The sequence below is a fragment of the Excalfactoria chinensis genome, chromosome 2 (genome assembly GCF_039878825.1).
Source record: "Excalfactoria chinensis isolate bCotChi1 chromosome 2, bCotChi1.hap2, whole genome shotgun sequence".
Classification (NCBI taxonomy): domain Eukaryota; kingdom Metazoa; phylum Chordata; class Aves; order Galliformes; family Phasianidae; genus Excalfactoria; species Excalfactoria chinensis.
In genome coordinates, this window is record NC_092826.1 from 92927375 (window position 1) to 92998816 (window position 71442).

General features: G+C 40.3%; 3 protein-coding genes across 7 annotated transcripts; 2 read left to right on the forward strand and 1 right to left on the reverse strand.

Moving 5' to 3' along the window:
• Positions 1-12140: 12140 nt before the first annotated feature.
• On the reverse strand, positions 12141-13793 carry MRPL32 (mitochondrial ribosomal protein L32). The gene is made up of 3 exons (XM_072328174.1): positions 13556-13793; positions 13275-13456; positions 12141-12763 (listed from the first exon to the last, which is right to left on the reverse strand). The coding sequence occupies exons 1-3, from the start codon at positions 13671-13673 to the stop codon at positions 12509-12511; spliced, it is 555 nt and encodes a 184-aa protein (XP_072184275.1). The 5' UTR covers positions 13674-13793; the 3' UTR covers positions 12141-12508.
• A 39-nt stretch (positions 13794-13832) lies between these two features.
• PSMA2 (proteasome 20S subunit alpha 2) lies at positions 13833-19713 on the forward strand. The gene is made up of 8 exons (XM_072328173.1): positions 13833-14072; positions 15867-15943; positions 16400-16532; positions 16908-17030; positions 17372-17453; positions 18675-18748; positions 19154-19211; positions 19294-19713. Exons 1-8 carry the CDS (start codon positions 14032-14034, stop codon positions 19408-19410), a joined length of 705 nt encoding a protein of 234 aa, XP_072184274.1. The 5' UTR covers positions 13833-14031; the 3' UTR covers positions 19411-19713.
• A 5436-nt stretch (positions 19714-25149) lies between these two features.
• On the forward strand, positions 25150-33446 carry C2H7orf25 (chromosome 2 C7orf25 homolog). Of its 5 annotated transcripts, none has more exons than XM_072330384.1 (3): positions 25150-25262; positions 25682-25774; positions 27367-28945. In XM_072330384.1, the coding sequence occupies exon 3, from the start codon at positions 27383-27385 to the stop codon at positions 28646-28648; it is 1266 nt and encodes a 421-aa protein (XP_072186485.1). In that variant the 5' UTR covers positions 25150-25262; positions 25682-25774; positions 27367-27382; the 3' UTR covers positions 28649-28945. The 5 variants fall into 5 exon arrangements, with proteins under 5 accessions (XP_072186485.1, XP_072186480.1, XP_072186481.1 ...); XM_072330379.1 differs by having other exon boundaries at positions 25160-25346; positions 27367-33446; XM_072330382.1 differs by lacking the exon at positions 25150-25262 and adding an exon at positions 25379-25579.
• Positions 33447-71442: the final 37996 nt, after the last annotated feature.

Sequence of the window (71442 nt, forward strand, 5' to 3'; positions counted from 1 at the left end):
TTCTGCTGTCTTGAGGAAAAACAGTGCACAAATTAATTGCGAAAGTATCGCAGCCAAGTATACAGCAAGGCAAGCAAATCAGGATGGGATAAATTTCAATCACAGGTGGTAGTTCACAACTAACAGTCTGTGATCTCTTGCACAACCCTGTGAGATCAATGTGCTCACAAGATCTCTGTACTTATGACGAGATCTCTGCTTTCCCTGCAGAATACCGGGGCTGAGCACTCTCCAGCTGTTCATTTCCCTTCCCCCTCTATACATATCTCCATGCTGCTGCTTTTCTGATAATCCCCTATGGTCTCAGGACTTCCTCTGTAGCTAAAATAAGATATAAAGCCATATTAATCTCAGCATAATGAGTGATGTGTCAGACCACTACATCTGTATGCTGCCACCGTCTTTTCCAGCTGATCAGAAACAGCAAAATTTTGATACATGTATCCTTTGGCAAGTAAATGGAGGATTTGCCTTAGCACAAGCACATCATTGCTGATAGTGTTGCATATTGTTCCCACTGGAGCTGTGCAGCCACAAAGCACTCTTTTGTAGGAGATGAATTTCACAGAAGTACAATGCCCTTTTCTTTAAAGGAAAATACAAACAGGAAAGAAGAAATCAAAAGGGTTCTCAAAAGCACTTGACAAAAATCTCTACTTAAATGTCTTCCACAGTGTCAGTACCCTGTAGAAATCAAAATGTTTTTTGTCTATGAAGATTTCTGGTGGGGGAACTGAGTAAGAGGGTGTATAGAGGGCGTATACTATTTTCAGAGTAAAAATGCAGATAGAAGGCTTCATACACACTATGTCAGCACAACTTTGTTGGAAAGGTACAGAGAGTCCTTCACCTCTACTGACCATCCTGGGGACTGAATGCTAAAAAGAAATTTGCACCAAGCTGTTCACCAGTTCTTGAGATTTTGCTCAGTTTGTTTGCTTTACTGGAAGAAGACAGGATGAGATCAGAAATTGTACCAGTCCAGAACTACAAACCTAAAATGGAAGAAATATGAGAATGCAGTTTAACCTCTGCCCTCCATGAATTGTTTTACTGCTAAATCTGGAAGAACAACTAACCTTGGTATTTCAAACAGATGTAGGACAGCTGGAAACATGGAATCAAGCTTACCCTGCTGTAAGTTGCTTATATTCATGAGCTTACCAAATGTGAAATCAGCCTCAGGGCCACACACAGAAAACTGAAGGAGGGCATCGAGAAAATTGGTCTTTATAAAACTAAAAAGTTATTTTTTAAGAGAAGTGTTCAACAGTTTGCATATCTGTAAAATTCCAAATGGGGAGAAGAAATGATTAGATTTGGAAGCCACAAGGAATGCTGAGGGTCTGCATATTTTGGCAGCAGGGTAAAGAGCACAAGGAAGATAACATGACCAAATTATTACGCAAGTTTCTAAACATTCCATCACTGCAGAAATAACTGCCTCATGAATGGAATCCAGGAAAACAGAATACCAAGAGGTCCAGGGAAAACAGTAGGTGGTAGTTCCTGCAGCAGGAACAAAACTATCTTATCAAACATTCTCCTCACACCTCTGTCATGTTTCATTGATACAAGAAGTATGGCACGTTTCAAATAGTGGTAAAAATATGGACTTCGTATCCACTCCTGTAAGGGCACCGAAGTGTATAAGGAAGAATTGTTTCCTGCTGCATTTCATCCTATCTTGGAACAGATCCATGAATCTTTTACGTTGTTTGTAATTTAAGCCAACTGTGGATGCTGGTGGTTTATAAGAGGAAAAGAGATGCTGCAATTTACCATTGCTTTTAACAAGAGATTTCTTCTGTGCCTTATACCTCCTCAGGTCCTGAGGTTAGATTGAACAAACTTCCTCAGATCATGGGGTATACCAGAAGCTGGCCCTTAATATTCAGGAGCCACCATAAGTGGCACAGTCAGGAAAACACAGGCCACACAGTGGCACAAATTTGCTGACACTGACTGCATACAGCCAAACCAAGATGTGGTTTGTGCTGTTCACGTGTGACACGCTTGTTTCACAGCAGTCAGGGGGAACCACTATTTTTTCATGATTATTCCTCCGAGGCTCTGAATGTAGAGCTGCTCTTAGTGTTTCTGTGATGTGCAATCCAGAGAGGGTGAAGAGATGCTTTTTGCAATGGGCATGCCTCAGCAGTAGGCTAAACGTATTTATTTCTTTATATCTCTAGACTTTCCCATAAACTGAAGTAGGCACCAGTGTCAAATGTTGAAAACAATATCTGTAAGCAATATCCAGTTACCCTATATGATGGACTTCTGTGTGCATGCAGTTTTTCTGTCTGTGATGTCTATATCTGCATTTTTGTGATCTTGAGAATATAGATAGCTTGGACCAAAGGTTCCTGACAAAGCTCCTTATGTGGGTGTGGAGCAGGTGCCTTGAAACTGATATTTTCCCCATTCTGTAGAGGAAAAGGAGGCACAAATAAATGGAGGCAATTTTCTCCAGTTATTGACAACATACTCCCTCAAAGACCATGGCTTATGGTAACCTCTTGAGGGAAGATACTCAGTGGAGAAATGTTAGCTTCTGTGCCTTGAAACTATGGATTTCACTTTGGAAGCAAGAAACTTGTATCACACACAGTACATTACAGCTTTTTCTGCTCCTTGCACTTTGGACTATTTATAAGAACAACTAGTGGTCATAATTAACATCAGCTGCACATGTGAAAGAGGAATTCTATTAGGGCATGGTTATAGCATGCACCAAAAGTAAACTGCCTGACAATGCTCTCTGCATCTTTGAATTCAACAAGAAGCTTTAATCTTTTTATATTTCAACTCCATAAGAGGGACCTTTCATGAATACCCAATAAAACATTTATCACTTGTCATCACTTTTCCAAAATCTTTGGAAAGATATACATATCTATGCCCTTATGTGGCTGTAAGAACAGAGATGGTGATGGAATTCTTCTTTTTACCTCCTTCATGTGGTGCTATACTCCTGATACAGATAAAACTCCTGAAAATCTTATTAACAAAACTATGTTCTTGGGAAGATACAGTCATTAGAATCAGGGTCATTACAACATCAATAAACTGGAAATGATTAAATTACTCTTGATCAAGAGTACATATTCTCAATTGATTGCCTGTTGAATGATAAAACCTAAGCAACAGATTCAGGGATCTCAGCATTTGTCAAATCAGCAAGATGAGGCAGATACACTCCGGTGACCTGAAAGCAATGTACATCTCTTTCATCAACAAGAAAAGGGTAGAAATGATTGCAGTTTCTCTTCCTTCAGAGGGAAGATGTTGTCTTTGAGAAGCGATCTAGGCCAGCTATGTGCTACTGCTGTTTTTACTGGTAAATAATCTTTAATGTTTCCTTCCCTCTCCTCCCCCCAACAAATTAATGGCTTGTGCTGTTTTTATTTTTATTTTTTTTTCCTATTAGAAGGAATGTCTTGTCTAAATAAGGCATCTTATTCCCGAATGAATGGAATTAAACCTGTGGAAGATTAATCTTTTACTTTCAGGAATACACTTTTAGAGATCATACACTGAATTCTTGGTGACAGATTCTGCTGTTGTATAATCCCACTGAAAGGAATAAGATCCTCCTGTAAGGAAAGACACACTACTATAGAAGTGATCTTTGTATGCTTCCTGCAAAGTTTGTGCTGTTTTTGATCAGTTTCTTAAATGAAAAGAGAAAATTAGAAGATTTTCTCTTTAGAGAAAATTCACTCTTTCCGCACCTCAACTTACAACCAATCAATGGGAATAATGCAGTTTAGTTGCTGACATCAAATGCTAACATGATAGTGATGAATGATGAAGGAATATCCCATCATTTACTATCCCATCCATTTCAACAGCACTGTGATCTATTTCCACAGTGTCACATACATGGGTACTTTGCAGGTAGTCACTCCGTTGCTGAGTTGCACCACAGAGGCAGGTTTCCTACAGCAGCTCCTGTTATGCTCTTCCTATTACACACACATTGAGAGAATGCACCTTACTTATACGCACTCACCAGTGACTGTACCTTCTTGGTCTTAACTCTGAATGTAGACCCTCATTTTCCTTCCCCCATTCTTTTTTTTTTTCATAAATTCTTTATGATAACCTGGACATAAAGGAGTGATGAGAAGGAGTGATTTGGGGCCAAAGAAATTTAAATGTCTCAGCATTCTGAGATTCTAAAGGATTACATTCTTTATTCATTAATAATATTATCCAAAGTACTAAAGCATAGCTGGACTCATGGGCTGAAGCAATGCAATAAGATGGCTAATGGCAACTGAAAGGCTTAGTTTTGACTGCTTTGATTTCAATAAAAAAGCTTTCATGATCTCAGTAAATTCTTCATAAGATAACAGGTGGGTGCTTAAGAGCCTGCCCCTCTGTTACTTGGAGGTGTGATTTCCCTTAGAAGAAAACCTGCTGAAATCAATGGCTTCTTTAACATCATGATACAGTGGTGATCACAAAGATGAATGAGTGGGAACTTCAAATCTTAATATATTTAGAATGAACTCTTCCTACAGGACTCGTCTGTCCATTTTGAGCCTTAACATCTCCTTTAAAAAAAACTATTCTTTGTATTTAACAATCTCAGAATATAAAACGAAACATTAATCACTCCAACAGTGTACAAGAAATCCTTAAGTTTTACTGGAAATATTTAATGTAATACACTCTAGACCTATCATATAACAAAAGAAAAACACCAAAAAACCCAGAGCCATTAAGCCAAATTGCTAGAAAAGCTGATGAGTCTGGTGATGGGGCTGTGAATAGAAGTATTATTAGCATACACTGAGAATAGATGTAAATCTATATCTGCATCACAAGTTAGGATGGATTGTTCTTCCTATAACATGACCTACACACCATATTTAATGCATACTATTCTTCTACAGCTGCGTAAGTTATTTCCTGCATTGAGGATGCATAAACAAAACATTTTTATATTCTTGTGTAGTGAAAAGTGTACCTATAAAGAATAATCATTTTCAGAACCACTTTTTGTAGTCTGTGCCCTTTCAAAAACTGAAATGAAAAAGACAAATGCTTGTGTACATAGACTGCTCCAGAAGTAATGCCTCCCATTTATTTCTGTGGAAGCTTCAACAGATACAAAGACATAACACTATTCGATAGAGCAAATTCTCAGCTACAAAGCACTCCTTTTCAACATAGTCACCACCACTAGCTATGCATTTTCACCAGCTATCACATTCAAAGCTGTTGCAGTCCCTCTGAATTATGACTTGGAACAGAGTCAAGGTGTTGATTGAGCAAGAGTATGCCTTTATTTATTAAAAGACAGGAGAACTTTACCTCTCTTTCCACTTTGTGTCTGCTGTTTACAAGTAGATCCTTATGACTTTACAAATTCAAAGCTGCTACACCTTCAAATTGATTGGAATGCCATCAGACCTATTATTTCTGCAACTTTCTAGCTGCATATATAAAATGTCACATAACTGAATATACAAGAAGTACAAAGGAACAGAGTATAAAAGCCATCTGTAATTTTCCACTATCTTATTAGGGAACCTGATAGGTACAACTGCAATTTAAAATAAACCACCCAGCGAAGAGCAGAAGTTCATAGGTATACATAAAATCTAGTGCATTAATTTTCAGTATAGATCTCATTTAATCCTCTCAGAACAATGAATTATAATAGATTAGCCCATGTCCCATGAAAACTATCACATTTTTCTTTGTATTTGGCAAATTTAATTTGCTAATCTTTTATTCATACAGATGCAAATTTCTTAAATCTGACTGTGACTGTATCATATCACACATGTGTGCCTCCGGTGGCACAGTGGTAGAATTGCTGCTTGCAACACCAGAGGCCCGGGGTTCGAATCCCCCCTGTGGCACAAGTGGCAGAAATGCTGCTCTGCTACACAGAAGGGCTCGAATCCCGGGAGTTGGACTCGATGATCTCTAAGGTCCCTTCCAACTCGCACGATATTATGATATGATATGATGATACACCAGCCTCTTTTCCACCTATCAGAAAGCTACACTACTCTGCCACCTAGTGCTTTAAAGTATCCGGTGTACCTACTTCTGCCACTTGCTAGTACAGCGTCTTCTACAGAACTTCTATAAACTTTCACTAAAATTTCAGTACTAAATGGGAAATTAAAGAGAAACTTGGTTTATCAAGTAGTTCTTTACTGCCAGAGATCACTATTAGATGTGTAGATCTTAGTGCAATGCAAAACTGTTTAGCGACTTACATCCTTGTTTTTTTGGACATTGTGATCATTCTTTCCGACACTTGGAATAGCATTCTTTTTACATACAGTACTTAGAAGTAAACAAAGAAACAAACAAAAACACATACATACAGCATGTATCTAATAATGAAATTTTCAGACAAAAGAAAAGAAACTTTTTTTTTTTAAACAAACTGCTGACAGCTTCACAATTCATCCGTTGCTCCAAAAGTAATGCCTCCTATTTATTTCCATGGAAATTACAACAAAGACACTATCTAATAGAGCAAATTATCAGCTACAAAATGCTATTTTTCAATATAGCCCCTGCCATCAGTTACGTATTTTTCCCAGCAGTGAACAGAAGACTACATGCCACCCTCATAAAAATCTGCACCAATGGAGATAACCCAGTTTTACAGCTGCTTTGACAGCACTCTTGCTAGAAAAACCGCTGACCATGCAATCCCTATTTCACCATGCTAACATCCGCAGTCCATCTTTAGCAAGCATTGATGAATGTGAATAGATGCAATTTTTTCTGCCTGGAGTGATACAGTTACACCCCTTTGCTTCATACACACTTGACGTCAGATGCCATTCTGTCAAACTCCCCCTCTGCTACCATATGTCACATGGTAGCAAAACGGAATGGAATGTTGGTGAGAACATTCAGCCTCAACTTCTGTACCACCACCTCTCATGTTGTAAGTGAACATCATAAAATAGGAGGCCTTTTGGTGTTGTCGTCATAAAAATACATTCAAAAGACTGGTGAAAATAGCATGAGCTGTATAGATTTCCTACTGATTCCAAGTAATTGAACAGAATGATGTCTGATCATATGGCACTGATACAAACACAAATACCTGCTGCTCATTTTAACATTACAAAGGTACAGGAAGAAGAGCAAATTTTTAGAATCATAGAATTACATAGGTTGGGGAAGTCCTAGAACACCAAGTGCAACCATTAACTTGATCTGCCAAGTTCTATTACAAACCATGTTCCTTAGTGCCATATCCACACTTCTCTAGAATACCTCCAACGATGAGGACACCACCACTGACCTGGGGAGCTCATTCCAATGCTTGAGCACTGCACAGTGACAGTAATGTAAAGATGGTAATGGTACAAGAGAGGTGGTAATAAGTATCTGAAAGGTTATTTGCAAAAAAACCTCACGCATATGGAAGCCTTCAGTCTGCTGAAAAATGCTGAGTCAATCTCCACCGAGGAACAATCTCCAAGAGATACTGCCTTGGTGGTGGCTAGCCCTTAAATGAGGTCTAGAGAAGGCGGAGCCAAGCTCCACCCCTTCCAGGAACACAGTTAAATTACTCTTACCTGTGCTCCCACAGCTGACCCAACACTCACCTCAGCTGATTAATCAGAGGTTCAGGCTGTGATTACCAGTTTCCCATACAAGCACTTTAGCAATGAAGAAATTTTTCCCGAAGTCCAATTAAACGTCCTCTTGCACAATCTGAGACTGTAGCCTCACATCTTATCACTTGTCACCTTGAAAAAGAGACCAGCAGCCCCTTGCTACAATCTCCTTTCAGGCACACCAAGAGAGTGAGGAATCTCTCTCATGTTCCTCTTCCCAATTCCATTTCCTTCATTTCCTCCTTGCAATATTTTTTTTTCCCAGTTCCTTTATCAGCTTCACTGCTCTTTTCTGCACATGCTCAAGCAACTCAAGATCCTTCTTGTAGCAAAGGACTCCAAACTGAACATAATGCTTGAGATGTAGTCTCTCCAGTACCCTGTACAAGGTGACAACGTCTTCCTTGGTCATGCTGGCCACATTATTTCTTATGCAGGCCACAGAATATCCTGACTTGAAGGGACACGTAAGGATCACTGAGTGCAACATATGGCTCCATATAGGACCAACTGAAATTCAAACAACATTCTGGAGACCATCATCTAAACACTTCTTGAATTCTCACAGAAACCTTTTCCTAATATTCAGTGGTTCCCTTGGATCCTGCAGGGGTCATTCTCAAGGGGAAAAGTGGCACAGCTGTGTAAGTAGTCACCTCCCATCACTTTATCCCTGCGTACCTCAAGCACCATGAAAATGTTCAGTGCCTAAGATCAATCAAGAGAGATGCAGTCATTAAAAACTCTTGAGTTTTGTGGGTTGCATCAGCCATACATTTTCATTCCTCACTCCTGCCCCTAGAGTGAGAGAAGGTAGCATCTGTACAGTTGGAATAATGCAAGAATAGTTATGTATAGTTAGAATAATACAAGAATAGTTGTAAATAGATAGCCAGAGGATATCTATGGGAAAAAATCACCAACTCAAAGACCCTCAGTCAAGATGGAAAATGTTGAGGCTTGCCACCAGAACTCCACAAAGGAGCAATCTCCAGAAAAAAATGCTGCCTTAGTGGTGGTCAGCCCTTAAATGGAATCTAGAAGAGGTGGAGTCAAGCTCCACCCCTTCTGAGAGCACAGCTGAACTACCTTCACCTGCGCTCCCACAGCTGACCCAACATTTGCCTCAGATGGTTTAATCAGAGGTTCAGTCTGTGATTAACAGTTTCCCATACACATCTCTTCTGCCTTGATCCCCAGAGGAGAGGAGTGGGGAGGAGAGGGCCTGCTGTCCTCTGGGTGGCTATACTAGGACAGCTGGGGTGTCTGCTGGAGGGCCTGTGAGGTCCTTGGGACCTGGTGACGGGGTTTTCCACTCCAAGAATGATAAAGTCAATTAGGGATAGCTGTCCTCAGCCTGTCCCTCCATGGCTACAGAACAAGTGGTTGAAGGTGAAGCCAGGCCCTCCATGGCAGTACGCAAAGAATAGCTGGATATCAGACCTGCCTCTAGATAAGTAATTTGGACTGATTTGACATCTGCAATCTCTGGAATAGAGTATTGAGAAAAAAAGCTTAGGGGCCGGGACTCAGGTATGTCCGTGTCTGTCCCCCATCACTTGGCCACCACAAGCAGTGTGAAAGAGTTCATATCCTACACCAGATAAAGAGGAAAGTGAGGTATTTATTTCCTGTGTTTTAACTAAATTACAAATGATGTGCCAAGAGAACATACAGACTGCTGTTACACTAAGAACTAAAGCCACTTGTATTCATGTTTCTGGTGACAGTTTGCTGTGCCTATGCCAACACAGAATAAAGTGATCCCAATGTGCCCCTTTTTCCTAAATGTTTCCAGTATTCTGCTTTCATGCCTTGTGCAGATGCAGGAGGCAGTAGCAACTATTAAGCTGTCCAGTGGACTAACAGAGGCAGATGTTACCTCACAGCACATTCATAGCTTTTCTCCCTTTTGCTCATTCTTTTCCCTTGAAAGCCTTTAGTGCAGACAACATGTTTAGAGGATTGATTGTTTTGTGGGTTTGATTTGGTCAGCCTCAGTATGTTTGGATGCCCTGGGGAGGATGAAGACCTCAAGCCTGCAGGGTATCAATTCCATATCTGAGCACCCTCATGGTGACAATTTTTCTGTTTGCCTGACTGGAAGTTGCTCATGTCCTGGTGCTTCTTGTCCTCCCATTACTGAGTGTAAGAAAAGTCAGGTTTCATCTTCCATGCTCCCAGTAGGCAGTGATAGTCAACACTCACTGCAAGAAAGACATTGAGGCCCTGGAACATGTTCAAAGGAGGGCAACAAAGCTGGTGAGTGGTCTGGAGCACAGGTCTCACAAGGAAAGGCTGACGAAGCTGGGAATGCTCAGCCTGGAAAAGAGGAGGCTGAGGGGAGACCTCATTGCTCTCTACAACTTCCTGAAGGGAGGCTGTAGTGAGCTGGGGGTCGACCTCTTCTCTTGGGTCACTAGTGAGACAACTAGAGGGAATGGTTTCAAGCTGCAACAGAGGATATTCAGGCTGGGCATTAGGAAATATTACTTGTCAGAAAGGGTGGTCAGGCACTGGAATGGACTGCCCAGGGAGGTGGTGGAGTCACCAACCCTGGGGGCATTCAAGGAACGATTGGATGTTGTGTTGAGGGACGTGGTTTAGTGGGAGCTATTGGTGATGAACGGTTGGACTGGATGATCTTCTTAGAATCACCAAGGTTGGAAAAGACCTAGATTCTATGACTCAGATATTCCCTGAGCCTTCTCAGAGCAAAGTAAAGGCAGTAATGTCACACGGCCCTAGGATGCTATGTGCCCTGGGTTCTCCCCAGCCCTGAGGCTCTGGTATGGGCCCATAGACTGAAATATTAAACTGTAAAACTGATGAACCCTACTGTTCCCTTCAGCTTTGGCTTCCCAGGTCAGGAACAAGCCTCATAAATGACCTAAGGCTTTAGGTGCATTTCCATACCCTCATATAAGCTGCTACTCTATATTTGAGCTTGTGTTGAGCTACTCGTTTTATTTTCTTTTACAAACAGGACATTCCTCAACCCATTATACGCAGTTCCTGGTACTGTCTTTCCAAAAAATGATGCCACCACAGCAGCTGTGAAACAGTGAGTCTCCTCTGCTGTGTAGACTTTACAAGCATGGCATGCACTCTTCTGTTCACCTCTGGTGAAAATGCATAGCTAGTGGTAGGGAATATGCTGAAAAATAGTGTTTTACAGTAATAAATTGCCCTATCAATTAGAGTTACTGCAATCTTTCTATCTGCTTAGTTTTCATGAATTCCATGGGGCAACCTGCATAAATTGAACTGTTAACAAGCATGGGTATTTTCCTAACAACTCCTAAGTTTAAAAAAAAAAATAATAAAATAAGTAAATAAATAAATAAAAATGACTTAGCACTACTCACTTGTTCTGTAAAACATACTCCCAAATTGAAATGTTACACAAGTCTTTGAGATGCTCTTTACTGCATGCTTTATCATCTAATCATATGTGAGACTTCTAGTTGCCAGAAACATTGATATACATTCTAATAAGCTTTTCTATAATAATGATTCTCTTATTCGAAAGAGAAGCAAAAACGTCCCCTATTTTTTTCCCCAATGGTTCTACTCCTCTAACTTGTTGAATATTTTCAAAAGAATATTTATAATTTCTTCATTTCTCATTATTATAATTTCTTCATCTCTTATTATTACTGATAGGAAAAAAAAAAAAAAAAAAAAAAAAAGAAGAAGAAGAATCGAAGCTATTTGAACAGGAAGAAATCAAAATTTCTATTTTATTTTCATAGAATCAAAGAATGGTTTGGGTTGGAAGGGACCTCAAAGACCATTTAGTTCCAAATCCCCTACTCCAGGCAGGGCTGCCAGCCACTAAATCAGGCACTAGATCAAATGCCCAATTTGGAGGGAGCCTCTACAGAGGCAGACAATAAAAAAAATAAATAAAAACTAATTAAAAAATGTAAAAAGCCGCTGAATATTTCGTCATCACCACAGCTCCCCAAACCAAGATGGCATAGGCTCAGGCAGTTAACTGAAACTAGTTTAAATCTTTAATGCTCGTGTTTGGCTAAAACCAAACTGAAATACAGAGCTAGCCGCTGTGACTACAGGCACCAAAAAGCCACCCTCGCTCTGCAGAGGACACAAGTCAGGAAGGTATGTAGTTCCTTGCAGATTTCTAAGCACAAACTGGCCATTCAGACTACAAAAGAGGAATGGTTGCAAATAATGAGCTTCCGTACTTAAACTTACAGATTTCCAGTCAGTGCATCACAGTTTGTTACTCCACTGAAGTAATCACAGAACATTCAGGGGGCATTATTTTGCATACTGACAACTGAGAGAATAACCTTCAGTCTAGCACTGAAAAAGAGCAAACATTACTTGGCAGCTGCTATTTCTCTCAAAAACAGGAAAACTGCTGAGGATTTCAAACAGCAGTACTGCGGAGATATCCAGACAGATTCTATTAAAAGCAATGGAAATTATCAGATAGCCACATCCTTCCTCAATAATATTTTTTCTAACCAACAATAATTTTAGATTTTTTTTTTTCTAAGACCAACAGCCAAAACCAGAAAACAAATTTCTTTAGGAATTTTATTTTTATATTTGTGATTGTTTTTCCTTTGTTAATAGTAATTAAAATATATATATATTTTTACAAAAACAGAATACAACATTAACATACAAAGTAGTCACTGTACTGTATGTAGAAGTTCAACAAGACTGATCCCAACTTCTCTTTAATTGTTGACCACTATGATAAATATAACAACAAGAAGCACTGCCCACTGCATGATACAGAAGCAGTGCATGATATGAAATGTGATTTGATCAGGCATCCCAAAAGCTCATGCACACTGAGGATCAGCATTGACTGAATACAACTATGAAAACATTCTTAACAAACATGCTTACTGTTAATTTTGAATAAACCAAGATGGACGCTTCCTGGCTCTCTCAATGATCCGCTTGCCTTCATCTTTTTCGGTGGGCTTTTCTCCGTCATAAAGGACTACGGTCTCTACAGTAGGAGCATTAAATGGTCCTCCTTCCACTTTACCCATTTCCTTCCGTATCTGTTGAGTCTCTGCTTTGACTTTTGCATAACAATAACCACAAAGAACATGCTTCAGTTTCAAGTTTCCACACTCGGGGCAAACATCTATGTTCCTCTGAAAAAAACAACAACAACAACAAAAAAACAAACAAACAAAAAAAAAAAAAAACAACCACAAAATAGTCAAAAATAGGAAATTCTGTAATTTGAGCTAAAGCAAAAAAACAAAACAAACAAAAAAAAAGAGCAATCACAAACTACTGCAAAGCAATAAATGAAATACTGGAGAAATTAATCTGCCTTTTCAGAACTTGTTCTTCTAACTAATGTCTGTCATTGGTAATGCATTTCTATATCAAATGTGGATTATTAAAATAACCTCCCAAGAAGCAGATCTCTTTCTTGTTTATACTAGCTATGCAGCTAGAATCCACAATTTATTCATTTCTACACAAACTGTCACCTTTTACTTAGCTGCCCTCAGACAAGAAGGCTGTACATTACAAAGTATTTTGAAGATTACGACGTTTTTTAAACTTGTTTATAAACAAATTCCAGAACGCTCTTTCAAGGCAGTTTTGACTACTGTAACGCTTCTCAGGGGTGAGCTTATGTATCGCCATCACCTTGACTGGTATGAGCTTGTGAGGATTCCTCCGCCTGCAGCGGTTCACCTCGATACTACGCCTTTTTTTCGGCGCCGCCATCCACACGACGCTGCCGAGGAAGCCCGGCCCCTCGCCGCTCCCTGCGGTGCCCGCTGCCGGCTCCGGCAGACAAGAGGGGGTCTGAACGGCGGTCTCCAGACCTGAAGGGAAACGGAACTCGTTATCGCCGGCCTTCCTCAACCCACTGAGGGCAAACGCGGGTCCCGGCACCGGCACCGCCCCCACCCATCCCTGCCTACCCCACAGCGGGCTCTGCACCCCGCAGGCTGCCAGCAAGCGGCCGCGCTCCAGCCTCTGCCAGAAGCGCTGGAGAAGAACGCGGATCGGCGGCACCATATGCAGCACCATAATCGCCATGCCCGTAGGAACCACAGGAGGAAATCAGGGGCCCGCAGGCGCCCTCAGCCTTCTGGGAAAACGAGTGCCTCGAACACCTCACAGCGTAACAACGACCAAGACCGGGACTTCGACTCCCAGCAGCCCTTGTGGAGAGGCGGGGAGGGGGTCGAAGACTCTAAGGACTCCCGGCATGCCTCACGGCGGGTAACTCGGCCAGCCGCCCCCCTCGCGGGCTCGGCGCACGGCGGCGCTGTGCTTCCCTCGGCGCCAATCAGCGCGCGAGCTGTGTCTTCGCGCTGGAAGCGGGCAGGGCGATCGGGTAGACCGCGCCTGCGCACAGGGAGCTGGGGGCACAGCTCTGGGGGCTGCTTCCAAGATGGCAGAGCGAGGTTATAGCTTCTCCCTCACTACCTTCAGGTGCGTAGTGGGTGGGGGGAGGGTGCCGCGGGCCCCGGTTCGCAGCGGGCAGGCTCGCGGGAGAAGAAGGAAACAGCGTACAGTCTGCGTGAAGCGGCCGTCCGGTGCGGAGGAAGGACGAAGAGGGTGCTTTGCAGAGTCATTGCGTTCCCGGTGCCGGGCCTGCCAGCGCTGCTGGGCCTGGGCAGAAGGGATGGGTGTGAGGGAGCAGCGAGGGCCAGGAGATACCGGCTGCGGCTGGCGAACTGGGCGGCGACCTTCGATCCCTTGGGATGAGGGTGTCCGGTAAAGCTGGGGAAATTAATTGGTGGGGATCGCACCTTCACGGCGGGGCTGCCCCCGGCTCCAGGAGCTTCCTTTCAGTTTGCTACATGTTGGAGTCGTCGTGGGGCCTGATGGTCTGAGCCAGGTCTGCTTTCATCCCTTGTTGTGCCTTGCTGCCTGCGACTGGTGGAAAGGCTTGAAGGAGCACGCGGGTCCTATCCGCCTCTTCACGGAGACTCAGGCAGAGTGCTGGCGCCTTACTCCCGTGCCGCTAGGGTAGGTCTTACGACCTACCCGAGGTGCATGGGGACAGCCTAGCTGTTGAGTATTGCTGGTTTGCTATAAGACAGGCTTTGCGGGGTGTGAGAATAAAAGGAAGCCATCAGATGAGCTTCTGATGAACTTCCACGAGTTTATTTCTCTTCCTGCCTTGCTCTCCTATGGTCTTGCATAGCTTTGATGTAGGATGCACTGAATATGCAGTTGGACTGGTAACTGTTAAAATGATAACCCTAATACGTTCGCTTCAGATGAATTCAGATAAAAGGAAAAATATATATTTTTTTAAATGAAGGTGTTGTCGAGAATTATATTATGAAGGTGCAGAAAGAAAAACTGAAAGCAAGAGCCTGCTGGCTTTGGTAAAGTGGTGTCTTAATCTCAGAGTAGTGCTATGTAATGGTGTAATTACAAAATAGTTTACTAAAGTGATGTTGCAGTTAAGCAAATAAGGCAGTAGGAGAGGAATCTTCTTAGTGTATGAATTCAGCTGAATATGCGCGTTTCACTAAAAGTGAATTTTTCATTAGCTCTTTCCTAATGGAGTAAACAAAGTTTTTTGTACTTTGCAAAGCACTAATACCTTGAAACTGTTTGTGTTTGTATTCACATGAAAGACATAACAATTACTTACACTTTTCCATATTCACTTGTCCCATGTAATGAGAATCAATTATTTTAGTTAGTGCTAGTTTTTAATTTATTTTGCTGATGTTCTGGATGTTTTGATTCTCATACAGGAAATTATTGATTTGCTTGTATTGTTAACGGTCTTTAAAGCAAGATGTGGGAATACCTGAAGCTGAGATGAGTTATTTGCATCTTGTGTCACTGGCCATATAATTGAAAAAGAATAGCAGTGTTCCGCTTCTGTCTTTAAACAGTGAGCCTCAGTGTTTCAAAGTCTTTTGCAAAATATGTATAAATGCTGTTTCAGTAGAAATTCATGATCCCACTGAGTGGGAAACTTGGCATTGCAATCAGATCTAATCCTATCCAAGAAGCATCGATTTTCATTGATGTCACAGGCAGGTATAAGGTTTCTGGGCTTTATCAGCCTGGTTCTTTTAAAGTCTTTGGATTTTTATTTATTTATTTATTTAGAGTATGCAGATACTAGCTGTAAAGAGATTAAAAAGGAAGTTAACTGATGCATATTTGAGTTGATTGATTAATTTTAATTAGTTAATTGGAAGTTAATTGATGCATATTTGAATTATGTCAGGCTTACTTCTGCCTTTTCATTTTCAGTCCTTCTGGGAAACTTGTTCAGATTGAGTATGCTTTGGCTGCAGTGGCTGCAGGAGCTCCATCGGTTGGGATTAAAGGTTTGTTCATATCGTAACTGCAGTAGTGGAAGACTGAGTATCATAAAGAAGATGGGGAAGATAGAGCTCCATTTGTGAAGAAAGGTGCTGGGGTAATTTTGGAGACACAACCAGTAGAAACAAACACCTTTGGTTCAGAGTGTTATTGTTACTTAAGAAAATAAGTCTAGATATGTTTCTATGTATAGAAATAGTTATTTCAACTGCTCCATTGTTAATATATACTTAAGAATATATAAAATGTGATTATGAGAACTGTATGGTTATTTAAAATGGGAAACCTTATGTTGGGTGGATTCATCAAAGTGTCTCTTTAGCATGATTCTAAACTTGAAGAGATTTTTAAAAATGGAGGAGCAAACTTGTTTGTTTCTACAAATCTGTTCTGTATTTCAACTGCTTTCTGTAAGTGTAGTTCAATATACCTTTTTTTTTTTTTTTTTTCCCTTTTTCTAGCTGCAAATGGAGTGGTGTTAGCAACGGAAAAGAAGCAGAAATCCATTCTATATGATGAAAGGAGTGTCCATAAAGTAGAACCAATTACCAAACATATAGGTTTAGTGTATAGTGGTATGGGTCCAGATTACAGGTAATAAAAAAATATATGCTTGGTCATCATTTAGATACATTTTTCTGTATGTATAGCTTAATAGTATGCTGGGTTATGCTGTATATGAGATCTTTCTCTATAAGGTTTTTTACAATATTATTTACCAAGATAATATATCTCAAAAATGAGAGTGAGATGAGCAATGAATTCAGTCTTAGTTTCTGTTTTTCGAAGTACTTCAGGGAGTTACTGAGTTGGTAACTCAGTAGAATAAAACTCAATATAGTCTTATGTTTTCATACGTTCTGTTTGTCAGAAGCCTAATTCCTTTGAATAGTAATTTTTAAGAATTTTTGGCTAAAATCATAACAAATAGTTGGATTTCTAATACAATAATTTTGTCTCTGTTTTTAGAGTACTTGTACACAGAGCACGGAAGCTGGCCCAGCAATATTTCTTGGTTTATCATGAGCCTATTCCAACAGCTCAGCTAGTACAAAGAATTGCTTCTGTGATGCAGGAATATACGCAGTCTGGGTATGTGGTTTTCCAAAGTTTGCAGGTAGTTAGAACCGAAAAGTATGAGAACTACCTGGTGATTAATTTTTAATGTCAAAAACACAGATATTTTTTCACTGGAAAATGATCATAGAAAGTGGGTGAGTGGGAGGACCAATAGCTGGAAGTGGGTGAGATAGTTGTTATATCTTGAATAGGTTGACTAGTCATGATAACAGCTCTGTGGCCTTTGGGGAAATTTAATGCATCTGAAGTAAAGCAGCTTTGGTGTTCACTGAATACATTTATGAATTTAGCGTGCCAGCTCTGAGTTAGTTTGTTTTGTTTGTTTTGTGTGGTGTTTTTTTATTTTTATGTAGAGGTGTTCGTCCATTTGGTGTATCACTGCTAATATGTGGCTGGAATGAGGGGCGGCCCTACTTATTCCAGTCAGATCCATCTGTAAGTATCTTACACTTGTAAATTAGACTGCTTTTGTAAAATATCTAAAATTTCATATGTGCTTGTAAAATACTTTCTGTGGTTTGAAGGATCTGGAGCTAGAAGTAAAGATTCCTTAACCAGAATTCAGAATGATTCATGCTGGGAATATGCCTGGAGTTTTGGCTATTGTGCCAAAGGAAGTTTGGGAAGTGGGTGGCACCTGCTTGCTTATTTGCTTCCATATTTATGGACTGCATGAGGAATGGCAACAGGTTTTGAAGGACATCACCACCCTTTTTCATCTCTTCCTACCTGCTTGGTAGTAACAGCAACAGTCATTCTGGCATTCTGCAGCAGGTACCAGGAAAAAGTATTTGACCACTTGTACAGCTCAAATAGTTATTCTGTAAGCTGTAGCAGAATTAGGCCAAAGTCTGTTCCATTGTGAAATGCAATGCAAATATTTTCATTATTTAATGGTAGTGGTTAATTTACGTGAATTTATTTGTTACAACAGCGTCTTTACTAAAAATTACCTGTTGATTCCTGTGTAAGTTACCAGATTTTTCATCAAATTAAAATATCTGTTACTCTCACGATATTCAGTAAGCTTCAGAAGTGTGAGTCACTGCCCGATGGTCAAATGTAAAAAACAAAATACAGTTGCCTTGTGTAAGGCATCTTGATTGAGCTATAGATAGGGTGTGATTGCCTTTATGCTATAGGAAAGAACAGGCCCAATGGCTAAATACCTTGGTAGTAGCTAAGATAAATCAGATGGCTGTTGTGTAGCAAGTCTTTTGAAATATATATATATATATACACATGTATTTATTTGTTTATGTGCATAAACACATACGTATAAACATACCTATAAATATATATATACACATTTATTTATATATGAGATGAGCCTTGTGAAAGAACTGACTGTTCATTCTCAAGGGCAAACATAGAGTTTCTGTTCAAGGAATCCCAAATCAAACTATGCTAACAATTTACTAAATCTATTTTTCAAAGTATTGGCAGGCCTAATTTATCAGCAAGGCCCAATAAAAGTGTTTTGTACGTTTCCATAGCAAATCTTTTCACATCAAATTAGTGTGAATGTAACCCAAAATAACCTCACATTGTCATAACATTCAGAATTTTCCTAATGGCTTCTGTACCTGTTACTAAACAATTGGATATGTAACATTTGACTGAATTAGAAAAAACAATAGATTGTTGCTTTTACAGGGAGCTTATTTTGCTTGGAAAGCAACAGCGATGGGAAAAAATTACATCAATGGGAAAACATTCCTTGAGAAAAGGTATGTGTGTTTTTATAATGTCTAAAAGAATATGATCTCTTTTTCCAGGCTCTGATAAAAGACTCAGGAAAATATATATACTTTTGAATTAACAGTACAAAAATTTAAAATGCTTATGACATGTTTCTAATTAGCATATTTAACATGTACATGTGAAGCTTCTGTGTGTATGATTAATTGATCCAGTACAATAAGCAGTGTGTGTATATATTTGCAAAAACATTGTTCTACACAGTATCAGCAGCATTAGTGATTTTTTTAAAATAATGATAACTGTTTTGAATATTAATATAGCAGTTCATACAAATATTTGGAGATTTTAATAGTGTTTGAGTTTGTAGAGATTCTAGACTTAGTAGGATTCAGAAAGATTGTACTGTGCTGAAATATGTGATCTTTTTACAGATACAATGAAGACTTGGAGCTTGAAGATGCCATTCATACAGCTATCTTAACATTAAAGGTTAGGAAAACATGTAAAGAATATGCATCTTACTCTTGCAACATCACTGAAATGATTCACTGAACTATATTTTCTTTAATAGGAGAGCTTTGAAGGGCAAATGACAGAAGACAACATTGAAGTTGGCATATGTAATGAAGCTGGTTTTAGGAGGCTAACTCCAACTGAGGTTAAGGACTACTTGGCTGCAATAGCCTAGTAGAAACCAAGTAAGACTGTGTGACTTCACACTAAGGTCTTTTTAATTTTGGCTCCTTAAATGTTTTTCTTTGCAGTTTTTGCATACTTATTTCTACATGATTTGTCTGACAAATTTTTTTTAAATATCATGGGTGAAAATGCAGCAGTCCTGATGTTGTAATAAATTGAATCTTAATACAGATAACTCTTTCCCTTAATACATGGAAAGTTTGTACACCAAATACTGTACAAAATGTAAAGTTATACTGAATACATAAAAAGGCAGAGTAATAAAGGTTGAAGGTCTCTGTTTTGCGGGAAAGTGTGTGTGTCTTTTTATTTTTGTCTCTAGGAAGCTGAGATTTTGGTATCTTCATTGTTGAGGAAAATTTTCCACATTGTGAACTTCTAAACTCTTTGCATACAAGAGCATTTTTTCACTTTGGAATTTTGTGTAATTATTAAGTAACTTCCCAAAATGGGTTGCTCTGGTGTTAAACATACTTCCATAGAGGTGTAGAACACTCTTCGATCTGGGGGATGAAGTGTGAACTCAAACAGCTGTGCTTCTGAGTGTCTAGAATTGTCTCAGTCTTCACATCTTAAGAGTTTGTTTTCTGTTAGTCAGTTGACGTTTGTGATCCTAGAAATTGAAATTCTTCAATCCTGAAATGCTGTTAGGAATAACAGAAACAATTGCTACAGACCAAAACCTAAATGCATTTACCAGTACTTTTAAAAATCAATGGGATGTGGAAAGCAAAATGAGAACATGTAGTGTAATTACATTATTCCTTGAATTATGCTGAAGTATTTTTCAACTTGCAAGTAACAAAAAGATCACTAAATTTATGCATTGCTGCTTTTAAAAATGCAGAACTAGATACTTGAACATTATTGTGTGTGGGTATATGTACTGTTAGTTGCTTGTGGTTCTTTCTTACGTGTGTAGTGTCTGTGAGGTTATGTAGAAGCAAACTGTGCAAAAGAAAGAGGCTTAAATATACATTTTTTTAAAGTAGAAATCTGGTCTGGGGCCATTGACAAGTTACTGATAATGAAATGGAAACTATCATAGTTGGATCAGTCTGCTTGTATATTAATAAAGCTATACGGGAGCAGCCAGACAGGTTAAATGTTAACCATCCATAACCAATAAAGAAAATAAAAATCCAAAGAAAGTGACATACAAACTAACTGATCTTTTCTATGTCTGCTTTCTAATGTTTTACATTATCATTAGGCAAATAAGAATTTCTGAAGCATGCCATAAATGAAATTTTATTTCATAATGTCAAGAATGAAAAATTATGTTCAGGTGGCTCTTTAAGATTTGTTCAGACCACTTTTTGAGTATTTTTCACTCAAAACCAATTCATATTCTGATTCTTCTTAGAGACAACTAAGCAACGAGGAAGTGTATCCAGAGACTTGATATTACTAGATTTTAATTTGTGCTCCCAGAATCATCATTCAGAAAAATGAAATTCTACTGTAATATTTACATGCATCCAGATGTTGATGTTATATAAAGGAATTTTGTATGCAAATGAAGGGGAAAGAAAAAAGCAGGTAGGTACTTAAGTAATTAGCATGAACTGCAGTAGGTTAGTTGCATCCTCTACTAGAAAGAGTTGATTAGAGAAGAGCACCCTGTGAAATGTAATCAAAACCAAACTACTTCATTCCCAAGATGGTAATAGTGGAGCAAATGAAAATTGTTTTAAGGTGTTCATGCTTTTTGGGTGGGTTGCTTTTTTTTTGCGTGTGTGTATAGTTTTAAGTGAACAGCTTTCCTCTGTGTAGAAAATTGCTCATTTTATAGGTGATGAAGAAATGAGAAAGCTCACACATTCCGTTTTTCTTCTGGTTTAATGATGTAGTAACTTCTGTGTCAGACAATACAGGGACTTCAAATAAAGCAAGTACAATTTAAAACAGCTCAAACTGAGGCTTCATTAACTGCGATGATAGCAAGAGGACATATAGACAGCAATCTCCCCATCTTCTTTGAGTGATTGCAAAGACAGGTCCTATATATCGTTTCAGGAGTAGCAAAAAAAAAAAAATAGGCATGAGGAAAAAAAGTCATTCTGGTGTTAGCAAAGCCAACTGTCCAGCCTTGAGCTGGATGGACTGCAAACAATCATTTATAGTTATGCCTGTTTTAATATGACCAGGTTCCTAACTCTGAGAGAGATGGAGCCATGTAGCTTCTTAACTCAGAGTTCTGAGAAAGAATAATTGAATGTGTACCAGCATGGAAAGGTGGCTCGTGGTGGAGCCTGGAGGAGCGGTGTACCCTGTTTAACCTTTGCTCTGAGGTGGGGAGTCAGGATAGTCACACACTGCTAGTTTTTAGCTGAATGTTTTATTCAGGATAAACTTCGTAACCAGATCTTTCAAACACTATTAATTTTGACACCAAAAGTGCATTGTATGGGAAGTATTGCGTGCTGAGTAAGGAAAATGATGACTTTCTGGTAATTGGTGTGGATGTTATTTGTATTTTTTGCCCAATCCCCCCTGTTACATTAGGAGGACAACATACAATTTGATTATTATCAAAGTATGATAGTATTTTCTCTTGAGAACAAATATAAATACTCATAGAAAAAGATGAGAACATTATCACTAGGCTATCATAGCACCATGTATTAGCACAGTCTCCTTTTATGGCAAATATATCTTCAAAATGATGAGTCCCAAATTTTCTGTGAGAGGGCTTTCCTTAGTTTTACTCTGAGGTATGATCTGAGAGCCTGAGTTATTTCTGTGGTACTCATTTCTCCTTGCTTCACATAAAATGGGTAGTTTGGGTTTAACAGTTTATTGTCAGTAGTGGTCATTCTGATAAGCCACCATTTGTAGTTGAGAGCGGTGGTTTAGACTGAAGTCCTAAAGTTCTCTAACAGCCGTATTCCCAACAGGGAATCCAAGATCATTGGATTTGAGATACGTTGAAAGAACAGGCTTAGTATTTTGAATTCAGGTTTTATTTATACTACGTGTTTGTTTCTTTTAGTGGTAGGTGTATAGATGTCAGTATTACACTGGTCTAATGAGGAGGATGGTGTGACTTGGAGCGTGGGGTTTTTCTGCGTTTTAATTGCTTAATCCTTGACTCTGAGTAAGATCATTGTCATACTCAGATAACTGCTGTTTTAGAATAGTACAGTAAATTTTATCTGGTGTTTAAAGAGGACCTTTAAAATACAGGAAATTAATTTACATCTTTCTCCATTCTGAATCCTTGGAGTTTAAGAAATAGTAATTTTAATTTGGAGATGTATTTCTCCGATGGCGCAGTGGTATAAGGTGCTGCTTGCAACACCAGAGGCCCGGGATTCAAATCCCCCCTGTGGCGCAAGTGGTAGAAATGCTGCTCTGCTACACAGAAGGGCTCGAATCCCGGGAGTTGGACTCGATGATCTCTAAGGTCCCTTCCAACTCCCACGATACTGTGATACTGTGAATAACATCAATTGATGTTATCAATGAGTGCAATAGAGCAGCAAATTATATAGCAGTTGTGTTTATTTTCATAAATTGCATTATATTAGCAGTGGGGCAGTGGTTTAAGCTGCTGCCTGCGGCACTGGAGGGCCCGGGTTCGAATCCCCCCTGTGGCGCAGGGGTAGAAGTGCCACTTCGCTACACAGAGGGCTCGAAACCCGGGAGTTGGACTCGATGATCTCTAAGGTCCCTTCCAACTCGCACGATACTATGATACTATGATGATGATTTATATTCTGTAAAACTTAACACATAAAGAGATGCCAAGGGGAACAGACTGGACAAAATTCATTGATAAGAAATGGCAAAATACAAGCTCAAGACTTAAACTGTGAAGTATGACATTCATTATCTTGTTTCCAATCAGTCACCTGAAGAAAAGACACTGATCACTTAATGCAGACAACATGCATTCATTTAGATTTGTCTTGGAAGATGATCAGCTCTGAGGAAATCCAGACAGCATGATGCCAAGGTGAACACAGGATCCTTGAGCTTTACTTCACTGGTGGGGTCAAGAGCTAAGAGCAAAATGGTACTGTTAAATGCCATCACCAGTTCAGCGAGGCTGTTAAGATTAAACAGAAGTGGTAGAAGTTACAAGTTTGGTAAGCCCTTTGTAAATCTTATCATTGCTTGTAAAATGAACCACTAGAAAGAGGTGTTAGCAATGGGAATCCACAATGAATTCCAGCTGCAGCAGCTGCGGAGAAGGCGAGTGTCCTTCGTGCCAATTGTGCTGCAGCACAGAAAGAGATTTACTTGGAGATTTACTGTGAGTAGTTGGACTGCTGCTGATGCAGGTGGCATCCCTGGGGCATATAAGAGCACCAAGTGCTTGAGCATAGAGGGTCACTGCTTGTATTTGGCACCAAATGATTGTGTTATCGAAGCTTCACTGATTCATACCTGGTTGCTTCTTCCTCTCTAAAATTAAAGCTCAGAGGTGATCCTGTGACCCGTCTGATGGATGAAGGAAAGGCTGTTGATGTGGTCTACTTAGACTTCAGCAAAGCCTTCAACACTGTCTCCCATGCTAACCTCCTGCAGAAGCTGACAGCCCGTGGCTTGGATGGGTACACTCTCGGCTGGGTAAGGAGCTGGCTGGAGGGCCGGGTTCAGAGAGTGGTGGTAAATGGAGTCAAATCCAGTTGGAGACCGGTCATGAGTGATGTTCCCCAGGGGTTGGTGCTGGGGCCTCTTCAACATCTTCATTGATGACTTGGATGAGGGCATTGAGTGCGCTCTCAGTAAGTTTGCGGATGACACCAAATTGGCAGGGAGTGTCAATCTGCCCTACAGAGGGATCTGGATAGGCTGGAGAGCTGGGCCGAAGCCAATGGAATGAGGTTCAACAAGACCAAATGCCGGGTCCTGCACCTTGGCCACAACAACCCCAGGCAGCGCTATAGGCTTGGGGCGGAGTGGCTGGAGAACTGTGTTGAGGAAACTGACCTGGGGGTACTGATTGATGCTCGGCTGAACATGACCCGACAGTGCGCCCGGGTGGCCAAGAAGGCCAACGGCATCCTGACTTGCATCAAAAACAGTGTTACTATCAGGAATAGGGAGTCCCCCTGTACTCGGCATTGGTGCGGCTGCACCTCGAGTATTGTGTTCAGTTTTGGGCCCCTCACTGCAGGAAAGACATTGAGGCCCTGGAACGTGTTCAGAGGAGGGCTACGAAGCTGGTGAGGGGTCTGGAGCACAGGCCTTATGAGGAGCGGCTGAGGGAGCTGGGATTGTTCAGCCTGGAGAAGAGGAGGCTCAGGGGAGACCTTATAGCTCTCTAACTTCCTGAAGGGAGGTTGTAGTGAGCTGGGAGTCGGCCTCTTCTCTCGTGTAATCAGTGAGGGAGAAAATGGTTTCAAGCTGCACCAGGGGAGATTCAGGCTGGACATTAGGAAGTATTACTTCTTGGAAAGGGTAGTCAGGCACTGGAATGCACTGCCCAGGGAGGTGGTGTAGTCACCGACCATGGTGGTATTCAAGAAACGTTTGGATTTTGTGTTGAGGGATATGATTTAGCTGGGAAGTTTTGGTAATGGTTGGACTGGATGATCTTCTAGGTCTTTTCCAACCTTGATAATTCTGTGATTCTGTGCAGAGTCAAAAATCTGCTTTCCTCGAGGAAAGAAAAACAAAATCTTCTTGCGCTATAATGTAGTGTGTCTGGATCTTAAAAAAAAAAAAAAAAAAAAAAAAAAAAAAAAAAAAAGATACAATTTTGAAGGACCCACCCTTGCCAGAGCACAACGCCACGTCGGGGCACGGCAAGTGGCGGCTGCTGCTGTCCCCGCCCGGCGGCCCGGGAGAGGCGCGTTGGGCCGACTCCGCCTGCAGCACCGCCCAGGGGTAAGCCCGTACCGCCGTCGCGAGAGTACTGCCAGCGGATGACGGGGAGGTAGAAGGAGAGCCCGGAGCGGCGCGGCCAGGGTGGTGAGTGGGGATGGGGTTGGGCGAGTCTTCACAGCGGCCGAGAGTAGAGAGGAGCAGGGGCCGTGTCCTGAGAGCATCTAGGCCGTGCCAAGGAGGGCTTACTGAGGGCTGCAAGGTCCCGATGTACCCAGAGGGGCTGGGAGCAGGCGCCGAGGACGCCTTGCCCGTACTCAAAATGGCGGCACTCACGTGATGGCGGTGTAAGGTAGAGAAGCTGGGTTAAAGGCTGCGTTGTGAGTGGCGTGGAAGATTGCCCCCAACTGGTGGGGGTGGGGGGCGGCCTGGGGGCTGCGGACAGCAGTTGTGTTAAGGGGGTATTTTTCTTTTTTTTCTAGAAATGCTGCAGCTTCGGGCATCTTGCGGTTAACAGCGGGGTCCCTCAGCTGTGTCACTGAAAAGCTGGGCTCGGTTGGTGGGCTGACTTTCCTGTAAGAACTTGAATTGGGCTTCATCCTGAAGTCTTAGTGTTCTTGTAAAAGTGGGAGTTGCTGTGGGGAGAGGTCCCGAAGTGGTAACTACGAGGTTTTACTCGTTCCTTTGCATGTGAGAATAATTATCCTGCTGAAAGTATATAATGAACTGCCGTTACTGTAATACCCACAGAACATCAGCTGTTGTGGGCTGTGACCTGGCACTGCCAGGCTCAGCACCCTGCCTGCCCTCAGAGATGGTTCATGGTAGCTGAGCTAGGAGATGGTGCTGCAGATGGGACAGACCTCCACTCAGTGCTGTGGCTGTTGGAAGGTCTTAAAGGTTTTCCTCCTCCGTAGTAATTGGGTGAGGGCTTTAGATGCTGCAGCTTGCAAACGCTCTGCAGAACCATGTGTGGTTGTGAAAGCACAAGCTGGAGGTTGTAGGAGGTGGATGTACCTTCACAAAGGCACTGAAGCATTGCTGTAGAAGTGTGTTCTTTGATCTGACTGAGGAACCTTGAAGGTGCAATTTTGGAATGCTAGGAGGAGGAACGCTCTGCACTTATACCTGGGAGCTCTCTCAGGAAGGTGCCAAAGAAAAAGCAGTGCCTTGTAGTGCCCACAAGCTCTAGCTGCACAGAATGGCTGTGGAGGGCAGGAGATGGTCAAGGCAAAAATTGCAGAAGGCATGAGCTATATTTGATTTCTGTGGTGCAGAGCCAGAAGTGAGTCAGGGTTCTGCTGTCCTGGCACTATTAGGAGGAAGGTTCACTTTGAGCAGTGAAGGACTAATACTTGAGCCTGCCTGGTTGGGATTTTTGAGAGGAAAGAACAAACTCTGTTGGCATCTTCTGACCCCGAAGAGAGTGAATAAGGCATGATGGAAGATTTTAGACAATGGTTGACAAGAAAAGAAAGATTTTGGTAATGTTAAAAATTTACTGAGCCAGTAGGAGTTAATAATAACTGTGTTTGAGTTGTGCATAATGAAGTCAGGTTCCAGAGTAGTAATGGCAGAATCTTTGTAGGACTGAGGCTGTATCACTTTTCACATTTTTCACTGAAGATATATTTGTTTCGTCTTTTGATCCTAGTTTTCTTCAGAGTGCAGTTCAGATAAAAATCGCAGGAACATCTATTTATATTCATAGTTGGGAGTGAAAATGGATGAATTTCAGTCTCCATAGTGGCAGTTTACTGAGTGTCTTTAAAAATCGTATTTTTGATGTGGTGCTTAATTCTACATTTTTCAAATTATTCAGTTAAGCAATTCCTATTGTTACGTTCAGGGAGACATACTAAGTAGTGTAGATGTGTAGATGAAGAAAGATGTGAATGAAAAGATGCACAATCTTGCAAGATGTCTGTGGAGACTTGAGGGCTGTTGTTCTTCCTTGATGAAAACTGAGATCTTAGGCTTTAGGTTGTGCCCTCAAAGGTGAAGACTTTGATGGGGCTTGTGCAGAGGTTCCTGATGCTTGTGCTTTACTGTACAGGTTCCACTAAATCTACTACAGAGTTCTGATGTGTAGTGTTGCAATGACCTTTTGACTGTCTTTATTCTTAGCTGTGTCCTAACAGTCTTCTCCTTTGCTTTCATCTATTAGGAATAATGTTTCCAACATGTCTGTGCATTCACTGCTTTGTGAAAGAATTGCCATTGCCAAAGAACTGATCAAGAGAGCAGAAGCCCTTTCCAAGTTCCAGAAAAGGAGAATAGAAGGTGGGGCAAAACTATGTGGCAAACTGAAGGCCGAGTTAAACTTCTTACACAAAGTGGAGTCAGGGAAGGTGGTTATTAAAGAATCCCATCTGCAGAGTACAAACCTCACCCATCTCCAAGCAATTATCCAGTCAGCAGAGAACCTGGAGGATGTTGTCAGTGTCCTCCAAGTCTTCTCTTACAAGGACAGGTTTGGAAATAGACAAACACTGGTGGTAGATGTTGTAGCAAATGGAGGTCACACGTGGGTGAAGGCCATTGGTCGAAAGGCTGAAGCACTGCATAATATCTGGCTGGGAAGGGGCCAGTATGGTGACAAAAGTGTCATTGAGCAGGCAGAGGACTTTCTGCAGGCAAGCTGTCAACAGCCAGTGGAATACAGCAATCCCCACATAATATTTGCCTTCTACAACGGTGTGTCTAGTCCTATGTCAGAGAGACTTAAGGAGATGGGGATATCTGTGCGAGGAGATGTTGTTGCAGTGAACTCACTGCTAGAATCGTCTGTGGAAAACCAGCACTTAAGTGCCAATGAATCAGATGAAGAAGGCCTTGAACTGCAGGTCACCAGAGTAGATCGGGAGAATTTAGTGACCAGCATTGCTTTTCCTACACAGATCAAAGTAAATGTGTGCAATAGAGTTAACTTGGACATCACTACATTAATAACCTATGTCTCTGCTCTGAGTTATGGTGGCTGCTACTTCATCTTCAAAGAAAAAGTGCTAACAGAGCAAGCAGCTCAAGAAAGGAGGGAGAGAGTCCTGCCTCAGCTGGAAGAGTTCATGAAGGGGAAGGAGCTCTTTGCATGTGAGTCTGCTGTCAGAGATTTTCAGTCAATCTTGGAAACACTGGGAGGACCTGGGGAGAAAGAGCGAGCTGCGTTGCTTGTTAAAAGAATTAATGTGGTCCCAGATCAGCCATCTGACCGTGCCTTACGACTAGTGGCTAGTTCAAAAATCAACAGCCGTTCTTTAACTATTTTTGGGACAGGAGACACTTTAAAAGCCATTACTGTGACTGCAAATAGTGGTTTTGTGAGGGCAGCTGCTAACCAAGGTGTCAAGTTCAGTGTTTTTGTTCATCAACCGAGAGCGCTGACAGAGAGCAAAGAATCTGTTGCCACACCTTTACCAAAGAGCTGCCTACGTGATAATGGATTGTAATTTGTTAAAGGAATTAATCTTTGAATATTGCTGATCTTTCAGTAGAAACATTTGGAGAAACAAGAGAGTTATAGCAATACATTCATTTTCTGGTTGTTTAGCAGTGAGAATAGTAACTGAAGCAATGGAAGGGTTCCCCAGGTGACTTGCATTGTTTTTATTCGGTTTTTGTTCTTTGTTCAACTGCTGATTTATTCACTAAAGTAATAAGATTTCCTAATAAAATCATTAACTGTTACAGTGTATTAATTGTATCTACCCCTATTAAAATATTCAGTTACAGCACAGAGATCCCTGTCTTTTCTTGTACCGGGGAGACCAGAACTGGATACAGTACTCCACCTGAGGCCTGACCAGGGCAGAGTAGAGCGAGGAGGATCACCTCCCTTGAACTGCTGGTCACAGTCCTTTTAATGCACCCCAGGATTCCATTGGTCTTCTTGGCCAGCAGGGCACACACAGAATCACAGAATGGCCTGGGTTGGAAGGGACTTCAAGGATCATGAAGCTCCAACCCCTCTGCCTGGCAGGGCCACCAAACATCCATGTTTACTAGATCACATTGCCCAGGGCCCCATCCAACCTGGCCTTGAATACCTCCAGGGATGGGGCATCTACAACCTCCCTGGGCAGCCTGTTCCAGGACCTCACTCTTCAGTCTCATAGTAAAGAACTTCCCCCTAACATCCAACTTAAATTTTCCCTCTATCAACTTAAAACCATTTCGCCTTGTCCTGCTATTATCAGCCAGTTCAAGGAGTTCACTCCCCTCCTGGTTATAGGTTCCCTTCAGGAACTGAAAGGCTGCAATGAGGTCACCCCGCAGCCTTCTGGGCTGAACAAGCCCAGCTCCCTCAGTCTGTCTTCATAGGGGAGGTGCTCCAGCCCCCTGATCGTCTTCATGGCCCTCTTCTGGACCCTTTCTAATAGATCTCTGTCTTGTACTGAGGTCTCCATACCTGGACACAGTACTTCAGATGGGGCCTCACAAGAGCAAATTAGAGAGGGACAATTACCTCTCTATCCCTGCTGGTCACCCCTCTCCTGATGGAGCCCAGGATACCATTTGCTTTCCGGTCTGCAAGAGCACACTGCTGTCTCATTTTAAGTTTCTTGTCCATCAGTACCTCTGCTGAGCTGCTCTCAAGGACTATTCCTCCCAGTCTGTACAGGTGCCTGGGGTTCTTCCGGCCCAAGTGCAAAACTTTTCTGTGTTGAACCTCATTAGGTTCACCCAGGCCCACCTTTCAAGCCTGTTAAGGTCCCTCTGAATGGCATCTCTTCCTTCCTCCGTGTCAATCGCACCACTCAGCTTGGTGTCATCAGCAAACTTGCTGAGGGTGCACTCGATTCAATCATCAGTGTAATTGATAAAGATGTTAAAGAGCACTGGTCCCAAGACAGATACCTGGGGGACACCACTCGTTACTAGTCTCCACCTGGACATAGAGCCATTGATCACCACACTCTGTCTGCGGCCTTTCAACCAATTTCTTATCCGTTGTGTGGTCCTCCCATCAAATCCACATCCCTCCAATTTGGAAATGAGGGTGTGGTGGGGTACCATTTCAAAGGCTGTACTCAAGTTCGGGTAAATGACATCAGTCGCCTTCCCTTTGTCAACCAATGCTGTGACTCATCATAGAAAGCCACAAGATTGGTTAAGCATGAAGCATTATGTGCACTGGCCTGTGAATAGAGGTGGGAGAGGACATCTGGAGCATACGAAGAACCCTGTATTCTTAAGTGTTATGTTTGGTGTTAGAAGTCCTGAAGACAGGTGCAAGAAAATGAATAATTTTCTTAACAATAAATTGATTTTTTGCTTGCAGCTCAGAGCTTTTACAGCTAAGGTCCAAATGACAGTTTTCTGCTCATCATGAATTAATCTGTTTTACAGTCTTGATGGATATGCCTTAAGCTAACTACATGACATCAGTATTCTCTTGGGCACCCTCTAAAGAGGTTTTTCACTACTCTGTAAAGAACTTCCCCCTGACATCCATTCTAAACCTTCCCTCCTTGAGCTTAAAGCCATTCCCTCTTGTCCTGTCACTGTCAGCCCTTGGAAAAAGTTAATTCCCCTCCTGTTTATAATAAATAATGGGTGGCTGCAATGGGGTCTCTTTGCAGCCTTCTCCAGGCTGAACAAGTGTAGCTTCCTAGCCCTGTCTTCACAGGGAAGGTGCTCCTGCTCTCTGATCATCATCTTCTCGGCCCTTCTCTGGACCCTCCCCATCAGCTCCACTTTCTTTCGTACTGAGGGCCCCAGACCTGGACACAGTACTCCAGATGGGGACCTCACGAGGGCAGAGTAGAGAGAGACAATCACCTCTCTGTCCCTGCTGGCCACTCCTCTTCTGATGGAGCTCAGGTTACCACTGGCCTTCTGAGCTGCAAGAGCACCCTGCTGGCTCATGTTCAGTTTCTCATCCACTGGGACTCCTAGGTCCTACTCTGCAAGGCTACTCTTAAGGAGTTCTTCTGGTCTGTATATGTATTTGAGGTTGCTATGACCCAAGTGCAAAAACTTGCATTTTGCCGTGTTGAACCTCATTAGGTTCACGTAGGCCCAGCTTTCAAGTTTGTCAAGGTCCCTCTGGATGTCTTCACTTTCTTCTAGTGTGTCAGCCTCACCACTCAGCTTGATGTCTTCCTTCCTACTGTTGCAGGGCTAGCTGATTTGTTTTATCCCAGTGTTAAGCGTGCCTGTTTAAAAGCCTCTGTATGTGAAGCCATCATGTGGTAATTTTCTTCGCTGACATTCATTTTTGTGCACTTATTGAATAAGGCATATATTATTGAATCAATTTTCTTACTAATTTCTGCTAATCACTTGAAACATATTTGAGGAATCTAGAAATGATCTGTGTACCACTAAGTGTCTTGAGGTGTTTGTTTGTTTGTTTGTTTTTTATTGTTACTCTGTGTTTCCATGCTGCATGATATCATTAAAAACTCATAGTAAGCCTTACATCTTTTAAGCCATTTTGGCCTTCAAAGGTGTTTATTGGTTGAACAGAACTTTAATGTGCTATGCTGGCAGACTTGTTGGGGTACTAAGTTGTCTTTGTAAGGATTTACAAGTGCATACAATAGTTCTGAGTAGATGGAGTGTTCTAGAATAGCTGAGTTAGGCCTGTAGCTTAAGAGTTAGTGGGTGGGGGGTTTAGGTAGGTGTGTGTACAGGTTCTCTCATGTGCACTGGGTTTTGTGCAGTGGTTGTACGCGTCTCCGTGGGATTTAGGATGGTATATAAGGAATGTGACGCAGCAATAATTTGAGAGAAGACATCATGGCATCCATGTTTGTGTCTCTCCCCTGGACAGTCGAGGTCCCGGGATAAGTCGGGTTAATTGGCGAATACGTCACAGACTGTAAGAATTGTTTCACAAGGTGAATCCTGAGACTGAATGCTGGTTTGAGACTGAAACGTCTTTTGATTTAATGTTTAGTGGGTTGGGTTTTTTGTTTTTGTTTTGTCTTGTTATGTTTTTTCCTAATTGATTCTAAGGTACTAGTGATTAACATGTATTAAAGGTTAACTGTGTTTCAGTTTGGTGCATTTGAAGAGCTCCTATTTAATTTTACAAACAGAGCATTAGGGGTTGGACCATCTCTGTTTATAACTTACACATGAATAATTAGAAGACATAAATTATGATTGAAATTTGGTTGAAAAAGTGGAAAATCTAGGACTGCTTATCTTTTCTTCCAATACCGGGATATAGAAATTACTCACTTGCTAGAATGTTTTTGACTTTTATTTTGTTTTTCCTTGGAAACTTTTGATGAGCCTTGTTCTTCTGACACTTTTTTCCCCTCCTTTTCAATTTACATTATTTGTGTATAGTTCCAAAGTCTCTGAGGAGAGTCTCTGTTTTCTTTAGCACCTCACCTGCTCTGTTGGCTACAACAGTAACAATACCAAGCAAGGAAGGATGCAATTGATGCCAGCCAGTAGAAAGTGTGTGTGGGTATTATGTGAGAAATAAATAGGTGAGTGTATATATATGAGTAATAAATAGGTAATATGTTCATGTTTCTAATGTATGTTGTCACTTTCAGTTTTATCAGAAGTAAACTTACTCTCTGGCACATCTATGTGCATTCAAAATTTACAGATAAGTGACTCATTAGTGGCAGTGCTTGCAAGCCATGAAATCCCTCAGATACAGTTTTGCATGTTGCAGCCAACATTGCGTCCTAATACTTTACACCATTGTGTATTCTATATTCTAAATAGAATAATGGGCTAAAGAATGTCTTGTGTTTGGACTGAGAGAGAGAGATGATGCCTTCAGCAGACTGCTTTAAGTCTGCTTAAGCCTCACGGAGCTGTTCTGATAAAACTTTCACAATCTTTTTCCTAATTACTGTAGGCATGTTCACAACAGTAATAAAGCAAAAAGAAGTAAGGATTGGTCCTCTGAAACAAGTTTGAGAGGAAACTAAGGAAGAAGTGCTCTGTAACTTTTTTTGTTAGTATTTTCATTCTTAAATGGATTGAGGAAAGGATTTACAATAATGACTAGGCATATATTTGCAGTGACATTTTTTATTTCACATTATTATGCAAGCAAAGCAGCACAGGTTATCTGTGATCTAGTTAATCTGTTAAAGTAAGCAAGAATTAGACAGCATTTCTAGGCTCTTTTCCTACAAGTTGTAGTCTTACAATGAGCTGCAGTGAATTCTGCCTTCCATCCAGCATTTATATGGTCTTCAGTGGTGATATCAACTCCAAAGGTAAGAGTTGCTTTACCATCTGGATATAATCCAGCAGTTTATTCTAGAGTAAAAAAAAAAAAAAAAGGCAGTGACAGAACAGCTCAGGAACTATGACTTTAGGGCTTTGCAAATTGTTTATTATGAACACCACAGGAATTAAGATTGTTTCTATGTAAACTACTGTATTTAATAAAGAAGAAACAGAAGCTTCCTCAGGAATTAATTGTTGAGAAGGTCCTTCTGTCCTTTTAAAAGATGCAGCACTTTCAGTGCTTTACATAAGACTTAGCTCAATTTTGTTTTTTAAACAAACAAAAAATCATAACAATAATATCTGGTAGTGAAGCTCTTTATTCATTAATGAAGCTGAATTCATGATAAAGCAGCTCACTATGGTGATGAGAAAGCATGGGGATGCAGGGCACAGCACTGCACAGGGTCTAAAGGAGTCAGTGATGTCTGATAATACTATCAAGTAAGAGTGCTTGATAGTAATTTCTGACTGAGGTTCCTTACTTTCATCTAGTGAGGAGCTTAAGGCCTCAGCAGTGCACTGTTGTTAATGGTGGTGAGGGTGACGGTTTACAGAGCTTAGGAAATTGTACCGTAGTGCTTCTTTATGATGCTTGTGGTAGTAGAACTAGATAAGATCAGGGTTTGCTCCACTGGATGTGATTTTCATAACTCTCAAATTTTCCTAATGCAGGTATTGTCCTAAACGCTATTGAAGTAAGTGGAACAAACAAAGCAGAAATATTTCAGAGGGAATGTTTTCAAGAGAAAATATATTGTAAAGATAGAATGTCTTGGGTTGGAAGACCAACTAGCAAGGTAAACAAGTTCCAACCCCCAGCCATGAGCAAGCTTGCCACCCACTAGATCAGGTTGCTCAGAGCGCCATCCAACTTGGCCTTCAACACCTCCAGGGATAGGGCATCTGCAACTTCTCTGGGTAATCTGTGCCAGTGCCTCACTACCCTTTTCAGTGAAAAATTTTGCCTGACATCTAATCTAAATATCTCCTCTATTAGCTTAAAACCATTTCCCCTTCTCCTATCACTATGGGACTATGAAAAAAGATGATTTCCCTTCATGTTATAAGCTCCTTTTAAGTACTGGAAGTCTTTCCACAGCTTTCTCCAGTCTGAACAAGATGGAGCAGCTGATGAGAACAAGAGTAAAGGAATTTGGAAGACTAAGTTGGTGTCGGATCATCTTGGTAGCCAAGCTAAAAGCATAGCAGGAATTAGGATAAGTAGGATGAATGAGGATGAATGCCCCCTTGCATATTCTGTGCTGTGAGCTCTGGAGAAGCTGCCAGTGTCTCTCATGGGCAAAGAGCATAGCCTGTGTTCTACAGTGCTCTTTGACTGCTGTACTGCATCTCGTGACTGAGAGTTGTCTATGAATTGATATGACAGAACCTATGCTTATTAGCTGTTCTTCAGTTTTTTCTTCTGTAGGGGATAGTTTGGCTCATCTTTACAGAGTTGAGATTGAGATCTCACTCAACCAAACCACAGGTCTTTTAATGATAAAACTCCAACATATTTCCATGTTAGAAATGCCTGTTATAAGCAAGTACTGACAGTCTACAAGAGTAATCTCTTTCATGAAGTGTGGAGGTGAGACCTCCTTGCTTTACATGCAGCTGTAAAAATACACTCATAAATTGTAACAAAAGTTGTCTTTGGAATTCTGTCTTACCTCTTCCATTGCTAGCAATTTATTAATGGTTTAGAATAAAGAGAGAAGAAGGTGCTAGATCGCTGGCATGCCAAAGACCCTGTCAGAAATAGACTACAAGGAAAGGCATTGTTTTATGTCTGTTTGTTTCTGTTCTTTTCTGTTAGTGCAGTAAAGATAAAAGCACTGGAGTAACAAAAATAAGTGAGCTAACAATAGCATGAGGACAGTCAAAGACAAAATGAGTCTTACCAGAATCTTCAGTGGTTGACTTCTGGGTTGGTACTTTGATTCCACATTTGAGTTAGGGGTGGTTTCAGTACTTGGCTCTCCACTTGTTTCCCAAGTGGCCTGTTCACCTTCCTGTACTCCAGTGTTCCCAGTTTGCTCCGTGCCTTCCTCTTTGTGTGGGTCTCCGCTGTATTCCACAGGGAACTCACTGCTTGGCTGCATGTTGAGATCACTGCTTTGCTCCACACTGGTTTCCTCAAGCACAGGGGTAACAGGTGTGCCTGCAAATAAAAGGAGTTTACAGGGATGTGGAGAATTGCAGGAAAAACCCAGGTACTTCTAGGGTTGTCTAAACATGTGCACAGTTGCTTTTGTGGATCAGAGATCACAAGCAGGAATTGGAGAAGGGAGATAAATCTGGGAATAAATCCACTCCGTAACGTGAATCTCAGTTCAAATTTATGAAGATTGTTTTGCCAGTGTTTTACTCACCTTGTGCCTTTAGCAGGTTGACCAGAATCAGAGTCAGCACTACTGAAAAGACTGCCATCTTCTTCAGCATGAGTATGTCACACTAAGCACAGGTGTCTGGAGCAAAAGCTGAAGTACTTCACTAAGAGAAAGCCTTGGCTTTTTAAAGGCAAGCCTTTACCTCTGTGCGCTTTGATATCTCGCTTAAAATACCAGGTTGGAAAAAAAAAAAGTCCAAATTACATTGCTAAAATGATTTTAGTGCTTGTCAGGAGCTGTAATCAGTCAATTCCTGGCCCTTGCTACAGGAAAAGATAACCTTTTCCGTAAGCAGTTTAGGATGGACACTATGGGCTGAGAGGTGGGGCAGTAGTAGCCAGGGCCCCAGGTGACTGTGACACTGATAAAGGTGTCACTGTGTGCTTCTGGCAGGGCTGGTTTCTCAAGGCAATTCATCTTGATGGTTTAGAATGAAGACCTCCAAAAATCCTTTGATTGTAACTCTTTAAGAAATCAAATGCACCTCCCACTAACAGGTGAAAGGTGGAAGGTGACTAAAAAATATGCAACTGGCTTCTGTGTGTAAGGAAACAGTGGTGCTAAAGAACAGTGAAATTCTGGAAAAGACTGTGTGAGCATCTCAGTGAAACACCTTCCTTTTTCATTGTGCATTTCTGCTTTGCATTTCCAGCCTGTGATATCTCAGGGACTACCTCACCCCAAAGTAATGCATTTTGAATGTTTGGACTCTATGAGACAAATCCCCAGGGAGAAGCCAGGTTTTTTGCGTGGTTTGCTCCAATTTTACAGAAGGGCCATTTCTGATACAGAAAAAAAAATGTTTGTGTGTACACAGGTCCCCATGACTTTCCTGATTGCTTCTCACCACTGCCTGATTGTGGTAAGACACTCAGGGACTGTGGCAGGTGTAGTAGCAAGGTCAGTGATGTTTCAGCAATATCCAGGTAGCAGCAGGCCTCGGGCCAGTGTGGTCAGTTTTCTTGTGATACTAATCTGCATCTGTGGGCCTTCATCTTACATTCCCAAGAGTGAGTGGTATAATTGCTGTAACTAGCAATTCTTCAATAATGAGCAGAAGTAGGTTCATGTCAAGTCAGTGTAAAGGAATTTAGAATCTGCCTCTTCAAGATTTTTTTTCTTTTCTGCTTCCATGATTTCCCTTGTTTAATATTGCATCAACTTAGTTTTTCAGTACTGTGTTTCTTTCAAGTTGCTTCCACCTCTAGGGTTTGCCTTAGGCATTATTCTTCTAATCAAGCTTTTAATAGTGCAACAGAAGGGTGTTGGGTTTTTTTCTTCTTTTTCTTGACATAGAAAAGAAAAGCTGATGCCCACGAACTTCTATGGATAGATGGCTGCTGCAGGTTTCTCTTGTGTTGCTAGTTTCAGTTCATGTGTAACTTTTTATTTTTACTAAATGTGAATGGAAAAATTTGTCAAAGACTCATCTGAAAGAGGTAATAGCATGATGCATAGGTCAGAAATCTCCAGATAAATCTAAGTATCAGGAATCTTCATTATAGGCTAAGAACCCTTCCTCCAGCTGCCCCCACTCGGTGCTTTTTCCAACACATCTGTCTTCATGAGCTGGTGGGCATGGTATTTGTGGAGGAAAAGCAAATGTGTTGCAGATTCTTTTATTCCTACTGAATTATGACTGTGAAAGAGGAGTTGTCATGATACTCCCATAGTGGATTTCAAGTCTTTTAACTATTTTTCTTATGGACAAAAGACCTTTCCAAAGCTCACTGAGAAAGATTTCCCACCTTCTCATATCTCTACTGCTTGTTTCACTGTTACAGTTTCTAACAAAGAAAAGGAAGTGAATGTAAGCATTTTTAGGCAGAGGTGCAATTAATTGTTAGATTCACTAGCTGCTCACCATTGTCAGTTGCATTGTTACAACTCCACAAGCAGAAGTAGTCAAGGCCAACATTACGAGTAGGACTGCTTGTTTTTTCTGAGGACTAGGGTGGAAGCCTGTCACCATTCAGCATATTCTGTTACCTGAAAGTAAATGGATCTAGCATTGCTGTAAGAATCTACAAATTTGATGAGATTCCTGCAGAAGAAATATCATTGAGGTCAGAACATGTAGTCTTATTGCATTTTGCTGCCTGTTTGTATTATTGTTTATTTATTTATTTATTTGCCAAAAGGCCTCGTTTGATAAGGCAAATAATGTGTACAGGGAGGCTACATCCTGGAAAAGTCTCCAACTTTTTCCCTCTTCAATTATCAGAGCGCAGTCCTTAGCCCAAATATTACATCTACTGTAGAATATAACCTAGTCACTGTAAAGAAGTAAATTATAAATGTGCATTTCAGGAACAAAATCCCTCTCTATGAAGGAAGAAAACTTTCAGAAACCCAGCCTATTTACTGTATCAAAAATAAAGACACTGGATTGACTTATCGTTTGCATTTCCGTGAGGAAAAAATTTGCTGGGTTATGAATGAGTTATTAATGCCATGGATTATAATATATATTATAATGCTGGTGGCGCATGGTGGTGGAAGTGCTGCTTGCAACACCGGAGGCCCGGGTTCAAATCCCCCCTGTGGCGCAAGTGGTAGAAGTGCCGCTCTGCTACACAGAAGGCTCGAATCCTGGGAGTTGGACTTGATGATCTCTAAGGTCCCTTCCAACTCGCACGATACTATGATGATACTATGATAAAAACATAACCAGAGACTGTGGCTTGATGTCAATCCAAAAGTTAATTATTTAGGCACCTGTCACTCGATTTAGTAAGTGGGAAATGAGTTATACCTAAGAACCTGATGAATTAAAAAAAAATTAAAAAATAAAAAAATAAAAAAGTTTGATTATCCAGTGGTACCTTGTAGTCTCTTGAGTCACAGTTGTCCAGATTATATGTTGTTATTTTCCAGATTATATGTTGTTATTTATCTCTTAGAAATAAGTAAATAGGATTTAATATTGTGGAGTTGGATCCCCATCTTCCACTATGGAATGAAGAGAGATATTTGGTTTCATTGTTAAAATGCATACCCAGCCTATTTGCATGAACAGGTCAGACACTTCAGCTCATTTAGGTAGAGCAGACAAAAGAGATCTTCAGCTGAAAAAATGCATAGGCTAGTTAAGACTGGAAGGAGCCTTGAGTGATCTTCAGTCCCATCTCCTGCTCAAAGCAGGTCTCCTAGCCCATACCAACTTACTCAGGGCTTTGGTCAGTCTGGTCTTGAAAGCCTCCAAGTACAGAGCTTCTCTGGGCATTTTGCTCCAGTGCTAGTCTGTCATGGTGCAAAAGTGCTTCCCTGTATTCAGAGTCTCCCATGTTTCAGCTTATGCCTGATATCTCTTATTCTCGCACTAGTTACCACTGTCAAGCCTGTCTACATTGTTTTGAATACCTTGATAAATGTTTGGAAGGCTAATGACTTACATGTGTTTACTTACATATTATCTGGATGCTTACTCTTACATTTTCCTGGGCATCAATTTATAGTCTCTGTTTGTGAACAGAACTCTAGTCTAGGTGGATCATTGGTCTGACTAGATTATGTTGAACTTATTCACTAGCATCCTTTGGTGGACTAGCCCAAGGGGGATGTGGATCCTAATTTGGGTGTTTGGAACAGCTGCAGAATACTTAGAACCAAATGTAGCAGGTATTTTCATTACTGTGTGAATAAGCAAAATATAAAATAAGCACTGCAAAGCACTTTAGGCATAAAACCTACTTTTAAGGTTTTGATATCAAAGGAGCCAATTTGGAAGATCGTTTAATTTTTGGGAGTAGACTCGGTGCTAAAGACCTGTGAGGTTGGATAATGTAAGATAGAAACAAGCTGTTGTGAAAACAAGCTGATTTTTTTTGGTTGGTTGGTTGTTTTTTTTTTTTTGTTTTGGTTTTTTTTTTTTTTTTTTTTTTTTTTTTTTTTTTTGTTAGCCAAAATAACCAGATTTTCTGGAAAGGTGAAGGATGCTAAGACTTTTGTTCTTATCTTGTGAGCTGTTGTTGTAAATGCCCTGGGGCATCTTCTGACAGATGGAACTATTTTGTGTTTTGGGAAAAGGATTTATGGTAGTTTCCCTTTGGGTACTTCATTTGTATTTAGCAAAGAGGTTTTCTTTTTCATTGGATATAGCTTGACATAAAAAGAGAGTCAAAGATTCTGTTTCTTCAGAGCTGAATTCCACGGGAAGAAAAATACATTTTGCAACCTTCTTGTTTCAGTTTTTCAGTGAAGCAGATGTTGGCCTTTTCCTGAGAATCTGGAAAAAAAATATAAAGTCAGCATGTTTTGTGTTTAAATAAAGACAGACTGAGCAACATATCTGAAGTTCTAAGTATAACTTAGAATGATGTTTTGTGTTCTGTGCTTCATGGCAGAGTTTCAGTACTATTTGGGTCTTAGCCACTTTTTTATTTCCCTCTTGTCCTGGCAACAGACACCACTGAAAAGAGCCTGGATCTATCTTCTTTGCACCCTTCCTTCAGGGATTTATACATTTGATAACATATTCTTCGAGCCTTCTCTTCTCTGAGCAGTCCCAGCTTGCTCAGCCTTTCCTTGTTCATGAGATGCTGCAGTCCCTCCATCATCCTCATGTCTGGACTCTCTCCAATATTTCCATGTCTCTTGTACTGGTGAGTCCAGAACTGGACCCACCACTCCATGTATGGCTTCACCATTACTCAAGAAAGGGAAAGAATCACCTCCTTCACCCTGATGGCAACCCTCCTCCTCATGCACCTGAGATACCTATAAGCCACCTTTGCTGCAAGAGTGTGCAGCTGGCTCATGTCATCGTTTAGTCGAAGTTCCACTACATCATACTTCTAATGCATTGTGCAGTAGGAGAATGTCTGGAAACCTAGAAACCAAACATTATCCTGAAGTAAAGCCTGAGCTGATGCTCTGGGATTTACCTATAAGAAAATACTTACAATTTTATAACAAATTTCATAAAAATAAATAAATAAATGCTGTAGCAGACTGTTAGAAACTTAATGGAAAGACAGCCTGAGGAATATTCAGAAGGACTGCAGTTACTGGAGGGAAGCACAAAAAAAGAACAGCCAGCAACACTCCTATTGAGGAGCAGAGACATACTTTAAGGACTCAAGAAACAGAAGGAAATCATAGAAAATAAAGAAGCAAAACTATGTTATTCAGAAATCACATGGAGGAAAAAAAAAAATACAAGTGCAAACAAGAACATGGTAAACTGGGAGCAGAATGAAGCTGTGTAGGCTTTGATAGAAACAATCAAAAGCCTCCTTTTTTTTTTTTTTTCTTAATCACTATGCTTTTTTTTCCTCTTTATTGCAACACAGACTGAAAAAGCAGAAGTTCAAGCACCTGATTCTTCACTTTTTCTACCATTTATTTGGAGGTACTCCAGTTTTGGCTATTTAAGCAGACTTATCTATCTGTATTTGTCGCATTTAGGATATATATTTGAATTCTTAGAACTGAACTGATATAAAAGTCCTTACAATGCTCATGTTTCATTTTGAGAAGTGCTATTTGATATCGCTTAAATGGAATTACATTGAGAGTTCCTTGTAATGATCCTGTGTACAAATAATAAAAGATCACTCAGACAGCTTAACTAAAAAAATAGAAGAGCTGCTCAAAGAGCTTGATGCTGATCTGATTCCTTTTCCTATTCTCTGTCTCCGTGTTTTCTTTTGTGTTACCAGTGGTGCTCACCTGACTCTGTGATATCTGATTCAACTCACTGAAAAAAATTATTTCCTGCTAAATAAAATAATTAAATCTTATTTGAAGTCAGATGGGCAATAGGGATGATGCAGGGAACCAGAGGAAGTGCATGGTCCTGTGCAGTTATTTCAGTGGCAATGAGATGCTCGGTCACCTCAGCTGGTCTCATCAGCCTGCTCCATCGCTTGCTGGATATTGAAGCTGAAGGCTACATATACTCTCTTTTCTTTGTCTGCATTAAGACAAATTGGCAGTAATTAGTCCAAATGGCAGTTTGCAGTGGTATTCCATGGGGGAAAGACAGACAAAGAGAATTAGCTGCTGCATTGATTGAACAGTATGTTTAATAGGAGATGCAGGGTATTATTTCTGCATTTATCAATGTAATTCTCAAGCTTATCTTTGTGTTCTTGTTCCAACAGTAGCACATCCTATCTGTTTTTCCTTCATGTGTTTATTTCTCCCGTCACTGCTCTCTAAATGTATATTTGTTACTGTTTCATGGGACAGCTGAGAGCTGTCTGAAAGAAGTGAGGAAGGAAGCTCACCTAAACGTTGCAGGATGGAGTGGATAGAGGTATTTTATCCATAAATCTTCAGGCTTTCATCTTTCTGCCAGTGGGCAAAAATGCTTACTTAGAGATAAAAGGCCCCTCCTTGACCTTTGAGATCTTCTGCTTACGAAACAGCATATTTCAACCTATAATTCTGTGGCTTCCCACCACTGCTGTGAGCCTTTCTGGAATGAAGTGCGTGGTGTAGGAATGGATCACTGGAGAAGCAGGTGCCATAGTGGCACAGAGACCACAGCTTTTCTGCTCTGAAAAGGTATTTGGCATAATATCAAGGAGCCAAGAAGAACATATCCCACTTCAGCAAATGTTTTCTCAAAATGCTTTAAATTTCTGTAACTATTGATCACTTCTAAAATTTTGTATGGCAGGTGAAGTGGCAGAAATATTAATGCAACACCACTTGCAAGTTTATCACTGCTGTTTATAAGGAGCGAAGCTAACAGAAATCTACAGTGTGCTTTAAAAATGGCTGGTGAATAGCACAATGAAGCCACAGACTTCATACACAGGACAATATTTCTTGTACAAGGCAAGTTGTGCTTTATTATAAAGTGCTTTCCCTTTTATTATAGGATTCAGTATCATCAGGGCTTCTCCTAAAGTAATGCCTCCTATTTTGTTATATTTGCCTACAACATCAGAAGCTGATGTTGGTGGTATATCAGTAGGGATTGAGCCTTCCTGCCAATATTCCATTACATTTTGTTGATGCGTGACATATAGCAGCAGTGGCATAGTCTGACAAATTGGCATTTGACATGGAAGTGCTTGTGAAGCAAAGGTGTGTCACTGAATACCTCCATGAGAAAAAATGACACCCACTGATGCTTGCTGAATGTTTATGGAGACCAAACAGTGGGTGAGAGCACAGTGAAGTGGTGGGTGGTGCATTTCAGCAGTAATGACAGTGATGTTAATGACAAGACACGTTCTGGATGACATGCACAGCCATTACACCACAAAATGAAGATCATCTCAACCAGCTCATCCACACAAATTGGCAGATTGCAACCAGGGGACTGTGTACAGAGCTGAATATTGGCTTGAATGTGTTGGAAACAACACTGGCAACATCGAATATTGCTAAGTCTGTGCCAGGTGGGTCCCAGAGGTGCCTTCACAGGAACAGAAAGAACACAAAAGTGGACAACAGTTTGTCCATGAGCCAGCAGTGTGCTCTTGTAGCCAAGAAGGCAAATGGTATTGTGCAGTGCATAATAAAGAGCATGGCCAGCAGACTGAGGGAAGTGATCCTCCCCCTCTACTCTGCCCTAGTGAGGACACATTTAGAATACTGTGTCCCATTCTGGGCTCTCTAGTTTAACAAAGACATGGATCCCCTAGAAGGAATCTACCAGAGAGCCACAAAGATTATTAAGGGCCTGAAGCAGGTCCTATATGAGGAAACCTTGGTCTGTTCTGCCTGGAGAAAAGAAGACATGGGAGGTGATCTGATAAATAGATATAAATATCTATAGGGAGGTCAGAGATGGGAGGCAAACGGATGGGACCAGGCTCTTCTCAGTGGTGTGTAGTGACAGGACAAGGAGTAATGGCCTAAAACTTGAATGTAGAAAGATCTATACTAACATGCAGACAAACTTATTTTTGGTAAGGGTGTTGGAGTACTGAAACATGTTGCCCAGAGAGACTGTGTAGTTTCCTCCTAATATCTCTATGAGATATTAAAGACCCAGCTGGATGCCTACCTGAGTGACCTATGGTAGGGTACCTGCTTTAGCAGGGAGGTTGGACTCAATGATCTCTTGAGGTCTCTTCCAACACCTATGATTCTGTCACTTTGTGTGATTCTGTGAACACCATATGCAAGTTTGTCAGTACCTACTGAAACAATATGAGGCTGAAGGTCACAGTTTACTGGATCGCAGTATTACTGGTGATGAAACATAGAGTCACCACTACGTCCTGCAGACAAAATGGCAGTTCATGGAGTAGCAGCATGTGAATTCCCCATTGAAGATGAAGTTCACAAAGCAGCACTCTGTAGATAAAGAGATGTGCACTGTCCTTTGGAATAGGAAAGGGGTGATCCTTCTGGATTTCCTAGAATCCAGACAAACCTTCAATTAACTGCTACACTGCAATGCTGACTAAAGGCTCAAACATCCAGAGTCAGGCCAGAGAAGACAAACTTTCTCATGCAACGTGCAACCTTTCCCATGCCAGGCCTCATCCCAGTATGAAGATTGTGGACTGCTTTGCACATATTCAACACATGTTTTATGAAAACCTAGTTAATTCATGGTGAACCTATAAGAAGAGTAGGAATATTGTAAACTCTTGGAACTACCAGCATGTGGGTGAGAGACTCACTTTCTCATCAGGGTGTTTTTGTAAGATGTCCATCTTCAAGTCACTGCTCTCACGTGTGCTATATTTCAAAAAATAACTTTCTTTTGGGAGGAGGAGGAACAGTTCAATAAAGACATCAATTATCATCTCTTTTGGGAAGTTTACTAAAATGGCCATGCTAAGGCAACAGCAGATTCTGTGCAGAGCTGGGATCTACCTATTTCATATTGTCTTTGATGTAGGTGAGCGTTCAACAGGAATGCCATTACTCAATCCTTCCTTAAATGTAGGTATTGGTTATGTCAGTCCTGATTCTTTAGATTCTTTTGTTATTTGTCTACAGTCAGTAGGGAGGTGGATTGCACAGCTCATAAATTTTGCTGCCTTCCCTTAGAGAAGTCAGATGTGTTTTTAATTCTTAGTGGAGCCAGTTGAGTTTTCAGGTGAAGCACTTTCTCATTGGAAATATTCATTTACCAGCATTGAAACATTCAGTGCTGTTATTCTATTCTGTCAAAAAACATTTGATAGATACCAAGGGCACAGCAACTAATCACCAAGTATATTTAAAGTGGAAAAGAGAAAAGGCTCACCATTTTGTAAGAGCCTTCAGGGAGGAGTAGTGAACCAATAGAACAAATGGTTTTTCAGATGGAATGTGATAGGTGTATGTAAGGGATTGTATGATCTAATTGGGATAGCTGGAGGCTGCATTCAGAAAAATCTCTTCCAGATGTATCTCTTGGGATTAATTTTTATTCCACCCTGGAGGCAGAGCAGGCTGGGGAAAAAATAATATTTCAGGATTTCTTCTTCCTTCAATTTTTACCACTTGTCCTGTCTTCAGATTTTGTTTGTGTTTTATTTCTATTCATAAACAAATCAAAGATCATAGTAATATTTAGATTGAAGGCACCTAGAGCTCCTGGAGATGCAGTGCAGAGCTTTATTCCCTCTCAATGGATCAGAAGTTGAGTGGTTGGTCATGGAAAGTTAAAACTGCTTCAACACAGTGTAAATGACACTGCTCCACTTGCAAACAGTATTATTTCTGTTAGTTTGTCACCATCCAAATCCAAATGAATTGACAATAAATTTTCTCCAGGCTAAGTCAGTTTCACCCACAATGGTCATTAGTAAGCGACCTCCCTGTCTTTTTGTCAGTATAAAGATTTTATTATTCCCAGTTTTATTTCTCCCTGTCTCAGCAAGGTGTGGAGACAGAATGAGCAGTTGGGTGGCAGTTTGGCTGTTTGCCACAGTCAATCCACAAAAAAAGCCAAAACATTTTCCAGTTTCAAGATTTACTTTATTTTTTCTTTGTCCTCAGTGTGCTCATGGGGGAACAGGGGCAGGATAAAGTTTTACAGTCTGATATAAACTCCAACTCTGGAGAGCAGAAACATCACTTTCTGTCAAAAGGTAGAAAATTTTCACTCAAATATCAATTCATATCACAGAAATAAGGAGTTCACTCTTAAGGATCACTCTGATCTTGGCAAAAATATTGTTTTCTTTCCAAAATAATGCTTTTCATCCCGAAAAATAGCATTTTTTCTGCAAAATACTGGTTTTCCTCCCTAAAAGAAGACTTGTTCCTTTGCTGGTTACCAGTTTTTCTCTACAAAATAAGGACATTTCCGCCTTGAAGATCAATGTCTGTCAAAATTTAGAAAAATTTCACACGAATATCAATACTCATCCCAGAAATAAGAAGTTCCCTCTAAGTAGCACTCTTTATCCTTGCAAAAAATATTATTCTCTTTCCAAAAGAATGACTTTAATCCCTAAAAATAGCATCTTCTCCACAAAATACTGGTTTTCATCCCCAAAGAAGACATTTTCTCTACAAAATAGGGCTTTGTAACAGGATATGAAACATTCTTTTCAGAATACCTGTTTCCCTGTACAGAATAAGATCATTTACACCCTAGATATAAAATTATGTTATAGTTTAGAATAGTTTCACGGAAATATCACTACTTATCCAAGAGATAAGTAATTCTCTCTTAAGTATCACTATTTTTCCTTGCAAAAATATAATTTTCTCCTTTTTTCTCCTTCCAAAATAATGCTTTTCATCCCGAAAAATAGCATTTTTTTCTGCAAAATACTGGTTTTCATCCCATAAAGAAGACATTTTCTCTGAATTTCTCTTTGATCCCAACAGTTGGGGTTTTTTTCAAAAAAAAAAAAGCATTAGGGACTGTAAGCACTGAGGAAGAAATATTCTATGAGTTAAAAGTAGAGTTCAGTTAATTGAACACAAGAGCTGTGATTATCTGCTTCTTTTCTTGAGACTTCAAACTATACCGCTGTGTCCTGCTCCAATTTATAGGAAGAAGAGGAGGTTCTTTTAATATACATATACCCAATGGTAAGATTAAGACACAATAGGTCAGCCTAACAAGTTTATTACAAGTTCTAGTCATTTAGGGAGTTGGGGAAGGTAAGATGTGTGATAGAAAGGATAGGGAATAATAGCAAAGAGTCTTTGTAGGAAACAAGGTGGAGAAGAGTCACCACCATGGGTCCAGTACGGTGAACTACAGTCCAGTTATTGATTTTCAGTAGTGGTGGGCCATCAGGCATTGTTATTCATTTGACATTGATGATCTTCCAATGATAGTACATTCTTATAAGTTCAAAGTCAAGTCAGCTCTCTTTGGAGTGACAGCTCAAATCCAAAGTGGTTGAGTCAGCTCTCTTTGGAGTGGCACCTTCTGCTTTGGGATCTCAGCAGAAATTCCTTTGTTCACATCATCCAGGCCTTGCCAGCAGATGAGAGGAAGCATGGATGTGCCCACCTACATCCTGTTTTTCGCAGTGCACAATGGTATCCTTCCCCAGTTTTCCCAGACGAAGCTGGAATTATTTGGTCAGATGCCAGATGTTCCGCCTGTAGGCACTCCTGAGCACTCTCTTCCGGTGGCAAACAGCTCTGAAGGAAGGTGCTTTCAAATGTCCACCAAGTGATGTTGATTGTCACACAGTAGCACCCATCACTTGCCTCCTCAATAAATCAGTTAGCATCTTATCACAAGAAAAACCTCAGGAAGCAAACTTTGAGCCCGAAAACAAAGAAGAGTTCTGACATCCTGTAATGAAGCATTTGTCTAACATATATAAAGTGCTTTATAAGAAAATTCTTATGGATATTGTTTGTCTGGTGCATAGACAGTTAAGAGGAAACTCTCTTTATGTTTGCACAGCCTGGCAGCACCTAGTTGCAAAGATAAAAGCACCCCTCAGCATAAACAGGCTGTGAAATATATTTGAAAATAAATTCTTTAATGCCAGTTGTCATTATGAATTTATTTTCAAATACATTTTGCAGTTTTCTCATGCTGAGAGGTCTTTTCATCTTTGAAAATTCCAGATGGTGGGGCTGGACAAAATAAATACTTTAAATAAAGTAGAAAATATTGGAGTGGGATTATATCTTTCACAGAGTATAATAGTTATATGCATTTCTCATCAGACCCCAACTCTCCAGGGACTCTCAGATTTGTGTGAGGTCTCCAGCTCCTAGGTTTTGCATCTGGATATGTGACTGTCTAATGGAAGATTATTGTTTGCATTTGCCATTACTGGCACCCTGTTCAACTTGGCCATACACACATAAAAGATGGCCTAGGGCTGCTTATTAGGATGACAGGGAATATGATGGGTTGATGCATCATGGATCAGTCCTGACACAAATTTTCAAATTTAGCAAGCCTAGCTATATCAGTTATGATTTGTTAGCAACCTCTTGACAAGGAGCTAAGCACCAGAGCTAGCTCTAATGTAGGTTTGGAGGTAGAGTTCAGTTTTCTATATTTTTCCCCATTTCTACAATTTTTCTGGATAGTATCAATTATTAAGCATGTTTAAAATCTCATTAATCCTAGACATTTCCAGCAACTTCATAGAACAAGTGAATCTGAAGAAAAACTACTTGCAGCATTGGCTTCTGGGGAGCTCCAGCTAGCAGCCTTTCTTCAGGGATGTCAGGGGAGTACTGGAGTCCCTGTGAACTTAGATTTGTCATGCAAATATCTAATCTGCTCAGTTCTTTTCTGTGTCCCCCCCCCATTGCATCTCTACTGAAAGACTTTCTTGTCTATACTTGCACCTCTTCCTTTTGGGGCCAAAAGCATGGATACCACTCTAGTTTTACTGGATTTATTCTTTACACAACTTGAGAGGAATTTATTAAATAACTGTGATCAAAGTTCTTGGAACTTGAAAAATTAATTTGAAAATATCCCCCAACTAAGAACAAATCAAAGGGTAATAAGACCTTCAGCATTTCACACCTCAGCAGGTCATGTTATGTGTTAATGGCACCAGTATTTCAACAGAAATATACATTTGATTTGGGAAAACAGGACAGAATAAGCACTATTAGTTCTTATTTACCATCAAGTGCGTTACAAATGTCATTTATTTTACAGTATTATACAGTAGGAATTTTGACACCAGCCCTTCAGTCTCTTTCACATTATGTTTAGAAGAAAAAAAAAAGCTACGGATTTTATTTATTTATTTATTTATTTATTCCGTGAAAATTTACCATCTATAACATTGTTTTGGTATTTCTCAATGAAATCTACCATATACACATAACAATCCAACCAGGACTTTCTTTTTTTTCTGGTTTCTGTGCTGACCCCCTTGAGATACCAGATGTGGTAACCATTTTTGAAGTGGAACTGAAGGTTTGGATGTAGGATTTTTCTTGGTGTCACAATGGCAATTCTAGTTGAAAGCCCAATTGAAATCTCCATAAAGTGTAGTTTGAAATAATTCCACATCACATTTATTTCATGAAGTGTATCCCGAATGCAGATGCTGCTGAAACTCAGGACTCAGTCTGACAGTAAGCAAATACAACAACAAAACAAAACAAAACAAAAACAAAACAAAAAAACAAGTGCACCTAAAAAAGGCAGTCTTGCTTCCTGTTTCCCATCATCAGAGGCATATTTTTACTCCTTTCCTAGTGCAAAGCTGTTTTCTCCTCCAGCAAAGTGATGGAAGTACATAGGTCAGACATGGATGCTATTTTTCCAAAAGGGGCAGCAGCCAGACATGAATATGTTGCAGCTCTAATGTCAAATCACATACTCCATCCAGCAAATACGAGAAAGGGGTAGGCTTAATTAAGATGTTCTTGCTTTGTTCATTTGCTTTTAGTGCTTTTAAAGCTACACATTACAACTGCTCTAGTACCTTGTGGATCAGAAGCCTTGCACCTAGAAAACACATTTTTTAGCAGGGACACGATGGAGACAAATTCTGTAATTAATATCTGCATAAGTGAAAAATGTCCTGGTAATACTCTGAGGTGCTTGTAAATTCTATTTGATATTTATAAGCTAGGGATTTACTCAAAGCAATGGAGACTTTCTGCCTTTCCTATTTCAGGTCAGTTTGAAACATTTTTTTTTTCTTTTTTTTTTTTTTCTTTTTTCCTATGCTTTTTTAGTGTCCACTCCCTGTTTGATTCTCTAAAAGGTGGCCAAATCCTGCTCTCCATTCTAGCTGTCTATCATTGGGGATATTTTGGCAAAATTAAGCAATGTTAGCCTGTTGAACTTTACTCTGTTGTCAAGCCAGAGATACACTGATAATGTCTTTCTCATCTATCAAAAGATCTCCAGCTTTCTGTTGTCCAGATCCCTTGCTCAAAGCCAATGACAAAAAAGGAGAAAGGAGTCTCTAGGCAATGGAGAGGATGTTGTAGCCACAGATTCATGGGGACCAGGAGAAGAGAAGCATGGGAAATAAGGAACTCTTGGTAAGGGTGTCCTAAGAGAGTACAACAGAAGAAATTGAAGAAGTTGAGTATGACAAGGACAGGAGGAGGAGTAAGTGAGAGCCCACCCAGGGCAGATGTGGGAACAGACATCACCATTAAGAGCCATAGGGAAGAAATTAAGATGGAATAACAACTTGCTTATATTGAAGGGGATATTCAAAACTTGCCTGGACACTAAAACATGTAATCTACTGTAGGTAACCTGTTTTAGCAGGGGGGTTGGATTTTCAGAGGTCCACTCTAACCCCCTATGATTCTTTGATTCTATCCCCTAACCCATGTGCTCGTAGCTAGTGGGAACTATGCAAGGAATAAGGGACCCTGAAAGGGAAAGCCGGCCTGAAGTTTTTTGCCCACAAAACCTCAATCTTTATTCTTGAATTATATGTTTCCAGAGCACCTGTGTATTTCTCAGGAGCAGTGCTGATAAAAAACCCTGAGTGAAAGCAATTTAATGAATACAAGATGGAACTTTCCCCTGCCATTTGCAAGTAGGAGCCCTGAAGGAAACTAGCATATGAGCTTCCCAGTGAGGTGATATGAGGTGCTATCACTTGAGCACTATCTTCTACAAATTTTGTATACAGCATGGTTTTTCTCCTTCTACCTGGTTTATTATAATACCAATGGAAAAAAAAATTAAAAAACAAAAACAAACAAACAAAAAAACAACACAAAGCCTACAGGTCCATTCAGTTCCTTCCAGAGTTACAGCCATACATTTCAGCAGATGAGAAAAAATGAGCCAGCAGAATTTTTATTAATAGTGATAACATTAGTTAGGAACTTGGCTTAGAGTTCCTTGGTTGTATTTATCTAGTGCTGGATGCTATATCCTAAACAATTTCTGCGTGAGCCTGGATTAGCTATATTCCACCAAATGCTTTTTATGATCCCTTCTGTGCTTGTGGCCACAACTGGAAGGCTGTGAGCTTTTCCCTGAGAAGTCTATTCTCTCTCTCTGGCTTTCTGTTCACTTTGCTGCTTGGCATTAAGCAGTTCACTTTCCCTCAGTTTTTCCTCATACCCTTGATGCATCCATCTCTATATATGACAGTCTTATTGGGACTTCTCTTGTGATGTAACTGCAGAGTGCCAAGGGCAAGGAGACATCTGGCATCAGCTGGGGTTTTTCAGGTCATTGGCTCCCAAACTGAGGGCAGAAAGCTCAGTGTACATGGCCTGAAGGTCACACTGGCTTCATGTCAAAAATCCTCAAATGTTGATAGGGCTGATTACTATTTGCTAATTGGCTGGATGAAAGCCAGAGGATAGCTGGTTTAGGTGGATGCTGTCTTGTGGGCAGTAATAACACTAGAAAGCAAAGGCTTGCCACATGACCACCAAAAGAACAGAGTATGCTTCTCTGACTGGGAATGTGTAACTTTACCAGATCATTCATTACAGTGTGACTATAGTTGCATTATTAGTTACATTTTTATATATATTAGTTACATTTATGTAGACTACTTACTACAAATTATATTATTGTCCATTTAAATAAAATGCACAGTTGCTTTCATTCTCCAGAAGCAAACATTTAGAAAGCTCTCACTCCTTCTCAGTCCAAAAAGCAATGTGGATTACAGTAATTTCCCCCCCCCCCCCTCCCCCCCAACACAGCAGAACTCAGTTTTGCCTGCATTCCCGTCCTACTCTGAAATAATGAATACCTCTCTGGCTATGATAACAATCTATAGCCATGGACTTACAAATGTATTTGCACTGTGGTATTAAACTCCAGCTGTATTAAAGGAAAATCTTCATTGAAGCAAGTTTCTGCCTGAGAAGGTTGTTCTCCTTAAAAAAATGTAAGTTATTGAAAGACGAGGTTTCAGCTTCTAGCAGTCCCACCTGCCATTCAGGAAATGTCTGTTTTCAGAAGGAATTCCTAAGGAGGGAGGAAATTCCCCACAGATTAGGGAGGCTTTTTTGTATAAGACTGTTTTGATTTGAATAAGGGTCTAAAGGGATATTCTTCACGTCACTGAAGAAATTCCAGCCAAATAGATATTTTTCTTTTTGGGCTGCTTAACTCAGAAGGTTTCTTGTACAGAAGAAGTGTTTCCAGAAATTATCACCTCTAAGACTATTTCTTCATGATGTAACTCTCCAGCTTTTAGATAGTAAGAAAAAAAAAAAAAAAAAAAAAAAAAAAAAAAAAAAAAAAAAAAAGCTAAAGAAAACCCTCATTTCTGTGCTTAGGACATCCATTAACTTAAATACAGAAATAGAAGAGACATGTGCCCATTCAGCAGATGCTGTGGGACATACTGCCTGAAGCCCAGGTTCATACCTTGTGTATGGCAGCCGGACTAGCAGACTGTGATGCACGTAGAGGCTCAGTTTTTCTCTCTGAAAACACCTTCCAACTACACTGGAGAATCACAGAATCACAGGGGTTGACAGGGACCTCCAGAGATCATCGAGTCCAACCCTCAAATAAAAATAAATATTATTTGTATTATATAGTATTATTATATTATACAATAGAAGAAAAAATAAAGCAGTTTGGACTTGAGGAAACACACTTCAATCAGAATCCAGAAGAGGGAGCCCTCCATCAAAGTAAGGCTCTGACATGGATCCCGACCAAGATTCACAGAAGTTTCCACTTTCTCTTCCACCTGCTTATTAATCACTCAGTGGAATTTCTAGGCTGTTTGACTATTCTTTAAAGACTAACAGCTCACAGTTCTTAGCTTTTAAAAATATCATTCAATAGCTAACATGCATGTGTGAGATTTTTTTAAAGCTCTGACTAGACATATCAGATCTGGAACTCAATACACATAAAAAAGGGCTTCCATTATCCCAAAAGGCAAAACATCTTTTTGTTCATGCTCTGTTTATCATAAAGCAGGTCCTGATATTGACTTGGTGCTAAGCTTTCTTTTGTTTTAAGGAAGTCTGCCATCATAAGCCTTGATCCTGCTTGGACGAAGCAAGAGAAATTTGATGGAAGAAGGAGGAGGCACTTTACTGTAACAGATAGTTTATGCAGGACTCTCCCTCAGACCCACAGAATAAGTCTTAACTCCGAGTAAGACTCATCTATAAAGTTCTACAGCCAAATGACCTTTCTGGATACTGTGGTGGTTGTTTGTAATGTGTGCTTGTTTAACCTACTCCTATAGCTCCAAATGACCAGCAGAACTGACCACCTTGATTTCTAGCTGCCAAGATTCTGTCAGTCAACTGATATTCATCTGGCTATCTCTAGATATTCCTGCTTGTACTGTACCCTGGGTGTAATGGACACATTAGAGAAGGCTTTGGGTCCAACCCATCCTGTAACCAACACCAGTTCTATTTTGATGGTGTTTCTACATTTTCTTTTTCCTACACAAATAACAACAATAAACTGCCTTACTGTTGTTTGTTCTCTTGATGACAGTCTCATATTTAGGATAAAAACTGTATCTTCCTTCTGTTCTTTGACTTAGCTTAAGTGACTTTTAATTTGAAAAAAAAAAGATCCTCAGTCAAACTAAGGCAAACAGGCCTTCAGTTTCTCATCTCAGTTATGCCTTCTGTTCCTTCTGTCCTTCTCCACTGCCTCTCATAGTTTAAGGTTAAATCTAGATATCAAAATCCCTTTGGGACTTATTTTGTAAGCACCTATGTATAGATGAGAATAGCTCCCAGCTTTGTGTAATTCTCCCATATTACTGTAGTACTACAGACTTGACCAGTGTGACAAAAAAGCATGAATTTTGCTTTGGAAGTAAATCCTGTTACCTTTCTCTTGCACGCTTCTGAGAGAAAAAATAGCAGTGACATTACTTGATAGAACAGGATTTAAGGAAGCAGTAGAAGAAGGTGATTATGTTGGAACAATGAGATACATGTCTGTAGATTCAGTGGCTAAATTGTCTTCTACAGGGGTACTAGGTAACTTTCCATTTTCTCCTTTTTCCTCATTCTCCTTTTCATTTTATTTGTTTGTTTGTTTTTTTCCTTCCCCATCACGAGTATGAGGAAAGCATTCAGCTCTTCAAATTCCTTCCCAGGGTTGGTACCTAGTTATCTATACCATGTTTTAATTTGTCCCTTGATGTACACTTGAATTAATACTGTTCAGCGCACAATAGTCACTCTAGTCATAACAAATGCACCGTTGACGGGCAAACAGAGGTTAAAGCAGATGTTTTGTACAAAAGATTATCATGATAGAAAAATAAATGGAAAATGCTCACTGAAGTTGAAGGTTTGCAGTAAACTCCACAAAGAAGCAACCTCCCAAGAAAGAGATCCTACTTTAGTAGTAGTCAGACCTTAAAGGAGATCTGGGAGAGGTGGAGCCAAGCTTCACCCCTTCTGGAAGGGCAGCTGTATTACCTTCACCTGTGCTCCCACAGCTGACTTATTGCTTGCCTCAGGTGGTTAATCAGAGGTTTAGGCTGTGATCAACAGTTTCCCTTACGCAATAAAGTGAAATCTATTGATGAAGTATACACTACATGGAAAAATCTAACTAAAATGTTGGAATTGGCTAGGTTCTTGGAAATAAAGCTTTCAGTATATTTGTTACCCCATATGATATCTACATGGTGAATGTTAGCTGCCTGTGTTTTATGCTTACACAGTGTTTTGCTTGTGAAGAAGGCACTAAGCATATTTAAAGAACATTAAGTGATTTCCTTAAGTTTTTGAAATACACATTTGTTTCATTTCAGAACTGTGTGCTGTGAATATCCAAGGGACTGTTAAGATCATCTACTTCCAACCTTCCTGCTACAGGCAGGGTCACTTCCCTCTAGACCAGGTTGCTCAAAGCCCTAACTAGCCTGGCCTTGCTGGGCAACCTGTTCCAGAGACTTATCGCCCTCACAGTAAAGAATTGCTTTCTAACACCTAATCTAACTCTACCCTCTTCCAATTTAAAACTGTTTCCCCTCATCCTGTCACTTAATGCCCTTATAAAAAGTCCCTCTCCAGCTTTTCTTTAGGCCTCTTTCAGGTACTGGAAGGCTGATATAAGGTTCCCTCAGAGACTTCTCTAGGCTGGAAAGCCCCAGATCTCTCAGTCTGTTCTTGTAGGGGAGATGGTCCAGCATTCTAAACATCTTTGTGGCTCTCCTCTGGACCCACTCCAATAGCTTCATGTCCTTGTGTTGGGGGCCTCAGAACTGGATGCAGTACTCCAGGTGGGGTTTCATGAGAGCAGAGTAGAGAGGCCAAATCACCACCTTAGACCTGCTGGTCATGCATCTCTTGATGCTACCCAGGATATGGTTGGCCTAGACTGCAAGCGTGCACTGCTAGCTCATGTTGAATTTTTGTCAACCAATACTCCCAAATCCTTCTCCTCAGGGCTGCTCTCAAGCCATTCTCTGCCTAACCTGTGTCTGTGTTTGGGGTTGCCTACCCAGGTGCAAGAACTTACACCTGATGATTCTATGATTTTGGAGAAGTTTTCTGGGTGTATTTTGAGGATACAGGCACTGTGGCTGCTAATTGGATAAGATATGGCTGTCCTGAGGTCTGTATGTTATATGTGAGAGGACAGTACTGGAAAAATTCTCTTCTTGTCCCCCTACCAAAACACAATGTTAGACAGGCAAATTGCCTTCCCTTTGGGTCAGAGTGCTGGAAGGTGAGATCAGGCTGTCAGATTGCTTTCTGCTGGAAGGTGGAATTATGCTGGTATATAGGTAGATAGGTAGATACCTTCCTGCTGCTAGAGAGTTTGAATGGGAATACCAGCAGCCTGAGCTTGTGTTCTTGTTTGTTGGGTAAGCTTGCTGCCAGCCAAGAGGTGGATGGTGATGTCAGGACTTGTAAGCCATGTTTTGCCTTCCAGGCCAAAGCAGCATAATAAGAAAGGCTACATTTCCTGTTCTTTCACACTAACCTCATTTATTTTTTTTTTTATTTTTATTTTTTTTAATAAAGTACAGTGTAATTAAAAAAAACATTAAATAAATCAGTTCTATAACAGAGCTCACAGGATGACTGCAGTTAATGCCCTTGAAATAATACAGTAATAAAAGAAAATTCTCCTGTTGCCCAAAGACAACCAGTTAACTTCCTTTTTATGAAACCGTAGGTCTTTTTATTAGGCTACAAAACTCTTTTAACAAATGAAAACCAAATGTTTAAAAAATGTGAGCTCTTTCTTTATCTTTCTTTAAATTCTCATGCTAAAATAGCATAAGCCACTGAGCTCTTCAAGCGAAGATCTGCCTCAGTCTCTCCCACAGGCTGTATCATGCTTTTGAGAGAGAATACAGGATGTGTCTATTGAGTAAAGTGCTGCATCGTGCTGTTAGATAGAGGATCTGTACAGTAACTGCACTGGAGAGATTAGGAAGCCATTCAGTATGGAACTATTCATAGTACCAAACCCTGAGATATGCAAAGCATTATTATGAATCTCAGACTGGCACATGTTGTGTTCTCCAGTCTCAAATAGTTGCTATTGTGGAGACAGCCTATTTTAATATTCACATGCAAAAGCTTTCAACATGTACTGAACCTATGCTCTCTCTTGTAATAGTATTCATTCTAGTGCTAAACAGACATGAAGCCAAAAACAGCCCTGCTATAAATGAGTGCATCTCCCATTGAGATCAATAAGAATTGCACTTGCTTACATTGGGGCTCAGTTTTTGCCTGTAAATTGTGAACAGTTCCACCACAGATGGAAAATATATTAACCTTCTGTGAACATAAACTTGGTGTGTCATCTATAGAGCTTTACTTTCAGTGATTACTTCCTAACTGGAAAACAATTACATTCGAGTGGGAAATGTTTTAGTAGCAGATCTCTGTATAGTACTGAACAAGCTTATGTATGTCTGGGCCTCGGTGAAAACAATTCATGTATAATGGTTGTAGTCTAGGCACTTAGGTCTTGAATTTTGACAGGTTTCTTGGAAAGAGTTCAGGGCTAGCTGTTTTGACCAAGAGAGAGCAGTAAGTGAGACTTTAATAAGATGTGGTTTTATGTGAAACAAGCCTTAATAAGCAAAATACTTTTCCCTATTTTGTATGTCTTGTCTAGTGAGTTGCTGAAAAAAATTTTTTTCTCACTGAAAAAAAACCTCATCTGGCTCATGTTTCACTCAAAGGCCAAATTCCTACCTGTGTACTTAACTCACCTTGTAGATCATACCTTGTGCCAAGACCCACTGAGGTACAAAAGTTGTCATATCTCCCTTGTGAAGAAGATTCAGGTTCCTAAATGTTCTTGGTGCTGCATTTGGGTCACAATGAATTTTGGAACTGGCATAAGTTAAGTAAGTTACCAGCTTTTAAATTTCCTTCTGCAATACAGCTGCCTGTGAAATTGTTGCCTCGTGCTCCTTGAGGAGAGAGCTTTTGGAGGATATATAGCCATGGAAATTTCCAAGGAAACCATTTTTTATAGATATTGGACAAGACTTACACTAGATGTGAAAGGTGCACAGAGTGTTTCTTTTCAATTCTCATGCTATATGTGTAAACAAACATTGTAAGGTCTGTGGCAAGATCAAGCTGACACAGAAGGTAATGCACTCTATCTTAAAAATGAATGTAAGTAAAAAACATGATCCTGCATTTAAGGAAAATAAACAATCTTGCATTTAAATAGTAGAATAATGCATATCTTTCAGAGTTTACACACAGATCCTTAGTGTGAAATAGTTTCTGAATATTAAGTCTTTAATAGTGCTCACCCTCAATGCAGTTGCCTCTTAAAAGAGTATAGATTATATGTATTCCAACTTGTTTTCTATGGAATCATGTATGACATTTGGTCAAATGCATTGTCCTCTCAAGATAAATTATAAGTACTTAAATGTGTTTCATTACACATTATACTTCATCTTCAGGCAAAAATGTGTTTTGTCAAAATATTGATTTGTATTATCAGGACACGTTGTATAAAATCCATGACTGAATTTCATTCTGGGGAACTGTGCAATTTGTCTAACCATCCCAAGGAAAAAGGACGACCAATACATATGAAGAACTGTGTTGGTGAAATGAATTTTAATCATGTTTATCATCCTTCCAGATACACTGTACAATGGGATTTGATAAATTTCACTCCCTAGACCTCAGTCTGATGGCTGATGAGATAGGAATGTTACAATGTCCCAGTGGCATCGAGCTGGGTTCCTGCTCTTAATAGGGTGCTGATAATACAGACACTGGTAATTTATCTGTTACTTAAGAAAAATTAAATCAGATTCTGAGAAAGGAAGCAAACCAAATATATGAATATAGGTAAGAATTAATGTAGACACATCCTGGAGAATATAGCCAGTGTCTAGTGGTTTTAAGTTCTAATGTAAGTATTTGAAGGATTGTTTTTTTCTTTGCATCTTGTGTTAAAACTTGAGAATCATGGATCATGGAATGTCTCGTGCTTTTTTTTTCCTTCTTTTTTTCTTTTTTTTCTTTTTTCCTTTTTTTTTTTTCTTTTTTTTTTCTTTCTTTTTCTTTTTTCCCCCTACAGATATTCTGTATGACCTTGGGAAGTTGAATGAGAATGATTCTGCCCTGGTAGTCAATGGGCTGCATTCTTCAAAGAGAGGAGGACTAGAACTGCATCTTGCATATTTCTTCACTTGTAAAAAGTGGCAAACAGTGCACCTCCTTGGTGTTCAACAAAGCTAAATCACCTGATATTTGCAAATACCGTGCCAAAATGTGAGCCTCTGTTTACATCTGCTAAGACTCTGAAGAGCAGGTTCTTTGCTATGGCTGTGGGTTACCCACCAGAGGGCAACATCACTCTCACACATGAGAAAAATGATACCTACACTATTTGATCCAAAACTTGCCAAAAGCAAAAGTAATCTTTCCTTTGGCCTTTACAGCTCTCTATAAGTGCAGATTTTTACTATATTTCAATATTAGCCTTGAAATAAAATGGGAGTGTGATGGTGTTCCCAGGGTACTGTTGGCAGCTAGCCTTAGGAAAAAGCTTCAAAAACTTCGAGTGTTGGCTAGAAACACACCAACCATTTTTATTTTGTTATTGGTTGCTACAGTGCTAATATCCTTAGTAGCTGTGACTATCTGCAGTACTTTGTGAACTGCATAGCTTTGGTTTACTTTTATCACTTTTATCTGTTTTTCAATAATCAGCAGCCCAGGGGTGTTTAAGGTACAAGTCTCAGGCTGTCAAAAAGAAAGACAACCTATGGATCCTGATCTTGGAAGTGACTTTGCCTTCTCTGGGGATGCTGATGGGACCATACTGCTATTGCTACTCAATTTGGCCCTGTGTTCAGACACCATGGGTGAAGGCACAGCTGGTGCTGGGTCACCCAGGGCTCCTGGCTCCTCCCTACATGAGGTACAGAACTGCTTGTGCTGCTCCCACACTGACAGAATTTATGCCCTGTGGGAAATCCCAACAAGAAATTCAGTTGAATCTTCTAGAGTGCTTAAAGTGAAGCAGAGGATTGTAATAAATCTTTGCAGGGTCACAGGCCTTGGTGATGTAAAAATGGGCAACCCTGTAAACAGAAGTATTTTTACACAGCTTAACTGATGGATAAGAAGCCTGACTTTTAGATATCATGGTCTACTAAAGAAATGCCTTACAGAGAACAACTTCAAAGAACTCTGGAGGTCAGAAGACCAAGAGTTCAAAAGAAAAATGTCAGACAATCCCACTTACTTTTACTGTACTTAGAATTTGGGGAACTAGGTGATTTTTAAGCTAATTTTGTGAGTTACTGAGATTTAACACCTAATGCCTGGATATATGTGATTAGCCAGACACTAGAGATGACAGACAGAGATATTTAGTTCACTGTGAGGCAAAAGGGGCAAACTGGAGTCAGTTTTTAATTAAGCTTTACCCTCCAAGCATCAAAACAACAAATACACAGAAACAGTGGTATGTAAACCTGAAATTCTCTTGGCGAGGTAACAGTTCCCTGAGGATATTTAACTTTATGGTATCAATTTTATTGGATGGGTTCATTTTCTCCCAACTTTTGTTTATGAAATACTACCTTTAGATTAATTTGGCATTTATTTTAGATATTGTTAATAAAAGATGTGACTATATACATGAAGATTCTGGGCTGAGTAGATAGTAACTATTTTGTGAGCCTCTGAGTCCATTATCCCATAGGTGACAGGGAAGGGTTTTATGGAATTTGGGTGTGTTTCTGGGTGATGCCTGTACAGGCTTTGTTTTCTGAGTTGTAGTGGGAAACATGTCATTGTTTTACCAGATGTAAGGAGAAGTCTGTCCAGTCTCAAACACGAACAGAATCTTCACAGTAAAATGCCTGGGGCTTGCCTGCTCACATAAATAAGTTTTCTTCCAGATTCAGTAGGTGTAGGAAGGCAGCAGAATTTATGTGGAACATACACCACTCACAGGAGAAAGCAGGGAATTGTTCTCTAAGACTTGTGGAGAATAGGTATAACTGTGTTTAAATTCCCCACTAGCACATTTCTTGTGAACACACTGGAAAATAAGTCTGTGAGCAGGATCTGCCCTCTGAGGCCAATGTGTAACACACTGCAGTCACAGGAGGTGTTGTGATATCTGTGTCATTCCTGCATTAAGGTGAGTGCAACAGCCTCTGTAGGATCTTGAAGTGACATGGCCGTGATGTGCAAGCAGCTGAGTGCAGACTAGCTCATGGTAGGGATTGCACTGCATTCCTCTGATGTGTATGTACAAATAACAAGTAAGGCTGCTGAAAATAGGTATTCTTTTTCCCAGCAGTAGGACTGCATCAAGACTTCAGTCATTTGGCTGAGTGTCTTTGAAAAATAGTCTTACAGCAAGGAAAGCGTTATGCTATCCTTAGGGTCATATCTATAGATCCCTTTCAATATAGGCAGGTCCATGGTGCTCTACACTACACTTGCTCAGTCAGTAAAGAGGAGAGTCACTATGCTAGGAGCTGCTGGTGTAACCCCTGTGATATCTGGAACAAAGCCAGAAAAAGCTTGGAGTTTCAGAATGAGCAGGAGCTCAAAGTAACAAAATTGTAGAATCACAGAATGGTTTGGGCTGGAATGGACCTTAAAGATAATCCAGTTTCGAACCCCGTGCCATGGGAAGGGACACCCTAACCTGTGATTAGGTTGCTCAAAGTCCCATCCAACTTCACGTTGAACATTTCCAGGGATGGGGCATCCACAACTTCTCTGGGCAGCCTGTGTCTCACCACTCCTTGAGAAAACAGTATTAAGGTTTCTAACCCTCACAGAGTAGATTAATTCATGGAATATTTCTTTTTTAAGTAATATTTTACAGGAAGGTAAAGGTTAAGATATCTTCAGTGAGAATAAGCTCTTGCTATTACTAATGAATAAGGCAGCTGAAATTCCTATATATCTACTGCCTGAATCAATGTTCAGCTTCTTAAATTGTTACAGCAGTTATAATTTGCAAAGTACTTCTAAAAGTGGTGAGTGAGATAGAAGAGAGTAAATTGTCTGGAAATGCTAGTCTTTGGAGAAGTTCTAAATATATCACTGGTAAACAACAACAACAACAACAAAAATATTTGGAAAAAGGCATCTGTTTTCTGTTTGCAGGATTGTTACTATCAGAAAAACATCATATGAATGCTACTAAGGCTCTCTCTCGGTATTTTCTGTGGCTGATTTCTGCAAAATGTAACAGAGATGGTGGTGGTGATATCTAGTGTACAAACCAACACAGAATCCAGTCATAGCATTGTAGGTATCCCATGATCCTTAGTTCTCTGGAGTCAAAGCTTGTCAGTGACACTTTTTTTCCCCCCTGAAACTTAACACTGGCAATTAACGTCAGCACTATCAGCTATATCATATCTACTTGGTATTTCTGTTGTTTCTATGTGCCCATTACCCAAGACTGTCATGAACAACTATCACAGTGGTCAAATCTGTCCAGCATAACACATGGATTTGCCTTAATCAGTGCTATCTGAATGACAGCACCAGGCTCCTTCCTCACTATGTTTTTATAAACCACATATTTTCACTTTCCCACTAAGAGATTGTTTCCAGCAAGAGTTGATAGCTATCAGTAAGGTTGTACTTATGCTCATAAACGAGCAAATCTATTTCTTATCTGTCTGCCTTCTTTTCTTTTCTTTTCTTTTCTTTTCTTTTCTTTTCTTTTCTTTTCTTTTCTTTTCTTTTCTTTTCTTTTCTTTTCTTTTCTTTTCTTTTCTTTTCTTTTCTTTTCTTTTCTTTTCTTTTCTTTTCTTTTCTTTTCTTTTCTTTTCTTTTCTTCTCTTTTCTTTTCTTTTCTCCTCTTTTCTCCTCTTTTCTCCTCTTTTCTTCTCTTCTCTTCTCTTCTCTTCTCTTCTCTTCTCTTCTCTTCTCTTCTCTTCTCTTCTCTTCTCTTCTCTTCTCTTCTCTTCTCTTCTCTTCTCTTCTCTTCTCTTCTCTTCTCTTCTCTTCTCTTCTCTTCTCTTCTCTTCTCTTCCTTTCTTTTCCTTTCTTTTCCTTTCTTTTCCTTTCTTTTCCTTTCTTTTCCTTTCTTTTCCTTTCTTTTTCTCTCCTCTCCTCTCCTCTCCTCTCCTCTCCTCTCCTCTCCTCTCCTCTCCTCTCCTCTCCTCTCCTCTCCTCTCCTCTCCTCTCCTCTCCTCTCCTCTCCTCTCCTCTCCTCTCCTCTCCTCTCCTCTCCTCTCCTCTCCTCTCCTCTCCTCTCCTCTCCTCTCCTCTCCTCTCCTCTCCTCTCCTCTCCTCTCCTCTCTATTTATTTTCTCTCCCCCCCCCTCCCTTCCCCTCCCCTGCCCTCCCCTCTTCTCCATTTTTTTTCCCCTGCTTTACTCTAGAGGTAGCCATCATGCAGGTACAGGCAGTGAAATCATTTAATACTCTTTCTGTATTTAATGTCTTAACTAATAACTCTCAAAAACATTATTTTTTTCACCCACTCTTTTCTGTTAGTTTTGTCTTTTGTTTATTTGAATGGGCTAATCTGTCCAGAGGAAGGATTATACTCTTCCTGTTTCATAAAATCCTAAACCTTATGGCTCTTTTCTATGCAGTTTGTATATGACTCTTTAGGTATTTCTGCCTTCTCTTGCAAACAGTAGAGAAATGGCTTCCAAGTAGATAAGATTAATTTTCTTCCCCTTCTGCGTCTGTCCAAGTTTCCTAACAGTTTCTATAGTCTGAAGCATGCAGAGGAAAGTGGCAGAGTGCTAATACAAATTGTCGGAGATACTATTCCAGATTCTGATATGCCATTCTGGACTGCTATAGCATGGAGCCCAGGGCAGAGGGAAGGAGAATTCCTCCACTGAGACACTGGGGGAGAAAGAAGGAAGCAGCAAAAGTGAGAGAGGGAGAGAGAGTGAGGAGGGAAATGCGGAAAAAGAGCAAAAAAGAAACAGAGAGAAAAGTGGCTGCTCCTGAGGCAGCTTGAATAATGTTAGAGATAGAGACAGATTTTATCAGTGTGGCAAAAACAAGTCATCATTGAAATTAATCTGTGAAGAAGCAAATTATTTATCATAACACTTACTAGGCATTTCATGAATTTTAAATAAGTACACTTGAATTTTTTCAAGCAATTTTAAAAGATGCAAAGATGTGGATGCAAAATGTCCACAAAATTGGGTAATATTTCAGCAGGATACCAGTGATATTACTTAAGAGGTTTAGTGATGTTTTGCAGTTAACAGACTTCTGCAGTCCCTGAAGTCAGATATGTAAAATAATTTATAACACAATGGATACAATATATAATTTATTGCTATGTTTTATTGTCAGTCTTTAATTCTATCTTTCACTAAAGTCATTTCAGACAATAAGCAACACTAATATTTCTCTGGTATTTGGACAGTTTTTCTGGGTATTAAATGTTTCCGAATCAAAGACTGGCACTGCACAAATACACGTTATTTTCACATTTAGTTGTGCCACATTCTTGGATCTTAAAAACCCTGAATTTTGAGTGTGCCTGCAGGTTGAAATTCTGTTTTGCATACAAGCCTTAAAGGACTGTTTTACTTTTTAAGAATATTTCCTGTTTACTGCAGAACTACTGTACATCAGACTTTGTTCAACAAGATAGATCAATGAAGATACCTGATTCAATAAACTTACTTAGAAGACTTAACTTCCAGCAAAGTGTAGCTCTTTTAATTCAATTTATTTTTATTTATTTCTCTCTGGGGTTCCACTCATACTGCCTGCCTAAATATGTCCATTCATATATGTTAGGAAGGTAAAACCTAATGTAGAGTTAAACTGGGCAAGCTCTTCTATAAAGTTTTTACTTTGCCAGAGCTCTCTGTGTGTTTCCAGACACTTCACACTTCATAGCCATTGAGAAATGCAGCTTTTTGACAGTGGAATGGGTAAAAAGTCCATAAAGGTGAAACACAAGAGTGTCTGCTTGCTGCCAAGCTCCTTACCTTTTACAGTAATCCCATGCAGTGTACCGTGTATGAATGTGAGCACAGAGCCGAGCAGCAGGCTGTGAGACACAGAGCAGGCACTGTCGTTGTCCCCCCCCCCTACCCCAAAGTTCATTTCAGAGTTAGGCAAAGTTGATAGGAGAACAAACAGTGCAATATGGTTTGAGGCATAGTGAAAGCTTCAAAACATCTGTGTGCACAGCTTCCTCGGCATTCAGGCCTCTGTATGACTGGAGCCCTTTGTAGGAAAAAAGTTCTCTCTTAAAATTGCCAGTAGAGAGGTAGGTGTTGCTCATATTTGCTGCTGAAGCACCTCTGCATATTGCACTAGGAGGACATTCACAAGGACCAAGAGGCAAGATATTCAGGAAAACTGACACCTAAGCAAAGAATAACTATTGCATTTTGAAGCTTGCAGAGGAACAAGTGTTAGATAAATGCATATGACAAACAGACCTTGTTTGATCTCTCTAAGAAGATTTGACAAGTCAGACACACAGGAGCCATAAATTACCTGTAATGGCAAAAATTACATCAGTTATAACCTTTTAAGCAGTTGTGCCTCATGCAGCATCAATTCAGAGATAGCAATCTAAGGAGAGCCAATCTCTCTATACACATTTACCTTGTTATATACAACTACAAGAGTAAGCTGTGTCTGATTTTCATGAGATGTGATAATAATCTAACTGTTCTAGGCTCCAAACCGCAAACCTGTACAGATAGCTGGCTCAGACTCTAACTGATAAACATACTAGGCCAGGAAAACCATTTTTTTACTTTGTAAAAGAAATGGAGGTAGAATTGAGATGTCATGTTTTGGAGGTTTTGCATAGGGAAGATTCCTGTAATCAGTCATCAGACTGTTTCAAAGACAGAGGCTGAGAGCTCTGTGCTTCTTGCGCCTGGGAGATCACTGGTGCCCTCCCTAGAGGGTCTCCTTAATGGCAGTCACTTTTTGCGCCTTGCTTTCCATTGTGGTGCCATGCTAGCCTATGGCACCAGAGGATCTGACTGGGGACAGGCAGAGCTGTCTATGGCACCTGTGCGAGCAAGTCCTGATAGCACCAACTCTACCATGAAGATCTCTGCTAGGTGCTTACTTCCTATCAGAAAAAGTTGATTTCCTCCAGAGCTTGGGAGGAGCACGTAAGAAAGACTTTTTTCCTCATGGCATGGCCTTGCTTTTGCTCATACAGCTGTTCTTGGGTGCTCCCAGCTCCACCTTCCCCTACAGTACTGTTTGTGGGCTGCCAGGGCAGCAGATGGGAACCTTTTGGCAACAGTGGGGTGAAGATGAGGTGCTTCTATGCCTGCACCAAGCAGCCTTGACATCAGCAAGGGCTGCTAGTGCCAGGGTTTGGATTTGGGATAGAGCTGTGTGGAGCCAGAAGCTTGACATGATGATCCTTGTGGGTCCCTTCCAACTTGGGATATTTTATGGTTCTATGGTTCTGCCGCCTCCAGGGTGTCTTGGAGCATCTCCTTTTAGCAAAATGGTTGTTCATATTTGCTTGTGATGATTGCTTGGTACTTCGGTCCCATATGCTGAAATTCTTGCAAGGCTGCTTTCCCCAAAACTACCCCAGTGAGTTGAATCACAACAAGAAAGGCTGATGCTCCTCAGTGATTTGTTTACATGATAAAGTTCTGTTCATAATGCCTTTTGGGGCAGGAATGAAGGGAAATATAAGCTGATTCTAAGAAATTTATTTTCTGTCTCTATCATCTCTGCACTGCTTTGCTTTCAGCACAGTACCCAGATCTTTCAGAAATCAGCCTCAGTGCTGGCAAGCTCTGCACCACTGCTGACAGGGGCTGCCAAGAGCTGGCATTCCCTCCCTGTGCTTCTGGTGGCAGGGGTGACCAGAAACCGTGCTGTGTCCCACTGGGGTGATGTGGGCCTGAGGGTGCAACTCACTGTTGCAGGTGCTGCATTGGATTGACCAGGGCAGCCTGTAAGAAGGGGTATGGTAGGCACTGGGGTTGGCTGCCCAACAATGCCACATACATGATGCATCCATCCAAGGCAACCAGGGTTTGCTGTAAACTCACACAGCTGTGGTAAAGTTGGTGGGGATTTTTAACTCTATCCCATTGTCCAGCAGCTTCATCTCAGTGAATTTCACCAGGGGATTCAGAGGAGGGTACAGAGTCCTGTTATGTAGTGTATGGTCAGTACTAAAAAGGGAGATGAGTGAAATAACACAGGAATTAAAAGTGTGGATAATTTAATACTCTGAATTAGGCTATTCAAAAACTGAATTAAATTTTACCTGTTCTTCAGACAGTGATCAGCTGAGAGTTGAGGAGAACACCTGAGCATTAAAGGTATGGTTTTACATATGATCTAGGAACGTTGGTCACATCTGCTTTCACTTCAGCTAGTTGTTGATTAAGAGATCAGGAGAAATAATATATTTTGGTGTAACTGAGATAATAATGGTATGCACCTGTATGTTGTATATTAATTTCTCTGTCACCAGCAAAAGGTATCAAGAAAGTCCTTGAGTTGGGCTCAGTGAATTTGGTCATCTCTTGTACGTATGTGCATGTAAACTACAGTGAGTTGGGGCTGGTAGTCTCCAGTAAGACTCCATGCTTTTCAACCTTAATTGAACTATTAATGCTATCCACTGTTGCCCTAAGACAACTGCTTAAAAAAACAAAATGGGCTCCAGATAGTCTATATATCAAAAAGAACAAACACTAAAAAAACACCAAACAAACAAACAAAAAACTAACAAAAAAGCCTCCCAGCCCTCAAAGTGAACGGTATAATTGTTTGCACTTATAGAGATAGGCTGCTAATCCTTGATAAACTATTGTTCTTTAATCAGGAAATACTGAGAGGGTGGTAGCTGCCTCTGTGGCAGAGATAGGTGCTGTGAGCTCTGCGGCAGGAGAAATGGCCATACTACTGCTGAGGGTATTTGCTAATTCAAATTCCTCCTCTGCTGCAAAGAAAACCAGGCAGCATTTTTTTGTTCAGTGTGCAGCAAAATGCATGTGGATGGTGTACTTTTAGTTATGTTCTTAAAGAAATATGTTGTATATAAAGCATGTGTCTGACAGTCCCTTCACAGAAACTTCTGGGGCTTCTGTGCATTTTCCTGTAGGCTGGATGATCGTAGAAGCTCTGACAAACATTCTGATAGCAGGAGTATGGGGAGAGGGGAAAACCTCAGATGAAAGTGAATGGTGAGGCGAGGAAAGGAGCTCGGTTGCTACTTGTTAAGGTTGGTAACTGCCTGGCCACACCTTGTATGTATCCCACTGGCTAATTGGGGTGCAGGGAGGTGCAGAGTGACTGAAGCATGTGCTCCCTCTTACTGGCAACTGTATCAGGAGGGCAGATGAGTGAAGTTTGGAAGAAGATACAACTCTGTAGGAAACAAAGCATTGTGTCTTCTGGTGCTGTTACGAAACAGCTTATATTTCCCTTAGTAACTCAGAAAATGGCTCTTTATTTTATTTTATTTTTAGCAACACACATTGTACTGCAGTTTGTGGATGGGAAGAGCTGTAGTTCTGTGATGCTCTCGTGAATTTGTAATTCTTTTGAACTTAAATTGCACCAGAAATCTCTCTACTTTCTGATAAAAATGGCTGCAACAGTTCATCTTTAGAGTAAATATCACTTATTTTATTAGCAATAATAAAAGCATTGAATCTTTCACTAGGATCAGAAAACTGAACTCTTGCTACCCCAGAAATTTGAGCCTAGGGAGTTCAGTGGTTAGTATACGACTACTCTAGGGGAACAAAAGGTACCTTTCCAATTAAAGTTAATAGAGGGATAACTTCAGACACACAAAAGGCAAAAAAAGACACCTATAAGTCATGGTGAGTTCAAAAGGAAAGAATTAAGGTAGACACACAAAGCATCATGGGAAGTGCTATTCAAGCTACCATGTCAAAAAGGCTGATTAACAGCAGTTCCAAGTCTACCTGATCACCAGGGAGTCTTACTGATAAAAATTATTTCCCCTCCAGAGAGAAGAATCTCCCTGAACTGAACAAATGTGTCACTTTTGAATAAGGATTCATGAAAAGGCAGAAAAGGAGAAGAAAAAAGAATAAAGGTAGGCATTCACCAAAAGATCTGAAATTCCTAACTTGTGACTGTTTATCAGTCTTTAAGTTCTGAATGAAACTGCAAGTCATATGCCAGTGAACAGGATTCAGATCATTAGCTCTGCATTTCTTTTTTTAATTAAAGTTGCCTAGTTGCAGATAAAATTTGCTGGTGTTGGCTGTAATTGCAGTCAGGAAAGCCACGTGGCTTTGTTTGATGTGTTGCCTAGACCTTCCAGGCTGTAAGACTGTTCTGATGTCCTTTAAAGATACCGATTAAATTCTGGATATTTTGATTTTTCTTCCCCCCTATTTTGTTTACAACTGTTGTTCTTAAGCCCTTTGATCTGTATGGGAGAAAGGAGATGTGGAAGCATAAGGTACTGAAATGTCTTTTTGTGAGCACATAATACAAATGCAGGCTTACACAGAATTTCTTCCATTTGACCTTAATGTATTATTTATTTGACCTTTTATAGTTCTCATACATTTCTACATGGTGTTTTGGAGAGAATTTTCTTTGAACTTCCTTTTTACGTTTATATAGCTGTCAGTCTTCTACATACCTATGGCTTGTTCCTCCATTTTGGGTGATGAGAAATAGGTTAGAGAAGAGGATTGCACAGGTTGGACAGAATCCAACAAGAAAGCGCAGGCATGTGAGATAGACTGGACAGGGCAGTGTTTGGAAGAGTTAAGTTGAACTGCAGGCTACCACAGTAGTGTGTAGGAATGTCCCATTCTTTGACCTTAACTGGTGATATTTAGGAAAAGTTTTCCAGTGGACTGCAGCAGATACAAAAGAAGCAGAAACAGTGGGTTCCATGGCTGCAGCTGAGCAGCAGAGGGTGAGACAGTCCAGGCTGTTCTATGTGGGCAGAGGTGGGATGTCTCCATAGATTTCAGCCAGTTGTGAGGAGCTGCATACTGAGTGAGAAGGGAATTCATGCTGCTGACCTGCAAAATGGAGGCAGAATGGGACTTCAAATAACATACAGTAAGCTGCTATTGAACAGTATTCTTCCTCATAAGGTGAAATTAAGATTTTGCTTATATGATTGTATATTCTAGACGAAATGCTGCCTTCTGAGAAATGACTGAGAGCTTTTCATCGGTTTTCCTCAGCAATTTGAAAACCAGAAGGTAGTGAGTTTCACACTACGGGTAATGATATTTCATGAAACACGTGGTCTATAATTGTACATTTTGTTTTATATATATATTTTTATAAATGAGTTATTACTTAGGTTATATTTCTTTTTACTTTGAGTTTTTAATATTATGTGCTGCTGTTACTAGCATTTAAATGTTAAAGTAGACTTTCTGTTAGCTCACTTCCTGACTCTGTTGTTATTGGCACCTTGGGGAGCTGCAGAGTATGAACTTCGTTTGGTTGTTTAGGATCTCATCGTGCATTCATAATGACATTAGAAAAACACAGAGTGGTCTAAATGTTGTACAAATTTTTCCTAAAATGTATGTTTCTGTGTATAGAAATGTGTGCACCTGTATAAAAGATTAAATTTAATAACATTTATATATTATGATACACTACACATTGTATTATACAGAAAATTTCATTAAATGAAATGAATATTTCTGTATAGAATTAGAATGTATGTTATTGTCTTAAAAAAATACACATTGAATGCAATTTTCTGATACAGATACAGATATATACATATATATATGTGTGTGCTTCATCACTAGCAAGTACAGCTGGTGTTCTATCCAGATGAGTGAGTTTAGCATTTAATAATGGAAAAGGAAGGTTGTTGTGATTTTCTTTATTTGACTCTAGAGCGCTACCAGTTGGAAAACAATTCATAAGCATTAAGTTGTAATCACTGGACTGATAACTCAAAAGTGATCTGCTTCAGTGCATTTACAGTCCTAGTATCAGGTTTCTTTGAAGGGAAATGGGTTGTTCTTTGAGAAGAGGATTGTCTCTGCATTAGTGTGAGTACATCACGGCAGCCTCTACCATGCCAAGAGCTTGGATACGTTTCTGAGCTCTTTAGCGTTCAGCAAGTTGACCGGGTTTCCACAGCAGTCAAAGGTTATCTGTTACTTGTTTAAGAAAGTGTGGTAGGCCTATAGTGTTGCTGGCTTTCATACAAAAGCTTCTATTGTAGGTGTAGTAAGCAGTCATAAAATGCAAGTGTGTTTTGCGGATTCCATTTGAAAGAAAATCTTAGAATCATAGAACTGCTCACATTAGAAAAGACCTTCAAGATCATGAAGTCCAACCACAACCAAACCATACTACCCTTACTCTTAACAACCCTCTAATAAATCATGTCCCTGAACATCACATCCAAATGGATCAAATGGATTTTAAACACATTCAAGGATGGTGACTCAGCCAACTCCCTGGGGAGCGCATTCCAGCTCTTAACAACCCTTTCTGTAAAGAAGTTATTTGTGATATCCAGCCCAAACCTCCCCTACCACCACTTGAGGCCATTTCCCCTGATCCTGTCTCCTGTCACCAGTGAGAAGGGATCAATCCTGCTTTCACTGCAATCACCTTTCAAGTATTCGAAGAGAGCAATAAGGTCTCCCCTCAGCTCCTCTTCTCCAGACTAAACAGCCTCAGTTCCTTCAGTCAGTCCTCATAGGGCATATTCTCCAAGCCCTTTGCAAGCCTTGTTGCCCTTCTTTGGACCTGCTCTAGCACTTCAATGTCCTTTCTGTACTGAGGTACCCCAAACTGAATGCGGTATTCAAGGTGAGGCCTCACCAGTGCTGAGTACAAGGGCAGGATTACTTCCCTAGTCCTGCTGACCACACCATTCCTGATAAAAGCCAGGATGCCACTGACCTTCCTGGCCACCTGGCCAC

What these genes read in the sequence shown, in the direction of transcription:
- MRPL32 (XM_072328174.1), bottom strand. Translation starts at nt 13,673, where the DNA reads ATGGCGATTATGGTGCTGCATATGGTGCCGCCGATCCGCGTTCTTCTC. An exon ending in GGTGCAGAGCCCGCTGTGGG is followed by an intron (nt 13,457 to 13,555) that starts GTAGGCAGGGAT and finishes GTTTCCCTTCAG; the next exon opens with GTCTGGAGACCGCCGTTCAG. An exon ending in ACAAGCTCATACCAGTCAAG is followed by an intron (nt 12,764 to 13,274) that starts GTGATGGCGATA and finishes TGTTTTTTTCAG; the next exon opens with AGGAACATAGATGTTTGCCC.
- PSMA2 (XM_072328173.1), top strand. Translation starts at nt 14,032, where the DNA reads ATGGCAGAGCGAGGTTATAGCTTCTCCCTCACTACCTTCAG. An exon ending in TCCATCGGTTGGGATTAAAG is followed by an intron (nt 15,944 to 16,399) that starts GTTTGTTCATAT and finishes CCCTTTTTCTAG; the next exon opens with CTGCAAATGGAGTGGTGTTA. An exon ending in TATTCCAGTCAGATCCATCT is followed by an intron (nt 17,454 to 18,674) that starts GTAAGTATCTTA and finishes TTGCTTTTACAG; the next exon opens with GGAGCTTATTTTGCTTGGAA.
- C2H7orf25 (XM_072330384.1), top strand. Translation starts at nt 27,383, where the DNA reads ATGTCTGTGCATTCACTGCTTTGTGAAAGAATTGCCATTGCCAAAGAA.